The sequence below is a fragment of the Sapajus apella genome, unplaced genomic scaffold (assembly GCF_009761245.1).
Source record: "Sapajus apella isolate SASKATOON/1434 unplaced genomic scaffold, GSC_monkey_1.0 scaffold21, whole genome shotgun sequence".
Taxonomy (NCBI): domain Eukaryota; kingdom Metazoa; phylum Chordata; class Mammalia; order Primates; family Cebidae; genus Sapajus; species Sapajus apella.
Window position 1 is genome coordinate 4,011,317 of NW_022436961.1, and position 72,089 is coordinate 4,083,405.

Below are 72,089 nucleotides of genomic sequence, written 5' to 3' on the forward strand. Positions count from 1 at the left end.
TCTCAGCCACAGGGGAGAACTTTGCTCTGAGGTTGAATTCCAGATTGTCATGGACTCTCCTGAGACAGGGCTGAGTAAATGATTTTTAACATGCCGATTAAACAAACAGACAAACCAAACAAACTCAAAAAAAAAATTTCTCCTTTTCTCTCACGCACCAATATGAGAAAAGTGGTTTTAACCCCAGAGACATTTGTTCCACTTTGGAAAAGGAGAATTGTGCTAAACCTGTGGTCGTGACTTATCAAACCTGTACCCTAACAGGAGCCTGCTCCATCACGAACTTTCACAAATGGGTCAGAGTTACTCGAAGTGGAGTAGTCTATCAAAATTAGAAGTTACATGCCGGCAATTATTTCAGTGATCTGTGGTGAGCAGGGAGGGGAGGAAGGGCTTGTTAGAAGCTCAGAGAGTGTTGTATACAGTTTGAGCAACATAGTCTAAGATTATGATCGATTTAAGAAATAGCATAGTAACTTTTTGAAATATTTGATCACATTAAAGAAAAATATATGTTTTCTAAGTTCAGCAAATGAGATAATAAATACTAACAAACTTGAAAATAGCATGAGCAAATTATTTAATTCAACACCCTACCTTTTTTTGAGACGCACTTTCACTCTTGTTGCTCAGGCTGGAGTGCAGTGGCATGATCTTGGCTCACTGCAACCTCTGTTTTCCAGGTTCAAGGGATTCTCCTGCCTCAGTCTTCCAAATAGTTGAAATTACAGGCACCTGCCACCACACCCAGCTAATTTTTTTGTATTTTAGTAAAGGCGGGGTTTCACCATGTTGGCCAGACTGGTCTCAAACTCCTGACCTCAGGTTATCCACCCTTGGCCTCCCAAAGTGCTGGGATTTACAGGCATGAGCCACCATGTCGGACCTCAATCCTCTACTTCTACCAAACAACTTTTAAGACCCTACCACTAAGATAAGTGATTTCACTTATGAAGTGGGCACTACTGTAACTGCTTGATGAATTCACCTTGCCCACTACCTAGACTGAGCCAATTTATCAAGACAGGGGATTTACAATAGAGAAAGAGCAATTCACGCAGAGCAGGTTGTGCTGGAAACTGGAGTTTTATTATGACTCATCAGCGTCCATAAACATTCATTCAGGGAGCAGATTTATTATTTTTTATATTTTTTATTTTTTGAGATGGAGCTCCATGGCCTAGGCTGGAGTGCCTTGGCACAATCTCGGCTCACTGCAACCTCCACCTCCTGGCTTCAAGCAATTCTCTTGCCTCAGACTCTTGAGTAGCTGTGATTACAGGTGTGTGCCACCACACTTGGCTATTTTTTTTTTTTTTTTTTTTTTTTAGTAGAGAAGGGGTTTCACCATATTGGCCAGGGGGTTTTGAACTCCTGACCTTATAATCCACCTGCCTTGGCCTCCCCAAATGCTAGAATTACTGGCCTGACCCACTGGATCATGCCAGGAGCAGTTTTTAAGGATAACTTGCTGGCTTTCAGGAGGCCAGTGAGCCAGGAGTTGATGGGTCAGGGTTGAAATCAGAGAGAGTCAAAGCTGTCTTCTTCTGCTGAGTCAGCTCTTGGGTGGGGGACACAAGATCAGAGGAGCCGCTTTATCAGTCTGGGTGGTGCGAACTGATCCATCAAGTGCAGGATCTGCAAAATAGCTCAAGGACTGATCTTAGGAGAAGTTTCGGAAGGGTCAGAATCTTGTATCCTCCAGCTGTATGACTCCTAAAACACAATTTCTCAACTTGTGGCTAACGTTAGTCTTATACAGGTATTGATCGACTTACGACCTATGCAACTGATGACCGTTCGACTTTACTACCACAATCGCTAGCCATGACTGCTCTGTGTCTGGCAGCACAAACGTTGCCCAGCTGGGCCTACGACAGTGCGGACCAGCTTCCGGCAGCACTGCCATCTCCGCGTGCACCATTTCAACTGTTATCCCAGACTCGGTACAGCAATTTGTGTTTTGTGTCTTGGATATTTTTCATCAAACCCGTCCCAATAAACTTCTTATACATTTCGAAGCAATGGACCCAAACATCGAACGATTTGCAAGGACTGAACGGATGGCACACGATGTGTTTCGTCCGTATCGTGAAATTTATGAAGAAAAAATGAAACACAATTCAGACAAAGCTCACCATGTTTATGAAAAAACCAACTCCGGTATCCCCAACTGCTGCCTCAGATGACGACATCAACGATCTGCAGCCAAGCACCAGCGGCCAATAAGATGTTTCGTACATGTTTATATATTTTGATATGTTTTGCAATTGGGAAAATGTTTCCTATGGTATTTTTTACACCTGTATTTTGTATTTTTGTATGCACCTGTATTTTGTAATTTTGTATGTTTTGCAAATATTAAACCAGTTGTACTGGTAACGCAGTGTTTTACTTAAACCTGACGAATGTAAAAATAAGAAACAAAATGGTGTAGACATGATAAAAATGGCATAAAATGAACAAAGAAAATTATGATCTATAACACTAATGAAAGAAAATTATGATAAAATATGACTTAAAGATTTTTATAACATCATTTCACAGTACTGTACATATAGCCTACTCAACTTACGACCAAATCGTGTTACGACCAGTCTGTCGGAACCAATTGTGGTCGTAAGTCAAGCACTAGCTGTAAAGGCAATCTAGTCCCCAGGCAAGAAGAAGGTCTGTTTTAGGAAGGGGCTATTATCTTTGTTTTAAACTAAAAACTATAAACTAAGTTTCGTCCAAAGTTAGTTTGGCCTATGCCCAGGAACGAATAAAGACGGCTTAGAGGTTAGAAGCAAGATGGAGTAGATTAAGTTAGCTCTCCTTCACTGTCTCAGTCATCATTTTGCAAAGGCAGTTTCACTACCAGCTTTTGCAGATTAGTGATGAGAGATAGAAATGAAACCCTAAGCTCTCCAACCAACTGAATGGACCTCGCTTTGGCCAAGAGGATCCCAAAGTAAACATGAAAACTGAGTTCTAGGTCATGACTGGATGGGGATGTCAGACACTCCTCATTATACCCTTCTAGGTAATTCTCATTAGACATTCTTCCCTAAGGGCCGAACAGAATCCAGCCCTTTTGAAAGTCTCTACCCTTGGTATCAAACAAGCACCTGACTGTTACCCTTCCCTTTTGCAGTTTCAACATAACAACCAGCCAGGTTCACCAACCATGCAGTGGTTCTGGCGCCTGTGGAGACTGCACAGTGAGGGTTTCAAGTCCTCTGCTTCGCTTTGACATCAGAGGGGTGAAAGCTCCACCTTCAGATCTTGCTAAGGCCTCCATTTTTTGAACATAGGTCCCATGAAGGGGCATGAAGCTAAATTGCACATGTGCACATTTCTCCTTTCATAAATATTCATAACTCCTCCTATAGCCTATTGAATATGTATGTTTGGTCACCCCATTCAGCATAAATCTCTGTCTTACTCTTCTGACCCTGGAAGTGCCTGTTTCTGGCTTCCAGCCAGAGGCTATGCTTCCCAGACTGTAGCATGGCCACTCTGCAGGTTGCAATCTTATGTAAGAAACCTCTCCTTTCCAGCCAGGCGTGGTGGCTCACGCCTGTAATCCCAGCACTTTAGGAAGCTGAAGCGGGTGGAACACGAGGTCAGAAGGTCGAGACCAGCCTGACCAACTTGGTGAAATCCCGTCTCTACTAAAAATACAAAAATTAGATGGGAGTGGTGGCAAGCACCTGTAATCCCAGCTACTCGGGAGTCTGAGGCAGGAGAATCACTTGAACCTGGGAGGTGTGGGTTGCAGTGAGCCAAGATCGTGCCACTGCACTCCAGCCTGGGCAAGAGAATAAGACTCCATCTCAAAAAAAAAAAAAAAAACAACAACAACAAAAACAAACAAACAAAAAAAACCTCCTTTCCACATTTGTGAACCTTGTCATTCTTCAGTTAACAGTAAACTGAGGCACACACATGTGAGTAATCCTGTCTGATTTCACTCTATTAATTATTAGCAGAGCAAGGATTAGAGCTAAGGAATCTTAATTTCCAAGCCATTGTTTGGAATTTTATGCTAGGCGTTGAAAGGTCACGGAGCTAATAGTTGATAGAACAGAGATTCACACTCCCATAGTCCTGAGTTAACAGTAGGAAAGTCTTGGGCCGGGTGCGGTGGTTCACCCCTGTAATCCGAGCATTTAGTGTGGATCCCGGCATAACAATGTCCAGGTCATAGATTGCACTGGGGAAATTCTGAAGACCCTGCCTTTTTGTTCATTGGACCTAAAACTCTGGTCATAAGATTATAAACATTTATTTGAATGCTTATGTATCCATATACACCTCTCCTTCCTCCCTTTCTCTAAGATAAATATGAAAGCTAAAAGCAGGAAGTTCCCAGATAACTAATTGAACACTTCTTGCACAGGTTTCAGTTTTGAAGGTTGTCGCCTAAAACACACTAACTGATTTATGTTTCCTTATGAGATATCTAGGAGCCATTGTTGAACGCCTGACCTCAGGTGACCTGCCTGCCTCAACCTCCCAAAATGCTGGGATTATAGGTGTGATGGCTCACGCCTGGCCGAGGGCTTTCCGCTGTTAACTCAGGACTGCCAGAGTATGAGGCTCTGTTCTATCAACTATTAGCTACATGGCCTTTCAACACCTGGCATAAAATTCTGAGCTTCTGTTTCCATATCTGCAGGAAATACATAACGTTTATCCCAGAGACATGACCTGATGAATTAATGAGAAACTAAAGCAAAGCACCTACCATGTAACAGAGAATGTTGTTTTTCTCACGTTTCATGTTGTTTTCCTCTCATTCTAGAAATCCTTTCTTATTTTTTATTTTTGGAAACAAGATCTCATTTGCCCAGCCAGGCTGGAGTACAGTGGTGTGATCGTAGCTTTCTGTATCCTTCACCTCCTGGGCTCAAGTGATCCTTCTGCCTTGTGTAGCTGGGACTTCAGCGTGTACCACTCTGCCTGGCTAATTTTTATTTTTATTTCTTGTAGAGATGGGGTTTTGCTGTGTTACTCTGGGTGGTCTTGAACTCCTGGGCTGTAGCAATCCTTCTGCCTCAGCCTCCCAAAGTGCTGGGATTACAGACATGAGCCACCACACCCACCCATTCCTTTCTTAGTATCATGTATTTCTGGTTTTCTTTCCTATTATTTGAACCTTGTTTTTATGACTTCTTTTTCGATTTCATCTCTAACCATATAGACATTTGCAACATTAATGAACCATTTCTCTATCTCAGTGTTCTTAGGTATTTTTATCTAATCTTAACCATTAATTATACCTGATTCCCAAGTCTGCATACTCACTCTTGACTTTTCTTGTTCCCAAAATCTAGATCCATGTGTCTTGTGGGTCTGTAACTATCTCAGGTTCTGCCAATGAAACTTTCAAAAACGCTTCATTGTTAATGAAATAAAGTGTAAACTTCCTCGGCCTGGCATGATGTCTGAAATTTGACCCCTCAGCACCTTTCTAGCAAGACCCTTGCTCACACCCTCAGAAATAATTTACTGCTCCTGAAACAACTGGTATTAGGTTTCTTTGGTCTAGTTATTCATACTACAGCCTCTTTCCAAAATACTTTCTTGACAGTCACCACGACAAAGCTCTACTTCTGTTTTTTTAAAGTTTTCTTTTTCTTTCTTTTCTTTTTTTTTATGAGATGGAGTCTTGCTCTGTTGCCCAGGCTGAAGTGCAATGGCATGATCTTGGCTCACTGCAGCCTCTGCCTCCTGGGTTCAAGCAATTCTCCTGCCTCAGCCTTCTGAGAAGCTGGGGTTACAGGCGCCCACCACCACTCCAGGCTAATTTTTGTATTTTTAGAAGAGATGATGAGGTTACACCATGTTGGCCAGGTTGGTCTGAAGCTCCTGATCTCAGGTGATCCACCCTCCTCAGCCTCCCAAAGTGCTGGGATCACAGGTGTGAGGTACCACACCCAGCCAAAGTTTATAATTTTTTTAAATTTTTAATTGGTCGATAAGAATGGTATATATTTAAGGGTTCCATGTGATATTTCTATACATGTATGCAATGTGTAATGATCAAATCAGGGTAATTGACATCTCCGTCACTCAAACAGTGATCATTCCTTTGTTTTGGGAAGCAGAGGGTAGAACAGTGGCTACCGAGGGTGGGATGAGTAGGGGGAGGAGGGACTGGGATAAGTTGGTTAGTGGGTACAAAATTAAAGTTACATAACAAGAATAAGTTCTAGTGTTCTGTAGCACAGTAGAGTGACTATAGTTAACAATAACATATTGTATATTTAAAAATAGCTAGAACAGAGAATTTTGCACGTTTTCAACAGAAACCCAACTTATCTTTTAAGACACATCTCAAATGCTAATACTTCCATGAACACTTTTTCAGAATTGTTTTCTTTCTGCAAAATTCTACAGTCAACCTGTACCTCATTTGCATCACATTTCCAGTTCTGTCCGGCCTGATTGTTAGCAATGCAGTCACCTCATCTTTCCTGTTAGATGATAAGATCCTTGAAAACAGAACTCATATCCAACCCAACTTTGTATTTTCCTTTAGCCGCAAGCCCAGTGTCTGGCACTCAATAAATATTTGTTGGATAAATGATCTCTCAGTCTCATTATGGACCTCACAGTTTTAGGACGGGGGTCTGCATGTCAGGTAGATCGTTGCACTGCTCTCGGTGACACCACCTTACTCACAGCCCCAGAAACTTACCTTACAGTAAGGAACCCAGGGCTGTACCCTGCATGAAGCCCTGCCTGGACTCTTTCTTACTTACTAAGAGGAAGTTGGTTAGAAACAATTGTGGTCAGAGGCTTTCTTTCCTAACAGTAAGGCTGGGAATTTTGGGTTCCATGATCAGTTTTCCATGAATCACAGCAGTACCAGTGCACAGCAAGGGTTCCGTTTCTATTAATCAGGGTAGTAAGGCTTTTTGGAAATGGGCCAAGGAGAAATTAGAAAAAGAAAAAAAAATGGCTACAATCGAGCTCTTTAGGGCATCGTTTACTTGTTTCCTGAAAGCAACATCTGATATTCTGAGTTTCGGTTTCTGAGTTGATAATGCTGGCGCATTGAGAGTGTTTTTGTCCGTTTACTAATTACTTCTTTGTTCCTAAATTCAATGGGGACATTTAAGTCCTTTCCTTGATTAACTTTTCAGGCATCCGGCATTACAACCTACGTGTTTTTTGGTTTTTTTTTTAACTCTTTCTCTTCTTGACATTTTCCATGACCTCTATCCCTCCTTATTTTACTTTACTTAATAATAAATAAATAAAGGCTGCAATCATGGAATTTTCTTTTTTTTTGTTTGAGACAGAATCTTGCGCTGTCACCCAGGCTGTAGTGCAGTGGTGCAATCTTGGCTCACTGCAGCTTCTGCCTCCCAGGTTCAAGCAATTCTCCTGTCTGGGTCTCTCAAGTAGCTGGAACTACAGGCATGAGGCACTACTCCCTGCTAATTTTTGTATTTTCAGTAGAGATAGAGTTTTGTCATGTTGGCCAGGCTAGTCTTCAACTCCCGACCTCAAGTGATCCACCTGCCTCAGCCTCCCAAAGTGCTGGGATTATAGGTGTGGGACACTGTGCCGGGCCACCCTTTCATCCTTTTATGCTTTCGTCATACTGAACTGTGTGCCCTTCCCTAAACAGACTGTGCTTATACAGCTGTCCTTTGCATGTCCTTTCTCTTGTTCAAATAAAAACTTCAGCCAAATTAAATTTAAAGGAGTTTAATTGAGCAATGAATGTTTTGCCAATCAGGTAGACCCAGAATCACAGCAGATTCAGAGAGACTCCAGGGATGCCTTCTGATCAGAACAAATTTTTAGGCAAAAAATAGGGAAGTGATGTACAGAAATCAGAAGTGAGGTACAGAAACAACTGGATCGGTTACAGCTCAGCGTTTGCATTATTTGATCACAGTTTCAACACTGGACAGTGGATTTGTGGTTGAGGTAGGGCTGCTGAGATTGGCCAAAACCCAGCCACTGTTATAGGCGCACACTCTGAAGTTAGGTTGCAGTTCGTCCACAAAGACTCAAATATTGAAGTACCGAGTTCTTCTCAGGCCATATTTAGCTCACTTTAACACTCCTCCTGGAATTTTTAAATTTTTCCTTTTCATTTGCATATAAATTAATCACTCCTTAAAATTCATCTTTTTCTTTTTTGAGAGAGTTTTGCTCTTGTCACCCAGACTGGAGTGCAATGGCGTGACCTCAGCTCACTGCAACCTCCGCCTCCTAGGTGCAAGCGAAATTCCTGCCTCAGCCTCCCGAGTAGCTGGGATTACAGGCGCACACTACCACACCTGGCTAATTTTTGTATTTTTAGTAGAGAGACAGGGCTTCAGCACGTTGGCCAGGCTGGTCTTGAACTCCTGACCTCAGGTGATCCACCTGCCTCTGCCCCCGAAGTGCTGGTATTACAGGCGTGAGCCACCTTGCCTGGTCGGCAAAACTCATCTGTTTTACCGTATATAGAAAGGCCTATTCTAGCCACACATCCTCTTTAGTAGTGTCCTGCCCTGCCTCTTCCCCTTTTGTCAATGGAAGGCTCCCTTCTCCTGCTGCTCTCTGGTCTCTCTAGTCTGGGTTAGAGACTCCTGCTCTGTGTACCTCCATCTATTAAGTCTGCTGCTTAAGTCCATACAGCCCTTATTTCATTGCATTGAAATGATTCATTCATGAATTCAACACTAAGGAGCTCCCTAAGGGTAGGATGGTGCCCTTAACCTTTCTATTTCTAGTATCAGCTCAGGAACTAGCTCACTATATTTGTCTGTTAAATGGTAATTAAACAAATGAGTGGTCTAGGTAGAGATTCTGATGCTTACAGGTTCAGTTCTAAACTCACTCGTGAAGAGATCCTATGAATTCACACAGTAGTCGTCTTCTTCTTCTTCTTCTTCTTCTTCTTCTTCTTCTTCTTCTTTTTTTTTTTGAAACGGAGTCTCACTCTCACCCAGCCTGGAGGGCAGTGGCGCCAGCTTGGCTCACTGCAACCTCTGCCTCCTGGGTTCAAGCGGTTCTCCGGTCTCAGCCTCCCAAGGAGTTGGGACTACAGACTTGCGCCACAAAGCCTGGCTAATTTTTGTATTATTAGCAGAGACGGGGTTTCACCATGTTGGCCAGGGCAGTCTTGAACTCCTGACCTCAAGCGACCTACCCGCCTTGGCCTCCCAAAGTGTTGGGATTACAGGCGTGAGCCACCGCGCCCGGCCACAGTATTCTTTAACAGCCAATATTTTAAAAACGTTGCTAAGTGCTATGATGTAAAAATGAAAAACCTGTGGGACCTATCCTTAGGAACTGATGAATTACCAAATGAAGTGACAAAAACATGCACATGCATGCACCCGTAATCACGATACAAGGACCAAAATAATATGTACCCAAAAAGAACTTTCTACAAATGGTGGGAATAGAGTAAAAGAGAATCCCTTACAAGTTAGTTCTTTAGTTTAAGTTGGGAGTGGCCTAGACAGTGGTTCTCAACCAGGAACAGACAGGTGGGTGGCGGTTACAGCAGGATCAAACCCCAGAGCCCCTGAAGCTCTGGCTACCCTTGGAGAATTAAAGGTATGGAATATAGGTTCTTCAAAAGATACTCTCTTCAAAAGATGGGTGATTCTGGTATTTCCCTCTACTCATTTACCCTGCCTCCTACAGTTTTAAAGCCAACCACATAAAAGGAAAATAGTTCCTCTTTTGTTTTAACTAACACGGCTGTAGAACGTAAACAACATGGAGTGAAAACAAAATCTAAGTACTGTTTTACTTTTGAACACTTTCTGGCTTTTTGTTACTTAAATTTTCCACTATGATTAATTTAGCTTAGCAATCAGTTTTATTTCTTTTTCTTGTGTGTGTGTGTGTGTGTGTGTGTGTGTGTGTGAGAGAGAGAGAGAGAGAGAGAGAGAGAGAGAGAGAATCACCCCACTCAGATTCAGCAAATTTATTTATTTATTTATATTATTTAGAGATAGTGTCTCACTCCATCACTCAGGCTGGAGAGCAGTGGTGCAATCTCAGCTCACTGGAGCTTCCGTCTCTTGGGTTCAAGAAATCATCTTGCCTCAGCCTTCCAAGTAACTAGAATTACAGGTGTGTGTCACCATGCCCTGCTAATTTTTCTATTTTTAGTAGAGAATGGTTTTCACCATGTTGGCCAGGTTAGTCTCAAACTCCTGACCTCAGATGATCCATCTGTCTGAGCCTCCCAAAGTGCTGGGATTACAGGCATGAGCCACCATGCCTGGACGTATTTATTTATTTCCTTATTTTTTATTTTAATCTTATTCTAGTTTTTCAACTTTTATTTTAAGTTCAGTGGTACATGTGCAGGATGTGCAGGTTTGTTACATAGGTAAACATGTGCCATGATAGTTTACTGGACAGATTGTCCCATCATTCATGTATTAAGCCCGGGACCCATTAGCTATTCTTCCTGTTGTTCTCACTCCCCCTTGCTGCCCCGAGTGTGTTGAGCCCTTCCATGTGTCCACATGTTCTCATCAGTCAGCTCCCACTTATAAATGAGAATATGTGGTGTTTGGTTTTCTGTTCCTGCATTAGTTTGCTGATGATAATGGCTTCCAACTCCTCCTATGTCCCTGACATGATCTCATTCCTTTGCACGGCTGCACACTATTCCCTAGTGTATATGTACCACATTTTTTAAATTCAGTTTATCCTTGATGAGTATTTAGGTTGATTCTATGTCTTTGCTATTGTAAATAGTGCTACAATGAACATATACGTGCATGTATCTTTATAATAGAATGATTTATATTCCTTTGGGTATACATCCAGGAATGGGATTGCTGGGTTAAATGATATTTCTGCCTCTAGGTCTTTGAGGAATCACCACACTGTCTTCCAGAATGGTTGAACTTAAACAAATTTGCAAGCAAAAAACAACCCCATTAACAAGTGGTAAAGGACATAAACAGATACTTCTCAAAAGAAGACGTACATGTGGCCAACGAACATGTGACAAAAAGGCTCATCATCACTGACCATTAGAGAAAGGCAAATCAAAGCCCCATGGAGATACCATCTCATGCCAATCAGAATGGCGATTACTAAAATGTGAAAAACAATGGATGCCGGTAAGGTTGTGGAGAAGAAAGGGATGGCTTTACACTGTTGGTGGGAATGAAAATCAATTTTATTTGTAGGTAAAATTTGCAAATACATATGATTGAATTACAGAGTTGGAGGTGACCTTCAGATGATCTATTTATCTCTGATGTTAGATGTACAAAACAGACAAGAGAGGTTAAATGAATTATCTAAGGTCATACAGCAATTTTATCTTATTTTATTTTTTTAGAGATGAGTTCTTGCTCTGTTGCCAAGGCTGGAGCTCAGTGGCACAATCACGGCTCACTGCAGCTTGGAACTGCTGGACTCAAGCTAGGACCACAGGCATGTGCCACAATGCCTAGCTAATTTTTAAGTTTTGTGTAGAGATAGGATCTGGCTATGCTGTTCAGGTTGTTTTCAAACTCCTGGCCTCCAGCAATCCTCCCATCTCAGCCTCCCAAAGTTCTGGGATTACAGACATGAGCTACAACGTGCAGCCCAATTTTATTATTATTTTTTATTTTTATTTTTATTTATTTATTATTATTTTTTTTTTGAGGTGGAGTTTCTCTCTTGTTACCCAGGCTGGAGTGCAATGGTGCGATCTCGGCTCGCCACAACCTCCACCTCCTGGGTTCAGGCAATTCTCCTGCCTCAGCCTCCTGAGTAGCTGGGATTACAGGCACGTGCCACCATGCGCAGCTGATATTTTGTATTTTTAGTAGAGACGGGGTTTCACCATGTTGACCAGGATGGTCTCGATTTCTTGACCTTGTGATCCACCCGCCTCGGCCTCCCAAAGTGCTGGGATTACAGGCGTGAGCCACCGCGCCCGGCCCCAATTTTATTTTTAATAACCTTTTTTGAAGAGCAGTTTCAGGTTCACACCAGAATTAAACAGAAAGCACAGAGAGCTTCCATATATCCCCTACATCCACACCTGTACAACTTCCCCCAGTCTCAGCATCCCAATTGTAAGAAGAGAACCATTCTTACAATTGATGAACGTGCACTGACACATCGCTATCACCTGACGACCAGAGTTTACATTAGCGTTCACTCTTAATGTATATTCCATAGGTCTTGACATGTATGGTGACATTTATCTATCATTATAGTATTATAAAGAATAGTTTCAGCACCCTAAAAATCCTCTGTGCTTGATCTATTTATTCCTTCCTCCCCACAATCCCTGGCAAACACTCATATTTCTACTATCTCCATAGTTTTGTATTTTCCAGGATTGACTTCTCTTATTTAGTAATAATCATTAGTAACCTTGAAGACTTACACTTTCAGCTGGGTGTGGTGGCTCATGCCTGTAATCCCAGCACTTTGGGAGGCCAAGGCAGGTGGATCACAAGGTGAGGTGTTCAAGACCAGCCTGGCCAACATGGTGAAACCCCGTCTCTACTAAAAATACAAAAATTAGCTGGGTATAATTGCATGCATCTGTAATCCCAGCTACTCCCAAGGCTGAGGCAGGAGAATCGCTTGAACTTGGGAGGCGGAGGTTGCAGTGAGCCGAGATCTCGCTACTGTACTCCAGCCAGAGTGACAGAGCAATGCTCTGTCTCAAAAAGATAAAACAAAGACTTACATTTTCGTGGTTAGATAGCTTATTTCTTTTTAGCATTGGAAATACTCTGTACCTCGTTATTTTGCCTTTCTGTGAAATGTAACTGTTGGAAGATAATCTTGCCTGCATGATAAACTGGGAGCCATCATTAAACTGTATCCATAGAGATCCGCAGAGTTTACTGTGTTGCTCAAACAACATTTTCCACAAAATAGAACTAAAAAGTTGTTCTGATTTTGGAAGACAATCATTGAGAGTACCAGAAAAGGAGTTTGTCCCAAAGCTGTAGCTGTGCCGTCACATTCTTTGTGACATAACACTAGATATATTAAACATGGGTATCTATCGCAGAGAAGATGAGCTATTCATGATTAAACTGGCCATGATTATTCTTTTAAAAGATGTCATTCCTCTCACTGGAAAGTCTGACTCATGGAAGGAAGAGGTGATAAGGCCTTCGGGGTATAACAATGCCAGATTATCTTTGAGTACCAAAAAGGAAGGAGGACTTTCACTTTTATTTTCTTCTTCTGAAATTATAGATTTCCGTTTCAAACAAATGGAACACCCCTAATTAGCATGGACAGAATATATATTCATTTTCTCTTTGTGGAGGCTAAAACAACTCCACTTTGGATGCTAATCTACCATGTTGACTGGTTATTAACTCCAGTTTTAGGAATGCCTCTAAGGTTCCTACTTAATCTACTCTTAACAGCGTGTACTTGCTGTAAATCCTGCTGTTAAGCAAATGGTTGCAATTGTCTTTCCCTATAGAATAAAAGCCCTGGGTCTGGGGGTAACAGTGTGAGGACCCACCTTCTCATCTCAGGGCAGAGATATGGCTTCTGTTCATAAATCCCTATTAATTTTTCTTTTTCTGAGAGACTAAATTCGCCAGCCTATTTCTTCAGCCTGTCAGCCCCCTTGACTTTTGGCGGTAGGTTTGCAGAGAATTGTTCACAGTGGAACACACTTTCAAGCTACCAACTTCACTTTCTCCTTTCATTGTGTAAGATTTCTCACACATTTTTCAAGACTTTTCCATCACTTGAATTAAATCTCTTTTGTATTTTTTTCTCTATCATAATACCAGAGCTCAAAATCAATACCAGGGTAATTTTTTCATCAAAATGCATTTATAGTTACCTTGTAAAATAGATGACATTGGAGACAGATCCTGTAAGCAGAATGAATCTGGAAGCATATTCATATTTCCTCCATTATGTTTCTGGTAAATCATTAAACCTGTACCTACTGATGTTAGTAGGTGGATGCATTCTGTCAGCAAAACAAGACTGCATTATTTGGAGAATACATTGTAATCATATCTTTATCCGTGAAAGACCTCTTTTAGAAATGTCCATCCATGGATACCTCTTCTGCATGAAGTACTTCTCTATTGCCCTTTTGATTGTCAGTTATGAAGGATTTTAACTTGCACATAAAGAAGCTATAATACTTCACAATGTACATTTCTGAAAATTCGATGGTGTTTTCATACTTCAGGTTTTGCTGTCTCCCAAAACAATTGCCATTTCATAATCTGCCAACACTACTTTATTTATCGTTCTTGACTGTGCCATTATCAAATGAGGCCTCAAAAGTAGTGCATAGGCTGGGTGTCGTGGCTTATGGCTATAGTTCCAGCACTTGGGAAGGCCAAGGTGGTGGATCACATGAGGTCAGGAATTCAAGACCAGCCTGACCCATATGGTGAAACTTATCTCTACTAAAGTTCAAAAATTAGCTGGGTGTGGTGGTGAGTGCCTATAATCCCAGTGACGCAGGAGGCTGAGGCAGGAGAATGGGTTGAACCTGGGAGGCAGAGGTTACAGTGAGCTGAGATTGTGCCACTGGACTCCATCCAGGGCAATGGAGTGAGAACTCCGTCTCAAAAAAAAAAAAAAAAAAAAAAAAGGAATGCACAAAGCATTCAGCCCATGGACCAAACATTAAATGAAAGTACATGTGCACTTTGCAATTTCTAGGGAAATATAATTCGGAATTTTATACTGTTTACATTGTTCTCAGTAGAGAACAGTGATTTTTTTAACTGAGTTGCTAGCCCACAATTGTCAGTCTTGATGTTTACATTATGCATAAGAGGTTAGAAAAGAAGTTCCCAGTGTACTTACCATGATAATGAAAATGCAACATTCTTGTGATGACCCGGTGGGTGAAATGTCAAGCTTCATTTCCTAAGAATGTTTTCATTCTGTTCTTTAGATATGTTGCCATCTACATTACCGTACATTTCTAATATCAGGTCTAATCCAATCCTTGTCTGGAAAATATTTATAAAGTTCCAATGTAGGAGGATGTTTCAACTGGCAGTGCATTTTCTTTATTTTTATTTTTTTCATTTTAAAGTTTAAAACTTTTTATTTATTTTTACTATTTTTTACTGGCAGTACATTTTCATCTCATTTTGGACTCTCTGCATTCTTATCGCTTTCTTAACTATCATTTTGACCAAAATTTCCAAACCAGTGTGTATGGATTCAATTGCAGACACCAGCAAATGATCCCTTATCAGCCAGATTTCCAACTTTAAAATTTTCCATCTTCTTTCTGTGGCAACTCACATTTTCAAGCACTAGCCGCTGCATTCATTGGACTCAGATCCTACAGCAAAAGTGCAACCACCTTAATGTCTCCAGGTCATCTTCCAAGGCCAGGGCCTTGCCTCTGAGGTCTCATTTTCAAAAGCTTGGGCCCTTGCTCCACATGGCAGTAATGAGCACAAAAATGAGTCTTCTTCCACTCACCTCCACTGTTCTCTTATTACAACAACATAATAAAAAGTCATACACGAGTTGGGAATTTGAGGGGAGACTTGTGATACCAAAGTTTTGATACCAAAGTTCAAAAGAAAGTGAGGGCCGGGCGCGGTGGCTCAAGCCTGTAATCCCAGCACTTTGGGAGGCTGAGGCGGGTGGATCACGAGGTCAAGAGATCAAGACCATCCTGGTCAACATGGTGAAACCCCGTCTCTACTAAAAATACAAAAAATTAGCTGGGCATGGTGGCGCGTGCCTGTAATCCCAGCTACTCAGGAGGCTGAGGCAGGAGAATTGCCTGAACCCAGGAGGCGGAGGTTGCGGTGAGCCGAGATTGCGCCATTGCACTCCAGTCTGGGTAACAAGAGCGAAACTCCGTCTCAAAAAAAAAAAAAAAAGAGAAAGTGAGTTCCCTTGTAGAAGAAAATTTGCCAACAGAGGAGATTGTATTGTGTAGTGGTTGAAATACTCTGTGGTCAGATTGCCTGGGTTCAATCTTTTACTTCGTCATAGCTGTGTGGTTCTTGAAAACTACTGAACTACACTGGATATGAATTCCCAAATAGGAAAAAGAAGTACTAGTAATAGTACCTGTCTCTAGATTCATTGTTTTGATTAAGTGATTAATGAATATGACATATGAAAGAATTAAGTAATGATTAGCTATCATTATTAATTTATAGTTTAAAAAAGTAGATATCCCAGAAGATTCCCTATATTAGATGATTCCGATGCTCATTTACGAAATTTATATTTTTATTTTACTTCTTGCATTATATATGAGGCTAGGTCAACAAGCCAAAGTTGTGTGTTTGCTTGTTTATTTAATGCTGGGCATTTAGAAGAAATTTTCAACGAAGGTACACCAATCAATTTAACTTTAAAGCCAAGTATCAAACTTACCTCCTGTAAAAAACGTTCCTCAACTTTTCAAACAGAATGAATCGTTTTTGATTTTGTGCCTCCATCACACACAATTTTCTTGTTAGTCTAACGATTATAGAGGTAATCACCCCCAAAGAAACACAATATGATGTCTTGTCTCTGTAAGCTAATTGAGATGAGAAAAAGTGTTTTATTGGTATTTAAATATCAAGCAACTAAAAGAATGAATGTCTGTGCAAAAGTGAGTCTAGCCATATGTGTGTTATTGACATCCCGTTCTCTAGAGGTGTTTCCACAGAAGCTGAGTACATTGCCTCCTATATATTAAAGCTCATCTTTGGAGCCTGACTATGCAGATTTATACCCTGGCAGTGTCTCTTCCTTGTTATGTTCTTGAACAAATTTAACCTCTGGCATTTCAATTTCCTCATCTGTAAAATGAGGAGAGTAATAATACATAGAATTGCTTTGAAGATTAAGACCATTAGGAGCAGTAATTGATGGCGTGAGTTCTAAATACAAGCTTGCTATTTCCCAGAGGCTCTGGAGATGGAATTTCTGCCTGTGTGGGCCATTTTGTTTCATATTTGGCAAGAATCTTAGAAACCATTAAGTGTATGTTTATATGAAAAATTTTTGGCTTGGGTGAACTTCTAACCTTTTAATTGTTTATTGTCACAAAACAATTCTGTGGAAATGAGCGAATTTCTATTTCCAGTTCATGGATGACCATTACAACTGCATGACTGCACTAGCTCTTGTTTAAAGGACAGGAGGCCTTCAGAGTGGCGCTGAGAAAAGTATTTCTCATTTCCTTGTGAGATTATATATAACATAGTAGAGTGAAAAAAATAGGGTGACATAATATGTAAACAACTTCAACATTTAATATGCAAAACTGAATTATAGAAGGCAAGGGCTAAGGAATACTTTTTTGAACTTTGATATGGAAATGATACATATTTTAAGCTAAATTATCCTTATTTATGGAAAACAACATGTGGAGAAATACACCACTATGATTTTCTTTCTCTCTCTTTCTTTCTTTTTCTCTTTCTTTTTCTTTCTCTTTCTTCCTTCCTTCCTTCCTTCCTTCCTTCCTTTCTTTCCTTCTTTCTTTCTTTTTCTCTCTCTCTCTTTTTGAGGGAGTCTCTGTTGCCTGAGTGCAGTGGCATGACCTTGGCTCACTGCAACCTTCACCTGCTGAGCTCAAGCTCTTCTCCTGTCTCAGCCTCCCAAGTAGCTGGGATTACAGGCACATGCCACCACGCCCTGCTAATTTTTATATTTTTGGTAGAGATGGGGTTTCGTCATGTTGGCCAGGCTGGTCTTGAACTCCTGACCTCATGTTATCTGCCCTCCTCGGACTCCCAAAGTGCTGGGATTACAGGCGTGAGCCACTGTGCCCTGCCACCGCGTGAATTTCTGTATTTCCCATGATGCAGACCGGGATAGAATTATCTTTAATTTCATTCAAATAGGAATCGTGTTACTTAAAATATATTACATCTTGTTAAAACCTTTCCTGTGATAGGAAACCACCTTCACCATCTGGTGATCCCACACCACCCCTGGAGGAGCACTCACTGTGATGTGCAGAAAATGCATGGGACGTGGAGACGGAAGCGGCTGGGCTTCTTATAAAACATACCAAGCATCTTTCCGTGCCTTTCCAACTCCAGAGATGGTTTAATTAGAGTAACTCAGATATCTTGGTTTCTATTATGTGGACACACAGAAGAGACTCTGGAGCTAGTGTCCACACGCTCTGTAGGAGCACGTGGAGCCCAGCGTCAGTCCCTGTCTCACCTACAAGGCAGCAATGGGCGCGACTTCTGTGGCAACGCTCCTTGCTTCCTCCCTTTCCCTTTCTCCCTTAGCATCAGAGTAAAGGTAATGCTCTAAAGGAGAAGGCATGGCTGCAGGGTCTTTAACCAGAGACTCTCTCCATGTCAATACTAATTAGGTAAAACCAACTCTGGAAGAGAGAAATGCCTGATGTGTCTGAAGCATAACCTTTCCAGGGTTGTGGGCCAGAGTGATCAGTGTTGCAAGCAGGAGAACACAAGGCGGGGAGCATCTTGACCTCCTTAGCAGGAGCCAATAAAAGCTCCATAGCAGGCTGGGCATAGTGGACCACGCCTGTAATCACAGCACTTTGGGAAGCCGAGGCAGGCAGATAACCTGAGGTCAGGAGTTCGAGACCAGCCTGGCTAACATGGTAAAACCCCGTCTCCACTAAAAATACAAAAACTTAGCTGAGTGTGGCAGCAGGAGCCTGTAGTCTCAATTACTCGGGAGACCGAGGCAGGAGAATTTCCAGAACCTGGGAAGTGAAGGTTGCAGTGAGCCGAGATGGCACCATTGCACTCCTGCCTGGGTGAAAGAGCAAGGCTCCATCTCAAAAAAAAAAAAAAAAAAAAAAAAAAAAAAGATCCTTAGCAATTTGCTTACCTATACTAGTAGTATATTATAGCTTCCTAACACTTTAGCACCATATTGCATTCAGGCCTCACAGTAAGAACCTTGTGAATAAGTCAGGACTAGTATTGTCATGCTTATTTTGCAGACATAAAATGTGACTTGCCTAAGGTCGCAAAGCTGAAAGATGTCCAAATGGAACCCATGTCTTGGTCTCTTGACTCTCAGGTTAGAGATTTCTGTACCATATTCAACTCTAAGAATGTCTTTCTGGTTATCCCTTAAAACTTAAACACAGGCCAGGCACGGTGGATCATGCCTATAATTCCAGCAGTTTTGGGGGTTGAGGAAGGTGGATCACCTGAAGTCAGGTGTTCAAGACCAGCCTGGCCAACAGGGTGAAACCCTCTCTTTACTAAAAATACAAAAATTAGCCAGTGTGGTGGTGGCAAGCACCTGTAATTACCAGCTACTCAGGAGACTGAAGCAGGAGAATCGCTTGAACCCAGGAGGCAGAGGTCGCAGTGAGCTGAGATTGCACCACTGTACTCCAGCCTGGGTGACAGAGCAAGACTCCGTCTTGGAAAAACCAAAAACCAAAACAAAACTTACATGCATGTGCACACACATATATGTATTTGGCAGGTATATGTGCATGGTGCATATATACTTTTTCATTATAAAATTATATGTCCTCATTGCAGAAACATGGACAGGAGCATAAAGAAGAAAATGTGTCTTGCCTGATAAATACTGCTATCATTTACGTTTGGTGGAATCTAGTGAAAGTTTGCTGTAAGCAGGAAGACTTCACTTGATTTCACTGAGTTAGGGTGTATTTACGAAACAATATTAAAATAGTTTTTAGAAGTTTGGCTTTTAGTAGTGTATGGCTACATTTCCTTCCCCAAACCTACTTCAGTATACTCATTTAAATTCCTGTGTACTTAAAAGAGCTCAGAGCTTCTTCAGGGCTGAGGTTTTCACAAATTCAAAGTGCTTGCTAATTCCACACCCATGAGACCATGGTGCCTTTTCCCTCCATCTCATCTTCTATAACGTATCTGATTGCTGGCTGACCATTTACAATCTCATGAGTTCCTGCCCAGTCAACTCACTTCCTCTCCTTTCCCTTCCAAAATTATTTTTTCCTCCACCTTAGTTTACTCTAAATAGAGCAAAAAGAAAAAAAGATGAGAGTCATCAAAAATTTTTTCTCCCACTGTTAACCAACTAATTGTGTGACCATCGGTAAGTTATTTCACCCTTCTGTGCCTCAATGCGGTCAGCTCTAAAATGAGAGCTTAGCTTTGATAATCTGTAAATTTCTCTCAAGCTGTAGCTTTTTAGGGTTCCATTATTAAACATGTTCATGCCAGAGTGTGAGTGCCCATAATCTGGATCTTGTAGAAGTTTTATTTCAAAAGTGAACGCTTCTTGTTAGCTCAGGTTAATTTATTCATACATTCATTCATTCTTTTATATATTTATTTAACATATATTTGCTAAGTATCTGCTAAAAGCTGGAATGTGGCTGGCTGCGGTGGCTCAAGCCTGTAATTCCAGAACATTAGGAGGACAAATCGTATCTTTCATATGGAATCACAGGCATGAGCCACCACACCTGGCTGCATCCCAGCACCTTGGGAGGGATGCTGTAATCCCAGCACTTTTGGGAGGCCAAACTGCTGGGATTATCATATATTCCAATGATAAGATACAGACATAACTTGAGCTCAGGAGCTCAAGACCAGCCTGGGCAACATAGCAAGACCCTGTCTCTGCAAAAAATACAAAAATTGGCCAAGCATGTTGGGGCACAGCTGTAGTCTCAGCTACTTAGGAAGCTGAGGTGGAAGGATCACTTAGGTTTGGGAGATCAGGGCTGCATGAGCTGAGATCATGCCACTGCACTCCAGCCTGGGTGATAGAGTGAGAGCTTGTCTCAAAAAAAAAAAAAAAAAAAAAAAGCTGGGATGCATAAATCTGGTAAACAATATAAATGTCTTTGACTTCAAGAAGCTTATCATGTAAAAACAACAACAACAAAAAGATAATAAAAAAAGAAGCTTATCATGTGATGAGAATACAGACAAGTAAACAGGTAATTACGAAATAATCTCACATTAACATACGGAAAGTATAGGAGTCTATTAGCTCTGCTGAAAGCAGTTTAGAGTTGGTCTCATCCAAAGAAAGATTTGATTATGGTTATAAATCAAGCAAGATTTATTATAACTTATTCATTTTTATTTATTGAAGCTCATCATTTTATTCCAATGATAAGATACACATTATAAAACTTCTATAATTTTTAATATTTACACATAATTACCTTTTGTTGTTTTCCTATAAGAAATGCACAGACATTTTGAGGTCTTTTGTAGTGCATTATCGATAAAGCATTATTATGTCTATGCTATGATAAAATGTGCTCTTGTTGGGTTACATTAACCTTCCTTCAAAAGGGATTTCTGGGTTGTAGTTCTTACAGTCTTTAGGAAATTCATTAAATCAGTGCCTCCAGTTCCTTTGTTTCCCTGTTCTGAAGGCTCTTGGGAGGTCTTGTCCTTTGATTTCTGACTTGCAGGAATCAGGATGTACTTAGTTACAATTTGCAGATGGTAGTTCCTCAGATTGACCAAAGCTTTCACACAGGCATCATAAGCTTCCCGCAGGTCAGCATCACCTTTTAAAAGGACAAACTCACGGACTGAGGGCTTTGACTCTAATGAGCACAGGAAGTTCCTGTGAGCTGGTGGCATATACATTCTCATGTCCTGGAGGAACTGAGCAGCAGATCCTATAGGAACAAGAGAAAGACGAGGAAATGTGAGGGTCACGGCATTCCCCAATCCAGGAGAGAAAGGCGGAGTCAGGTCAGAGTGGACAGGAGATCACCAACACAGCAGTCACTGAGGTCAAGGTCATTCGATTTGAAGGCTAATGTTTGGCTGTTAGTCTTGCTACTATAGCAATCATAATTGTTGTAAAATATTAATTTTGAAAACTGGATGAACTGAATTCATTTTCCCACAATAAGTATTTTTGTTTGCACTTGCTTTTCTTTTCTTTCTTTTTTTATATTTTTGAGACAGAGGTTCGCTCTTGTTGCCCAGGCTGGAGTGCAATGGCACAATCTCAGCTCACCACAACCTCTACCTCCCCAGTTCAAGCAATTCTCCTGCCTCTGCCTCCTGAGTAGCTGGGATTACAGGCATGCGCCACCACACCTGGCTAATTTTGTATTTTTAGTAGAGACTGGGGTTTCTCCATGTTAATTAGGCTGGTCTCGAACTCCTGACCTCAGGTGATCTGCCAGCATCAGCCTCCCAAAGCGCTGGGATTACAGGCGTGAGCTACTGCGCCCAGCCTTTGTTTGCACTTTCTTCCTCACTTTTCTATTGTAAGAAGCTGATGTTATAGACAAGGGCATATATAATCTACATTTGACAGATCATGACTGAGTCTTAAGAGAGTTTAAGAGATTGTGTTTAAATGAGTGTTCAGTAATAGCAAAGATATGGAATGAACCCAGGTTTCCATCACTGGTGGATGGGACAAAGAAAGTGTGGTACATGTACACCATGGAATACTAAACAGCCATGAAAAAGAATGAAATTATGGGCTTTACAGCAACATGGATGCAGCTGGAGGCCAGTAGCTTAAGTTAGCCTAAACGAATTAATGCAGAAACAGCAAAGCAAGTATCACATGTTCTCACTGATAAGTGGGAGCTAAATATTGAGTACACATGGACACAAAGATGGGAACAATAGATATTAAGGATTTCAAATAGGGGAGGGAGGGAGGAAAAACTACCTATCAGATACTATGTTCTATACTTGGGTGAGGGGATCATTAGAAGCCCAAACATCAGCATCACTCGGTATACCTTTGTAACAAACCTGCACATGTATCCCCTGAATCTAAAATACAAAATTAAATATGATGAAAAAAGTTAAAAATAAGTGCTCAAGTTAAGAAAAACCCGTTTGGGCCAGGTGCGGTGGCTCACACCTGTGATCCCAGCACTTTGGGAGGCCGAGGTGGGTGGATCACGAGGTCAGGAGTTTGAGACCAGCCTGACCAATGTGGTAAAACCCTCTCTCTACTAAAAAGACAAAAATTAGCCAGGCATGATGGTATACGCCCGTAATCAATCCCAGCTACTCGGGAGGCTGAGGCAGGGCAATCGCTTGAACTTGGGAAACAGAGGTTGTGGTGAGCTGAGATCATACCACTGCACTCTAGCCTGGGTGACAGAGTGAGACTCCATCTCAAAAAAAAAAAAAAAAGAAAGAAAAATACTTGTTTTTACCTAGCCTGATGCTTTCCCTTTTTACTATTAAACAGTAGTTTAACAAAAGAGAGAAAATTAGAAAGAAGTTCTTTTTGGAGCTTATTCCTCTCCTCCAGCCCTTAGAAGGCATATAATGAATGTGGCACATTTTTAAACTTTGGTGCAGGCATTGCTCTGGGTGGCTGGGGCCACAAGACAGCTGAACAAGAGCAAGGCCCAGTCCCTGCTTGCCACTGAGGTCTTTAGCTCCCCTTAACAGCCCTGTCTCATTTGATCAGACTGTCTCTTTCTGAATCTGATCATCCATTTTCTGAACATGTGATATTGACTTCACCAGAGTCAACCAGTCTTTATATACAGGTTCAGATATCAAGATGAAGCTTGGGTGTTAGGAAAGCTCTGCCACTTTCTTTATTTTTTATTTTTATTTTGAGACAGAGTTTCACTCTTTCGCCGCTGGAGTGAAGTGGTGTAATCTCGGCTCACTGCAACCTCTGCCCACCCGGTTTAAGCGAGCCTCCTGAGTAGCTGGGATTACAGGAGGCACCACCATGCCTAGCTAGTTTTTGTACTTTTAGTAGAGATGAGGTTTCACTGTGTAGGCCAGGCTGGTCTTGAATTCCTGACCTCAGGTGATCCATCTGCCTTGGCCTCCCAAAGTGCTAGGATTGCAAGCTTGAGTCACCGTGCCCAGCCAGCTCTGCCACTTCCTAGCTGGTTCAGAAGGAACCAGTCACTGTCCCTCATAAAGTTTATGCATCTTCATCTTTAAAATGGGATGATGGCAACCAAATCCCTACTTGCCTGATTCTGCTAAAACCATCAGATAAGCTCAGGTGAGATGCTGATGGGAAGGTGCTTTGTAGATATCCAAAAACAATTGTGTTCACATAAGAGATGATTATTTCTTGTTATTTTCCACTCACCTCCACTGGCCCTCTGCGGGATGCCCAGGAGGACATCAAAGCACTGGAAGATGCTGCTTTGGCCTGCACTGCCCCCTGAAAACTGCTTTGCATCTTTCCAGAACCCGTCATACATCAGACCTTCTGATAGCTGGGGGTTGCCTTTCCAGCTGTCAGAGGAAAGAAAGAAAGAAAGAAAAATCATTTAGATTAATTGCTAATTTTTAGATATCAAATCTTGCACTAGCGGTGAATAGAAGGTGACAAGAGATGGATTTCATGATCCTTCTTTCAAGCCCCTTTCCCCTGCTCATTTCCATGCATGAGAATAATAAGTAATATAATCCTGAGCAAATTTGGCATAAATATTCTAGGAATGGAACCTTACCTTGGCACCAGCATAGATCATTCCACTCTTTTTAAAATGACTAGCTTTCCTGTTTTCCCTCTTCACCCCCCTGCTGTACATTCCTGGCCAAGTAATAACTGAGAGAACAGTCTAGTCTTTTTCTACCACATGAATTTTTGGATATAAATTGTTAGCCAAACCCAATGGATATTAGGAACCATCCAAGGGAATTGGTGGTGTTCTTTGTTAAGTGAGAGCAAACCAATTCAAATGTAAGACTACATACCCAGACAAATATATGCGAAGAACATTGAAAAATACTTGCGGGTCCACGTGCTCTGTAAAAAGATGGAATGTGTTTAATTAAGCAGCATAAGAAGTATACAGGGAAATCAAGATGTTGTGTACAACTGATAGTGGATTTCCACAGAGGCTGCAGGAAAGGCATTAGGTCAGTACGTGCAAAACAAAACCCCTGCAGATAAGTGTTCACTTTCCTGCCCTCTTCCAGGAGGCCAGTTAAACTTTAAATATTTATTTTGCACTACTTTACGTGCTTACTGATGCAACAGATAAACTGTTTACATAGAGAAAGAAACAAACCAAAGACAAAATACAGACCAAACCAAAACAAAAACCCAGAAACTAGATCTATTTTTAAAATTTTAAAAAATTGTTTGGAGACAGGATCTCACTTCAGCACTTAGGCTAGAATGTAATGACCAAAGCTCACTGCAGCCCCAACTCCTGGGCTCCAGCAATCTTCCCACCTCAGTCTCCCAAGTAGCTGAACTATAGGTATGAGCCACCGCCCTCAGCCTCCTACCCTACTTGATTTGAAAATCTAGCTTCTTGCCCAGGACCAAACAGCAATTACTCAAAACCCAGAGATAAACAATCAGATTGGTTGCGTCTGCTCGGTAGGGCAGATTTCCTATCGCAAGTTACTGCTTATGCACTTTTTTTGTGTGTTCTTTTGGGGGTAGTTTTTTAGCTGTTAATTTCACAACAAGTTTTCAGCTCAATGAAAAACTTCTCCCCCCTCCACTGGCAGTACCTTCCTGGCCAAGTAATAACAGACAGAACAGAAAGCTGACTTTTCTGAGTTGTTTCTTAATTTGTGAAAAAGCAGAATTAGGAAAGTGTTCTTATCAAGCAGAAGCTATGTTTTTTCGGAACTCAGCCACTTTTTCCAAGGTTTTTAGTGGGAGGTGAGGAAGTTCCTTAAATAGGCCAGCCTGGAACTCTGGCTTCACTATTTACTGCCTGTGGAATCTGAAGTCATTCACCCTGTCTTTCTCAATTTAGATTACCTTACTTGTAAAATGGAGGTAATAAAACCTACCACGTAGAAAGTGTAATGGCTTAGTACGATGAAATAGCTAAAGTGAAAACATGCTAAGTGATGTTTCCTTTTTGCTTCCCTTTTCAACTATTTTACACTTGGAACATTTGACTTGTCAGGCTAGACTGTTGCACGGCATACAACACTTGCCATGGATTTGGTGAAACACTTGAAGCGCTTTCTCCAGGCAACAAGCTATTTTCAACAGTGCCTTTCGCAAAGTGTCTAGTTCTTGCATTCGCATTGCCTTGAATATAGTAGGAATTTCCTAAAAAAAAACAGACAAGCATTTAAGGTTTCTAAAGCTAAACATTGACATAGAACAAAATTCTTCCATCTTTGTCTTTTTTTTTTTTTTTTTCTTTTTAGCAGAGTCTTGCTCTGTTGCCCAAGCTAGAGTGCAATGGCACCATCTCAGCTCACTTCAACCTCTGTTTCCCCAGGCTCAAACGATTCTTGTGCCTCAGCCTCCGAGTAGCTGGGATTTTACAGGTGCATGCCAACAAGCTCGGTTAATTTTTATATTTTTAGTTAAGAGACGGGGTTTCACCACGTTGGCCAGGCTGGTCTCCAACGCCTCATTTAAGTGACCTGCCCATCTCAGCCTCCCAAAGTGGTAGAATTATAGGTGTAAGCCACCATACCTGGGCAAATTCTCCGGTCTTAATCCATAAACTAAATTTGGGATTTTTACATTTCTTTCCTGGGCTGGACACGCTATTTGACTAATTTCCTTATATTTCTAGAAGCTTGGATTTGTTTTTATTCACATAGCATTTAATTTAGAGGTGTTGATATAGTTGTATATGTTTCATTTCTATTTTTGATAATCAAAACTATTGAATTTATGACACTGTGTATCATAGTTCCAAATCCAGATTTCATTGAAAATTTTTATTTCCTACAGAGGTTTCAAGTTGGACTTTATATGGCTCTGAGATTTTATATTTTAGGTAATACACAAATATAAATAATTGATCCTCTATTCACAATTAAATGATCCCATGTTGTATTTATTAAGGATAAAGTTAACTCATGCTTAGTATAGTTTAGGCTCCTAAGTGATTGCTCTGCTTATGTAAATTGATGTGTAAACTTTGAAGTGAGGATAGACATACTTTGATTGCAGAAGCAGCTTCTATTTCCACCAATAGAGAGACCAGGAAGAATCCTTTACTGCAGTCTGTGTGACGAAATGAGAACAAAACATCCATGTTCCTAAGGAAATCAGATAAGGAAGGCAAGAAATTTAGCAAAAATGGTTTTTGACATTTTAATTTATTCTATTTTATTTTCAAAATAATTTTACGAGAGAGGTGTGGCAGGCCTTACTATCTCCATTATGTAGTTGAGAATATTAAGACTCAGTTGTTAGGCCCATTGTCTAAGATCATATAATTAATAGTAAATAGACTAAATTGAGACCTAAAATTTCATATTAGAACTCAGAACTATGTCTGGGCATGGTGGCTCACACTTTGGGAGGCCGAGGTGGATGGATCACCCGAGGTCAGGAGTTTGAGACCAGTTTGGCCAATGTGCTGAAACCCCATGTCTGTTTAGAATACAAAAATTAGCTGGGCATGGTGGTGGACCCCTGTAATCCCAGTTACACAGGAGGCTAAGGCAGGAGAATCAGTTGAACCCGGGAGGCAGAGGTTGCAATGAGCCAAGATCGCTCCATTGCATTCCAGCCTGGGCATCAAGAGCGAGATTCCATCTCAAAAACAAAAAACAAAAAACACTCAGACCTAGAAATTCTCAAACTAGTTCTGTTTCTATAATCCTGTTAACTTTTCACAGGCGTTTATATTACCATACATATATATTCAATGTTTACAGAGACATCTGTGAGGTCGAATTTTAAGAGGTAGTCTTTTGTTTAAATAATTACATTCATATTCATATTTTAATTTGTGAGCCTAATTCAGTTTCTCAGTGGTTTACCTACTTTACAAAGGCGTTCACTGCGAAATTCAAATAACTAATTAGACCCTGTTTTTCTCTTCAGTTGAAGTTTTGACATTGGCGAAAACATGATCTTAGTATCTGTATATCTATGAGTTTTGTGGTGGTTAAATTCATGGTATCTGAAGCCAGACCACCTCTGCAACTTACTTGCTGTGTAACCTTGAGCAAGGTACGACATCATCTGCCTTGGTGTTCTCATCTGTAAAATGGGACTGACTGCTAATATCATCCTCCTGTTTAAAAGCCTTCCAGTTTCTCCCTTATCTTAAGATTCTGTTTTAACTCCTTATCATAGCTAATAAAATCCTACATAATCTTATTTTTTTTGAGACGGAGTCTTGCTCTGTCGCCCAGGCTGGTGTGCAATGGCACGATCTTGGCTCACTGCCACCTCTGCCTTCCGAGTTCAAGCGATTCTCCTGCCTCAGCCTCCTGAGTAGCTGGGATTACAGGCGTGTGCCACCATGTTCCGCTAATTTTGTATTTTTAGTGGAGGAGGGGTTTCGCCATGTTGGCCAGGCTGGTCTCGAACACCTGACCTCAGGTGATCCAACCGCCTTAGCCTCACACAGTGCTGGGATTATAGGCATGAGCCACTGCGCCCAGCCATCTTTTTAAAAAAATTATTAATCCTTTTCTCACACTGTTATTTTTATTATTTATTATCAGTAACATTAGCCATCCTTCAGCTTTGATAATGCACCAAGATATTTGACATTGAAGGCCTCATTTTTGTTGTTTCTTTTGCTATGAATACCCGTACCTTTTTCCTCTAGCTAATTCCTAACTCAGTCTTCAGGACTCAAATAACTTGCTTCAAGGGTTCCCCCATTACCCCTTTTATTTGGTTGGGGATCCCAATACTTTATCTTCTTACACCTTCTCTTAGTCATATGGCAGTTTACACAATTTTATACACTGCCTTTCCCTCTGTCAGTCTAGCTTCACCAAGGCGAGTTTATACTGATGATATTTACCTTAGTTTTCCCATCTCTTAGCCTATGTTTAGTATATATTATAGGTCAGAAGTAGTAAGGATTGAGTCAAAAAGAAATTAGCGTATGGTTACTTATAGACACCGGTAACTAGTTATGGACTAGGAGTTATTAAGTCATAGATACACAGATGTATGTGCACTTTGTATGTTTGCATAATAATCTATAGATGTATTTGAGCAGCATTCTTGTATATATCTATAGTTATAATATCAAATAGACATAGTTGTAACACAATCATAGATATAATTAAAGGCTGAGATTGTTTGTTCTCTAAATAATCACTTAAATTATTTTTTGCCTCAATTCAGTTAATCATATAAAAAATGTGTTTGTCTTTATTGATAAACCCACATTCAGCTATAAATAACAAATAATTCTTAGAATAAAACAAGAATCAGATACTTACTCATAAGTCAGGGGCCTTATGAAAGCAGCCATGAAGCAATGGGCCAATTGGAAGAGAGAAAGAAAATCAACTTAACATCAAATAATGATGAGTTGTGGCTATTTGATTGACTACTACTGATCTATCAGTGGTAAGACATAGATAGGTAAAAAGAAAAACTTTTAAAAAATATTTCTTCAGTAGACATTACAAACGTTTAACTTAATAACTTACAAATGAATTAAATAATTAAATATGCAAAGAACTCACATGGATAGTCAAAACTAATTGTTTTATTTTTATTTTTTTTGAGACAGGGTCTCCCTCTGTCGCCCAGGCTGGAGCGCAGTGGTGTGAACACGGCTCACTGCAGCCTCAACTTCTTGGGCTCAAGCGATTGCCCTCACTTAACCCACTGTGTAGTTGGGACCACAGGTATATGCCATCATTCTTGGCTAACTTTTTTTTTTTTAACTAATTGTTAATAAGAAACTTGATAGCTCAAGTTCTTTCATTTTGTGATAATCCCATTTGCAGAATATTCTTCTACCAGCACATGCCCAGGGGCGTAGTCTTTGATTCTCCCTTCCTTTTACTGTAGCAGATCTCATGGCTAATGGGTAAAAATGGCCTGCATCCTGAGCAGACTGCTCTGAAAAACCAGTCACTGCTGCCTGTTGTTAAAGATGTGTTGACTCTTAACCACAACTGGCTTCTTAAAAATTAAACTGATAGAATCTCAAAAACCTGCTAATCAAAAGAAGCCAGACACAAGACTCTATGGTTTCATTGATATGAAACCCAATAACAAAAATCATTTAATTTTTGATAAAGCAAATAAGAATATATCTGTCTGTGGCAGGAAAGGGAATTGAAAGAAGCACAAAGCAATTTTCTGAGGTGATAAAAAGTATTCTGTATCTTGCTGAGAGTGGTGGGTATATGTATGTATACAATAGTCAGATTCAAGCTGGCCACTTAAGATTTGTGCATTTTGCTGTGTTAACTATACACCTCTCACTTGTGTACATTTGTAGTGGTAGACACAGCAGTCCAAGAAACCATACCCAGCAACAGGGAGGAAAACTGTGTTGCCCAAAATTAAGCCAGTAAGTAACTCCTGTTTTATTTAATTGGCGTGTACTCCTTAAATTCCTGTTGTTATCACCATTTACATACTTGTTAGGATCCTTTTTCTTCCAGTTTGCCAAGACACAGTCCGCATAAACCAGAATAGGAGGCAGCTGCAGCTTCTTGGAGAGTTGGCAGTAGGGAACAGCAATATTTTTTGGCAAGACCTGATTAAAATACAGTGGTTAGTTTTTTGTTTTGTTTTGTTCTGTTTTGTTTTGCTTTGAGATGGAGTCTTGCTCTTGTCACCCAAGCTGGAGTGCTGTGGTGGGATCTCAGCTTACTGCAATCTCCACCTCCCAGGTTCAAGCAATTCTCCCGCGTTCAAACGACTCTCCCACCTCAGCCTCCCAGGTAGCTGGGATTACAGACCCCTGCCACCACGCCCGGCTATTTTTTGTATTTTAGTAGAGAAGAGGTTTCCCCATGTTAGCCAGGCTGGTCTTGAACTCCTGACCCCAGGTGATCCATCCGCCTCAGCCTCTCAAAGTGCTGGGATTACAGGCGTGAGCCACCTCGCCCAGCCAGTAGTTACTTTAATTATTTACCTCTCATACCTTTTCTTTTGCTTTCTGTGTTGTATAAAATGACACTTTGAAACCAAACAAATGTAATTTTTTTCTTTCTCTTTTCATAATTTATACTGTTAAAGGTTCGTGTTTTGGATTAGAGAGGTAAAAGAGGTAGAAAGCCAGAAGAATAAAGCCTGCATCTTGGTGTTTCTAATGGCCTTGGGACCTATTTCCAGTCAATCATTTATCCATCCTTCCCATGAATAATTGTTAAGCAATTTTTTCAATGCAAGATGCCACATTATCAGCTGCCAATAGATAGATAAAAGCAATGGCCTCAAAGATGCTTGAAGTCTTTGTAATTTTAGATATGATACACACTATGAGTATAAACAGATTGCTGCTCTTGGAGCACAGTGCTAAAAGACATTTTCTGCTGGATGATTCTTATTATTATCTGAAATCTTCACCATGGAATGACATTGGTGCTCGGCTTCCAAACCTAGCTTCTGCTGGAAGGAGGAATCTCCTTTCCTCTTGCTTTATATTTCCATGTGGAGATACATCAGTTGGGATGACACTTGTCAGTGCTCTCACTCAGCCTTCCTAGGGGAGGTATAGAAGCTGATCTATTTGTTGAGTTTGGTAGAGAAACTACAGCTCTGCCCCTTTTTCTCCTCAGCTCTTCTTTCCCTGACCTGAGCCCGTGACTTGTAGCATTCTGTTCTGTTTGGACACACAATGGAAGGCTCCTATATAAAACACCAACTACTTTTTTTTTTTTTTTTTTTTTTTTTGAGACGGAGTTTTGCTCTTGTTACCCAGGCTGGAGTGCAATGGCGCGATCTCGGCTCACCGCAACCTCCGCCTCCTGGGTTCAGGCAATTCTCCTGCCTCAGCCTCCTGAGTAGCTGGGATTACAGGCACACGCCACCATGCCCAGCTAATTTTTTGTATTTTTAGTAGAGACAGGGTTTCACCATTTTGACCAGGATGGTCTCGATCTCTTGACCTCGTGATCCACCCGCCTCGGCCTCCCAAAGTGCTGGGATTACAGGCGTGAGCCACCACACCCGGCCAACACCAACTACTTTTGACAAAAAAAAAACAAAAAACTTTCATTAAATGGTAGAAGCTGCCTCTGGAATCTATTTTATCCCTTTGTGTGTGTGTGTGTGTGGGGGGTGTTTTTTTAATGGATACAGTCTTGTTCTGTTGCCCAGGCTGGAGTGCAGTGGCACGATCCAATCCCAGCTCACTGTAACCTCTGCCTTCCAGGTTTAAGCCTCCCAAGTAGCTGGGATTACAGGCACACGCTAGCATATCTGGCTAATTTTTGTATTTTTAGTAGAGATAGGGTTTCACCATGTTGGCCAGACTGGTCTTGAACTCCTGCCTCAGTCTCCCAAAGTGATCCACCTGCCTTGGTCTCCCAAAGTGCTGGGATTACAGGGGTGAGCCACCATGCCTGGTCCATTTGTGTTTTAAAGGTTAGATATTGTAGTCTGTATTAGTTTTATGTAATTAGGGTTGACATTTAAAATACAGAATGAAAAATAAAGCAAAAGACTAAAAATATAATAATAATAACAGTTGACGTGTCAAACCAGGGTATATTTTTTCATTTTGTCGTGTCATCTAAACTTTGCACAATATAAATGCTTTTAGAAAATTTTTGTAAAGTTAAATGTAAATTAGATAAAAATCTGTCACACAGCATAAGAAATCTGAGAAAATCTCCAAACCTTCCGGACATCTCCACAACCTTGATCCCACACATATGCCATGGTGATGCATCCCAGAACTAGATGTGCAAGTCGCTGTGACTTGTGGTCTCTGAGATGATCAATGCTGAGCATGTCCAACTGAGGAAAAATAAAGCAAATGACTCAAATCAATCTCAGTAATGTTTCATGCTTCAAAACCAAGTTAACAATGTTAAGAAGCTATATAAGAAGACAAATGTAATACATATTTCAAACCTTCTCAACTCTTTCTCGAAGTTCCCCAGACTCAATGAGATCAGGCAGGTGTTTAGCAATGAACATCCAGTCATTATAAACATCAGGTAGGTTTTCCTAAAAAAAGAAAAAAAAAGATCTTTATTTATGAGTAACAGTTACTGTAGCTTCGGCTTCCCACTGATGGTCTGCCTTGCCTCCACATCCATTTTGTGCCATGTTGCCCTGGCACATGGCTTACCTGTCTGGAAATACCAGCCTCTGTCTTGTCACCTGCACATGCAGGGCTGAAGACCCTCTCTGTGTTCTACCTCTTCCTCTCTCTTCAAACACTACCATTTGCAGCTTTTCAAAGGTCACCTCAAAGGTTCTATTAAAATCCTTCCAATGAATCTATCTGACACTAATCTCCTCCATTATAAATTCTAGATTATGCCTTTTCATATTGCTAAACAATTATGATCTGATACTTTGATTTTTCTTTTCTTTTCTTTTCTTTTTTTTTGAGATGCAGTCTTACTCTGTTGCCCAGACTGGAGTGCAGTGGCATGATCTTGGCTCACTACAACCTCTGCCTCCTGGATTCAAGCATTTCTCCTGCTTCAGCCTCCTGAGTAGCGGGGATTACAGGCATGTGCCACCACGTCCAGCTATTTTTTTATTTTTAGTGAAGATGGGATTTTGCCATGTTGGACAAGCTGGTCTCGAACTCCTGACGTCAGGTGATTTGCCTGCCTTGGCGTCCCAAAGTGCTGGAATTTTTAATTTGCCTGCCTTGGCGTCCCTAAGTGCTGGGATGAGAGCCACCATGCCTTGCCTACTTTGGTTTTTCTTGGCTAGATTTTAAGTTTTTTGAATGGAAGAAAAATGAGATGTGTTAAATGTCAATAGTGGACTCTGTGCAATAATTTCATATATATATAATATATACATTTAATTCTTGTAATGACCCAAGAAGGTATCTCTGTATCATAAATAAGGAAAACTAGGCTTAGACGGTTTACATAACAAGTTTTGTATATTGAGTTTATTGTCAAGTTTCCAACTTTGAAAATCTATTCCCTTTTTATATTTTGCTACAAGGTGGCAAGAATTGTATTGTGCATTTAATTTCTATCTCTTACAAGCCCTGGCGTAGTGCTGGGCATATAGTGGGTGCTGTATGTATACATTGATTAGCTACTTTGGCTCCACTATAGGCTTGCTTTTGCCCACTAAGCAGAAATCAAACCCAAATAAAAGTTTCTTCCTGGATCTTATCATATTTACAATCTCATCTCAAAGGGAAGTATACAAATAAAAAGACATAGGAACATAGATCTTCCTGCAACATAGATCTCTGTTTCTATGCCTACTCCGCCAGCTATTTCCAAGGCACACCCTTAAGGTAATCAATGCTGAACCATGGGGATTAAGTAGAAATGGAAAGATTAACTCAAATCAACATGGGTGAAGTTTTAAGCTTCAAAATAAAGTTAATATTATAAGTAAGCTATAAAACAAGACGATAAAGATAATATAAAATCCTAACATTTTCAACATCTGTATGTAATTGTCCAGCCTTAATCAGTAGGGGCAGATTTTTAGCAGTGAAAATCTAGGCAGTGTACTTCACTAGAAAGCCGCCTTTTGTTCTGAACTTCTCACCCAACTGTGCTGTAGTGATTTCAGTAGTAAATGTAAGCTGGGCGCCATTTCTCAAGCCTTTAATCCTAGCACTTTGGGAGGTGGAAGTGAGTAGATCACCTGAGGTCAGGAGTTCGAGACCAGCCTGACCAATATGGAGAAAAATACTAAATTAGCTGGGTGTGGTGCACACATCTGTAATCCCAGCTACTTGGGAGGCTGAGACAGGAGAATCGCTTGAACCTGGGAGGCAGAGGTTGCCGTGAGCCAAGATCATGTCATTGCACTCCAGCCTGGGCAACAAGAGCAAAACTCCATCTCAAATAAAAAAAGAAAAAAGAAAAAAAAAGAAGGAAATGTAATAAATATATTTTTGTTGTTATTATTCTGTGCTTCACTGTGTAGCACATCTTATTTTTTTGGTTATTGTGATTTTCCGCAAACAACAGAAATACTTTTTTGTTCTGTACCATGATTAGCATTGTATTTGATAGCACTTTTGACATGCGTAAAATTTAATCAGTAATATGCTCTGGTTCAGAGAATCTCTAAAAGGTATAATATAAATTAATGAAGAATCATACTGAGATTCATTCAAATTCTGCTACATTAGAGAATGTGCCTTGTATCTATATGGAATCAGAAAACAGACTATTTGCATTTAAAGGTGTTCTCCAGTATATGTGGACTATAACTGCTTGAGCTACAATAAAAAATATACTTGTCTACAGAATTACTATAACACTTCATAGAAGTCTTTTCCTGAAATCCCATGTACCTTGTTAAATTGAAGATTAAAAGAAATTAAAAAAAAAAAAATCAATGCCTTATTATCCCTTCTTAAGAGAGGTAGTGTGGCATAATGGTTTAAAGATCCTGGACTCTGGAGCCAGACTGCTTAGGCTCATACTGGCCTCTAGTGCTTGCTAGCTACATGGTTTGATAATCACTTAAATTCTGCGTTCCTTATACTTCTCGTTAGGAGCATGAGAATAATAACATACATACCTAGCTGGGTACCATGGCTTTCACCTGTAATCCCAGCACTTTGGGGGGCTGAGGCAGGTAGAACACCTGAGGTCAGGAGGTCAAGACCAGCCTGGCCAACATGGTGAAACCCTGTCTCTACTAAAAATACAAAAAGTAACCGGGTGTGGTGGCAGATGTCTATAACCCCAGCCACTTGTGAGGCTGAGGCAGGAGAATTGCTTGAACCCGGGGGCGGAGGTGGCAGTGAGCCGAGATCATGCCACTGCAATCCAGCCTGGGTGATAGAATGAGACTCCATCTCAATAAATGAACAAATAAATAAATAACATACCTTTGGGGATGCCTATGAGAATGGAAAGGGTTAATTTGTAAATTGCTTAGAAAATGCTGTATTGGATGATTAAAATATTGATGATAAATTGGTTTGCATAGCATTTATTAGAAGACAGAATAGAAAATGCAGTTTTTAAGGCAAACCTTTTTTCCACATACCTTGCACTTTATAGGTAAAACTTGCAAACAAGAAAAAAGGTAGTTCAGACTCTCACTTGAATCTTATGCTCAGTAAATAACAAGCAATGATAATAGAACATGGAAAGTGCTTGTTGTGCAATCTCAGAAACTCCATCAAATTAGAAACACATGTTTTGTAAAATTTAAGGTATATCCCTAAAGAAAGGGATTTCTCTTTGGCTCATAGCCCATTTAAAACTTTGGCTATTTCAAAACACTCTTTCAAAATACAACTGTAATAACCTCACATTGTATTTTACTGTGTAATTCTTATGTAAAGCTGATATATTTTCTGTAGTTTCCTTATCTCTTCACTCTACATACCCATGGTACATAAGTAGAAAATGCATAGATGACTCCATTTCTAGGGAGAAAATTTAAAACAAATTGAGATGCAATTATTACAACTCTCTCTCATTTTCACACTGCTTTATATGTTTGTTTACTAGAAGTTACTGAACCACAGTTGTTCAGTAGAAGTTAACTGGCCAGGTAACTAATGAGAAGCAGAATACATTTCCCCACGTTAGTGCCTTTTCTTACCAATGGATTTGGCAGAGCGAAGCCCACTTCTCCATCAATATCATACTCTTCACTGATAGTGCAGAAATTTTCCATAGCATGTGCCATTCTTCTAGTCTGCTCCTCTGGTGCTCCTCAGTCTGAAGAGTTTTCAGGGCATCTGTTTAGTATAGCTGTTGCCATAACCAACGACCACAATTTATAGCAGAGGCAGTGAGTAATTACTTCCACTTTTGGAATGCTTTCATTTTCAAGTTTCTTTACTTGGAATATGAGAAACAATCAAACCACAAAAGCATATTTGTACATCATTTGCTGAAACTGAAAGTTCATATTCCATGTCAAATTCCATGTCAAATTTGTCATTAAGTACATCATTTTCTTACTGCTATATAAGAAGCCAGAAAGGCCTGATGGAAAACACAGAACTATGAAAACAGGTGCCTGGAGAAGCACATTTAACTTTACGGAAACTTGTAGATCTTTGAATGAAAAGAAAGGCTACAGTCCTAAACTCTCATTCACTTATTTCTCATTGGCTTTCTTTTAGGTTTCCATAGTTCTTTGAAAATATCATGTCATGTTTCAGTGGCCTAGAAACATAGCCTGTGATACACTGAACTGTTTGTCAATAGCTCTGAAGTAGGAAAGAAATAGAAGCACATGAAAAATTAGAAAGATAGTAGCTCTCCACTTCCCTATTTTTCCTACCTAGACTTTTGTTGGTTTTTCCAATAATAGCTTTTGCTCTTCTCACATTTCTAGCTGGTAACTTAGGAAGATTGCCCTGCATCTAACTGTACCTGACTGCCAGGAACTGATAAGGCAACAGTCTGGCATATTTTGGGTACTTTGTAATATGTCAAACGTTGGAGAAAAGGATAAAATACCTTGAAAATGTTTCTTTCAAAGTATGAATTAAGACCGCATTTGGTAAAGGTTTACAGTTTTCTTGCAAGTCTATGGCTACTTTAGAGGCATCGTTCGATCTTAGTGAGAACACGGAAGCTAAAGCAGAAACGCCCGTTCCTCTAGATCATCAAAAGGAGGAAAGGAAAATAGTTCCTGTAGTAAACTAAAAGACAATGCTGTTTTGTCATCAGTTTATTAGTACTTGAAATAAATTAAACTGTGATACATGGCTTGGGTTACAGTCTCGAACAGCTCTCAGGCTGTTCTCTACTACATGACTGCTGTTTCTTTCAATATGTAGTTTTACAGGAAAAGGTTCTTTGGATAGGAAACGTGAGGTAAACCAAAACAGAAATTACACAGCAAACAGAACACAGTGACTGAACACATGAGCCTAACAATTTGAGAATCAATTCAAGGAAAACAAAAAATAAAAAATCATGCGGACCTATCATATCTACATAGAAGACAAAAATACCAATAAAATATTGAGCATTAGAAAATGGTGGTTATTCCTGACTTTTCATTCTTTTTTTTTTTTCATTCTTTGTACTTGAAGTTTTTATGGGTAAGTCAAAGTGACGACATGGAACAAAGTTTTAGATGATTCTGTCCCAGGATTAATTTTTTAAGAAGCATGGTTTGATAAAGCTTTTTCTAGTTTCTGTATGTCTGGTCATATCACTAAATCTAATCCTACCCTTGGGCCGGGTGCGGTGACTCAGGCCTGTAATTCCAGCACTTTGGGAGGCTGAGGCAGATGGATCACTTGAGGTCAGGGGCTGAAGACCAGCCTGGGGAACATGGTGAAACCCAGTTTCTACTTAAAATACAAAAATAAGCCAGGTGTGGTGGCACATACCTGTAATCCCAGCTACTCGGTAGGCTGAGGCAGGAGAATTGCTTGAGCCCGGGAGGCGGAGGTTGTAGTGAGCCTAGATCATGCCATTGCACTGCAGCCTGCACAATAGAGGGAGATTCCACCCCTCCCCCACCAAAAAAGAAATATGCCAGGAGCTGTGGCTCATGCCTGTAATCCCAGGACTTTGAGAGGTTGAGCTGGGTGGATCATGAGGTCAGGAGCTCAAGACCAGCCTGACTAACATGGTGAAACTCTGTCTCTACCAAAAATACAAAACTTAGCCAGGTGTGGTGGCACATGCCTGTAATCCTAGCTATTCGGGAGGTGGAGGCAGGAGAATCACTTGAACCAGGGAGGTGGAGTTTGCAGTGAGCCAAGATTGCACCACTGCACTTCAGCCTGGGCGACAGAGCAAGACTCTGTCTCAAAAAAAAAAAAATATATATATATATATCCTACCCTTGACTGCAGAACCAATAATGCTTTAGGGCCTCAGTTTTATCCCTACCCACTTAACCTCTCATAATTTGGCTTCTTTTATATTTCTGAAACTACATTCTCCATTGATCTTATCTTCATTCGTCTTGATTTTCTTCAGCCATAACTCACCTCCCTAAAAACCTAAGTTCACATATTTTTAGAGGAGCATCTTAATTTTATGATCTCATACTGATTATTCATCTTTCTTTTTAGCTTTTTACCAGTGATCTCAGGTCATTATGTTAGAAAAAACTCCTGAAAACCAGAACTCAACCTTTTGCTCTATAACCTCCTACATCTGAGACTTCATGTGACTCTGTTTTCCTTGTATATATCTTTCCTTGATAGCTTAAATTATTTTTTTCTCTATAATTATTGCACTGCCTGACTTATCCTCACAGCTATAGACTACATTTCCATCTGCCTGGTGAACATCTCTACCTGAAAATCCTGTTATCCCATGTCACAAGGGACTTCACTGACACGAGGACTATTATGACAGGCTCTGCAGAGGAAATTTTATTCAAGGCCATGATAAATACAAATTCTTAATAGAACATCTTTTCTTTTTCTTTTTTTTTAATTTTACTTTAAGTTCTGGGGTACACATGCAGATCTTGCAGGACTGTTACATAGATATACACATGTCATGGTGTTTTGCTGCCTCTGTCCCCACATCACCTACATTAGGTTTCTCCTAATATTATCCCTCCCCAATCTCCCTTAGCCCCCCACCCCCTAACAGACCCCAGTGTGTGATGTTCCCCTCCACATGTCCATGTGTTCTCATTGTTCAACACCCAATTATGAGTGAGAACATGCGGTGTTTGATTTTCTGTTCTTGTGTCAGTTTGCTGAGAATGATGGTTTCCAGATTCATCCATGTCCCTGCAAAGGACATGAACTCATCCTTTTTTATGGCTGCATAGTATACCATGGTGTATATGTGCCAATTTTTTTTATCCAGTCTATCATTGATGAACATTTGGGTTGGTTCCAAATCTTTGCTGTTGTAAACAGTGCCACAATGAACATACATGTGCATGTGTCTTTATAATATAACAATTTATGGGGAATCCTTTGGGTATATACTCAGTAATGGAATTGCTGGGTCAAATGGTATTTCTATTTCTAGATCTTTGAGGAATCACCACACTGTCTTCCACAATGGTTAAACTAATTTACACTCCCACCAACAGTGGAAAAGCATTCCTGTTTCTCCACATCCTCTCCAGCATCTGTTGCCTCCAGATTTTTTAATGATCACCATTCTAACTGGCTTGAGATGGGATCTCAATGTGGTTTTCATTTGCAATTCTCTAGTCACCAGTGATGATGAGCATTTTTTCATGTTTGTTGGTGACATAAATGTCTTCTTTTGAAAAGCATCTGTTCATATCCTTTGCCCACTTTTTGATGGGTTTGTTTTTTTCTTATGTATTTGCTTTAGTTTTTTGTAGATTCTGCATATTAGCCCTTTGTCATATGTGCAGATTGCAAAAACTTTTTCCCATTCTGTTGATTGCCAGTTCACTCTAATGATAGTTTCTTTTGCTGTGCAGAAGCTCTTAAGTTTAATTAGATCCCATTTGTCTATTTTGGCTTTTGTTGACATTGCTTTTAGTGTTTTAGTCATGAAGGCCTTGCCTATGCCTATGTCCTAAATGGTATTGCATAGGTTTTCTTCTAGGGTTTTTATAGTCTTAGGTGTTATGTTTAAATCTTTAATCCATCTGGAGTTAATTTTTGTGTAATGTGTAAGGAAGGGGTCCAGTTTCAGCTTTCTGCACACAGCTAGCCAGTTTTCCCAACATCATTTATTAAACAGGGGATTCTACCCCCATTGTCAGGTTTGTCAAAGATCAGATGGTTGTAGGTGTGTTGCATTACTTCCAAGGCCTTTGTTCTGTTCCATTGGTCGATATCTGTTTTGTTATCAGTACCATGCTGTTTTGATTACTGTAGCCTTGTAGTATAATTTGAAGTCAGGTATACTGGCCTCCAGCTTTGTTCTTTTTGCTTAGGATTGTCTTGGCTATGCAGGCTTTTTTTTTTTTTTTTTTTTTTGGTTCCATGTAAAGTTTAAGGTGGTTTTCTCCAGTTCTGTAAAGAAGGTCAATGGTAGTTTGATGGGGATAGCATTGAATCTATAAATTACTTTGGGCAGTATGGCCATTTTCATGATATTCATTCTTCCTAACCATGAGCATGGAATGTTTCTCCATCTGTTTGTGTCCTGCCTTATTTTCTTGAGCAGTGGCTTGCAGTTCTCCTTGAAAAGGTCCTTCACATCCCTTGTTAGTTGTATTCCTAGGTATTTTATTCTTTGTAGCAATTGTGAATGGGAGTTCACTCATGATTTGGCTCTCTGTTTGTCTGTTATTGGTGTATAGGAATGTTTGTTATTTTTCTGCGCATTGATTTTGTACCCTGAGACTTTGCTGAAGTTGCTTATCAGCTTAAGGAGATTTTGGGACTAAGACGATGGGGTCTTCTAAATATACAGTCATGTTGCCTGTAAATAGAGACAATTTAATTTCCTCTTTTCTTAACTGAATACCCTTTATATCTTTTTCTTGCCTGATTGCTCTGGCTAGAACTTCCAATTGTCTAGCGCCAGATTTCAAAGGGAATGCTTCCAGTTTTTGCCCATTCAGTATGATATCGGCTGTTGGTTTGTCATAAATAGCTTTTATTATTTTGAGATACATTCCTTCAATAACTAGTTTATCGAGAGTTTTTAGCATAAAGGGCTGTTGAATTTTGTCAAAGGTCTTCTCTGCATCTGTTGAGATAATCATGTGGTTTTTGTCTTTGGCTCTGTTTATGTGGTGAATTACGTTTATAGACTTGCATATGTTGAACCAGCCTTGCATCCCCGGGATGAAGCCTACTTCATTGTGATGGATAAGCTTTTTCATGTGCTGTTGCAATGGGTTTGCCAGTATTTTATTGAATATTTTTGCATCTATCTTCATCATGGATATTGGCCTGAAGTTTTCTTTTTTTGTTGAGTCTCTGCTAGGTTTTGGTAACAGGATAATGTTGGTCTCAAAATGATTTGGGAAGGATTCCATCTTTTTGTATTGTTTGGAATAGTTTCAGAAGGAATGGTACCAGCTCCTCTTTGTATGTGTGGTAGAATTTGGCTTTAAACCCGTCTGGGCCTGGACTTTTTTTGGTTGATAAACTATTAATTGCTGCCTCAACTTCAGCGCTTGCTATTGTTCTGTTCAAGGTTTTAATTTCTTCCTGGTTTAGGCTTGGGAGGGTGCAAGTGTCCAGGAATTTATCCATTTCTTCCAGATTTACTGGTTTATGTGCATAGAGTTGTTTGTAGTAACCTCTGATGATAGTTTGTGTTTCTGTGGATTCAGCGGTGATATCCCCTTTATTATTTTTTATTGCATCTATTCTATTCTTCTCTCTTTTCCTTTTTATTAGTCTGGCTAGCAGCCTATCTATTTTGTTGATCTTTTCAAAAAATAAGCTCCTGGATTTATTGATTTTTTGAAGGGTTTTTTGTGTGTGTGTGTGTGTGTGTGTGTGTGTGTGTGTGTGTGTGTGCGCGCGTGTGTCTATCTCCTTCATTTCTGCTCTGATCTTAGTTATTTCTTGTCTTCTGCTAGCTTTTGAGTTTTTTTGGTCTTGCTCCTCTAGCTCTTTCAATTTTGATGATAGGATGTCAATTTTAGGTCTTTCCTAGCTTCTCATGTAGGCATATTTAGTGCTATAAATTTCCCTCTAGACACTGCTTTAAATGTGTCCCAGAGATTCTGGTACATTGTGTTTTCGTTCTCCTTGGTTTCAAAGAACATTTTTATTTCTGCCTTCATTTCATTGTTTATCCAGTTGACATTCAGGAGCCAGTTGTTCAATTTTCATGAAGTTGTGTGGTTTTGAGCTAGTTTCTGAATCCTGAGTTCTAATTTGATTGCATTCTGATCTGAGAGATTGTTTGTTATGATTTCCATTCTTTTGCATTTGCTGAGGAGTGATTTACTTCCAATTACGTGGTCAATTTTATAGTAGGTGTGTTGTGGTGCTGAGAAGAATGTATATTCTATGGATTTGGGGTGGAGAGTTCTGTAGATGTCTGCTAGGTCTGCTTGGTCCAGATCTGAGTTCAAGTCCTGGATTTCCTTGTTAATTTTCTGTCTTGTTCATCTGTCTAATGCTGACAGTGGAGTGTTAAAGTCTCCCATTATTATGGTGTGGGAGTCTAAGTCTCTTTGTAGGTCGTTAAGAATTTGCTTTATGTATCTGAGCGCTCCTGTATTGGGTGTGTATATATTTAGGATCATTAGGTCTTCTTGTTGTATTGATCCTTTTACCATTATGTAATGCCCTTCTTTGTCTCTTTTGATCTTTGTTGGTTTAAAGTCCATTTTATCAGAGAATAGGATTGCAACTCCTGCTTTTTTTTGCTCTCCATTTGCTTGATGAATCTTCCTCCACCCCTTTATTTTTAGCCTATGTGTGTCCTTGCATGTGAGATGGGTTTCCTATATACAGCACACCGATGGGTTTTGACTTTTTATTCAGTTTTCCAGTCTGTGCCTTGTGATTGGGTCATTTAGCCCAATTACATTGAGAGTTAATATCGTTATGTGTGAATTTGATCTTGCCATTTTGATGCTAGTTGGATGTTTTGTTCATTAGTTGACACATTTTTTTGTTGTTGTGTTGGTGGCCTTTACCATTTGGTACATTTTTGGAGTGGTTGGTACTGGTTGTTCCTTTCCTTGTTTAGTGCTTCTTTCAGGATCTCTTGTAAGGCAGGCCTGTTGGTAACAAAATCTCTCAGCAATTGCTTGTCTATAAAGGATTTTATTTCTCCTTCGCTTATGAAGTTAGTTTGGCTGGATATACAATTCTAGGTTGGAAGTTCTTTTCTTTAAGGATGTTGAATATTGGCCCCCACTCTCTTCTGGCTTGTGAAGTTTCTCCTGAGAGATACACTGTGAGTCTGATGGGCTTCTCTTTGTAGGTAGCCTGACCTTTCTCTCTGCTGCCCTTAGCATTTTTTCCTTCATTTCAACCTTGGTGCATCTGACAATTATGTGCCTTGGGGTTGCTCTTCTTGAGGAATATCTTTGTGGTGTTTTCTGTATTTCCTGGACTTGAATATTGGCCTGCCTTGCTAGGTTGGGGAAGTTCTCCTGGATAATATCCTGAAGAGTGTTTTCCAGCTTGGATTCATTATCTCCATCACATTCAAGTACACCTATCAAATGTAGATTAGATCTCTTCACATAATCCCATATTTCTTGGAGGCTTTGTTCATTTCTTTTCACTCTTTTTTCTATAATCATGACTTCTTGTTTTATTTCATTGAGTTGATCTTCAATCTCTGATATCCTTTCTTCAGCTTGGTCAATTCAGCTATCGAAACTTGTGAAGGTGGATCACCTGAAGTTAGGAATTCGAAACTAGCCTGACCAACATGGTGAAACCCTGTCTTTACTAAAAACACAAAAATTAGCTAGGCATGGTGGCAGATGCCTATAATCCCAGCTACTGAGGAGGCTGAGGCAGAAGAATCACTTGAACTCAGGGGTGGAGATTGCACTAAGTCGAAATCGCCCACTGCACTCCAGCCTGAGTGACACCGCAAAACTCCATCTCAAAAAAAAAAAAAGATAATTATACTTCTTCCTTTTCAATTTAGATGCTTTTTATTTATATTTCTTGCCTAATTTCTCTGTGTAGAACTTTGAATACTATATTGAATAGAAGTGGTGAAAACAAGTATCCTTGTCTTCTTCCTGCTCATGGAGAAAAACTTTTAAACTTTCTCTATTGGGCATGATGTTAGCTGTGGGCTTTTAACATATGGTCTTTATTATGTTAATGTGGTTTCTTTCTGTTCTTAGACTGAGTGATTTTCTCATTAAAGTGTTTTGTTTTGTTTTTTTCTTTTTTTGAAACAAAGTCTTGCTCTATTTCTCAAGCAAAGTAAAATGGTGTGATCTTGGCTCACTGCAACCTCCACCTCCCAGTTCAAGTGATTCTCCTGCCTTACCCTACAGAGTAGCTGGGTTTACAGACATGCACCACCACGCCTGGCTAATTTTGTGTTTTTAGTAGACAGGGTTTTGCCATGTTGGCCAGGCTATTCTCAAGCTCCTGACCTCAGGTGATCCACTTGCCTTGGCCTCCCAAAGTGCTGGGATTACAGGTGTGAGCCACCACTCCCGGCACAAATTTTATTTTAACATGCATAGTCCTGGAGATTTCTAGGAGGATTATACAATGACTCAATGTGGGTATAAATGCTTATTCATATTCCCTTTTCTATAGGGAAGGAGAGGTGGAGAAAAGATGGCAATTTGGAGGATAGTAAATGATTCTGTGGGGGAAATGAATGGACTTACAGAACATTCAGTGGCTTGAAACAAGAACCGTTGGGTCTACAGCGCAGAGGCTGCTGGTAAATGACTCTTCTTAAATTACTGAATTGGACTGAAATAGAAGAATGATTTGTGACAAAAGTCTGTCCAGGTGTGTTGACAGACTTTAGTCATTCTTTCTGTGGTATGAGTTAAGTTAATGAAAGCACAGAAAAGGGACCAGAGGTCGTTGTTTTCTTCTTTGGCAGATCTGGACCATAGGCAGGTAAGAGAACTTCGAAGAACAACTTCTTCCAGCGTCTGCTGGCCTTCAGGAGCCTTTAATTTGAAATAACCAGCATATCAGAGTGCCATATTTTTGGGTGTCCATTTCTGAGCCACAGTATTTCCCTGTTTGAAACTTCCTTAATGCTTCATACACAAAAAGTTGAGTTGGTAGTTGTGGACAGAAAAACAGAGTTAGCTGAATGGCAAAGGATCTCATTAAACAGTCTTTTCACTTCTGGGAAAAGGTCAGTCTAATTAAGTAGTTTTGTCTTATTTCAGGCGATGGCTTTGTAGTTGGGGTCTTAAAGCTACGACTCTATATATGATGCAGACAAAAGGATCTATAATAAGAGCCATTTTTACAGAAGTGGAAGAAAAACAAAGGTTAATGCTTGAAGTAGTTTACAAACTGGTTTCTTCTAGAGTGTGGAGGACAGCTGAAAATATCAGCAGCAATCTGACAGATTTCCCTGGATTGTAGCTTGTGTGCAAAGTTTGTCCATTTATAAAATGTTGCAGTGATTTTTCTTTAAAGCCAAGTTGGCTAGTATAAGCTCACAGTGTCTTAGGAAAAAAGGGAGTTTTAACGTTTAGTGATTCCAAGTCAGAAATGTAAGAGGAAAACTGCAAATGCTAATCCGTAGAATCAAAGCCAGATTTTAGTAGGCCTAACAATTTAAGATTTAGTTTAGATTACAGGTAAATAAAAACATCTGAGGAAAAAAGAAAACACAATGATCTGAAATCTAATTATAGTTTTGCGTTTTGTTCTTTCCCGAAACATGATTTTTCTCTCTTCAGTCCCCCATTTCTACCAAGAATAAATAAAAGTAAAGCCATTTTATTTGCATATTAACTTTTAGTCTTATTATTATACTTGGCCTGATTATTTGCATAAAGTGCATTAAGAATACTGATTTGCAACACAAGTTCTTTTTAAGTTCACTTTGCTGGAACTTTTCATAAGGAATCTCAGATTAGGCTTTTAGAAACCTCTTCAGGTTAGAAGCCAAGCCAAGGACTGGACTTGCTCTTAGACTGTGTCACTAATACCTGTACGAATTGGTGAATTTCTCTCTTCTCAAGGTCCCCAAAATAACTTGAGGTTCCTGGGATGTCAGAAAGTGACCTTCTTTACTTACCAAAAGCCCAACATGTGAACCATGTATTTAAGATATTAGACCAGTTTCTTCAAAAACTTCTATTGGTTTCATAGTATCAGCCTCAGTTTCTTAAAGCTGCCTGGTCATATCTGAAACTATGGCACTTCAGTCAAAACCTTGGTAGAATAACCAGGGTCTCCAATTGTGTTCTGTGGCAAAAAGGAACAGATTCTTACTGAACTTACTCAAATAACTATTTTGCCATAAAACGAAAATACAAATAGTTTCCAAATTCTGGAGAGATCAGGTAGAGAGAAAAGTGAATGTTTCAATTTTGTTCAAAAAGTATACTTGACCCAATTTCTGTAAAGCTTAAGAGAAGAGTTTCCTTAACTCTGGAAAGCAAAACATAAAAAGAATCAGCAATATTTTCTTTTTATTTATTTATTTGAGACAGTCTCGGCCTGTCACCCAGGCTAGAGTGCAGTGGTGCGATCTCGGCTCACTGCAACCTCTGCCTTCTGGGTTCAAGCAATTTTCCTGCCTCAGCCTTCCTAGTAGCTGGGATTACAGGCATCCACCAACCCTCCTGGCTAATTTTTTGTTTCTTCAGTACAGACGGGATTTTGCCATGTTGGCCAGGCTGGTCTCGAACTCCTGACCTTGTGATTTACCTGCCTCGGCCTCCTAAAGTGCTGGGATTACAGGTGTGAACCACCCCATGCCCCACTGTGAATCGGCAATATTTTAAACTTTTAAAAAAGTTATTAAAATTACATTAGTCCAATGTAATTCTTGTTTTGCTTAATGTTGGGTTAACAAATTTATGACATTTTTCTATTAGAGTTCTGAAATTGTTTACTCAGTCCTACAATACAATCTTAAAATGATAAGAAATTTGCATTCAAGAGTACTTTTATAAGATGGAGTTTTGCTCTTGTTGTCTAGGCTGAAGTGCAATGGTGGGATCTCGGCTCACTGCAACCTCCACCTCCTGGGTTCAAGTGATTCTCCTGCCTCAGCCTCCTGAGTAGCTGAGATTAGAGGCACCTGCCACCACGCCCAGCTAATTTGTGTATTTTAGTAGAGATAGGGTTTCACCATGTTGGTCAGGCTGGTCTCGAACTCCTGACCTCAGGTGATCCACTTTGGCCTCCCAAAGGCCTCCCAAAGTGTTGGGATTACAGGTGTGAGCCACTGCGCCTGGCCAAGAGTACATGTTGCAGTCTTTTCCATGAACTTTCTTGAAGACGACTTTAGGATTTGCAAAGAGCTTTCAGAAAAATAGCATCAGCATAAAAAAGTTAATTGTGAGCAGGACTAAAAATGCCCATGGTTAAAGATGGAATTAACAAGAAAACTAGGTCATTTTTAATGACCTACAACAATTTAACATGCTGCTTATAATTATGGCTAATAACATATAACAAGACAAATCCAATTTTTAGGAATATCATATAATTTTGGAGCAAATATTAGTAACACGGCAATACAAATATAATTGTAAAAGATTAAATATTGGCCAGGCATGGTGGCTCACACCTATAATCCCAGCACTTTGGGAGGCTGAGGCGGCAGATTATGAGGTCAGGAGTTCGAGACCAGCTTGACCAGCATAATGAAACCCTGTCTTTACTAAAAATACAAAAAGTTATCTAGTCATGGTGTTGCACTCCTGTAGTCCCAGCCACTCAGGAGGCTGAGGCAGGAGAATAGCTTGAACCCAAGAGGTGGAGGTTGCAGTGAGCCAAGATCGCACCACTGCACTTCAACCTAAGTGACAGAGTGAGACTCCATCTCAAAAAAAAAGTTAAATATTATTTCTGATTTGAAAATACTTTTTACATAATTGAACGCATCAAATAAGCCTGTTTATTATTTCTTTTGAAAGCTTCAGCAGCTTTTTAAAATATCTCAACATTAGTTTGTGGTCAAAAATAATTAATTTTGGATTTTAAAATATAATTGTGAGAAGCCTGTCAAATATGTCAAAGGTTTCAAATACTTGATCAAAATAGGAACATAGGTCCACTGAGAAAGTAATAGTCATTCATTCAGCCAAAGTGATAACTGGAAGATTACAAAAAGCAACAAACTTTGTTCTTTGATAGGCTAGAGTCTCCATTTTCCAAATAATCAAAAGACCTTGTGAAGACACTATGACGTGAGGCACGCAAAATCTGTTTCTCTCTCTTCCTTCTTTTTTTTTTCTGCATTTTACTCAGAACATGTACAAAAATCTTTTATTTTTATTAATCCTATGCAAAATATTGTTTAAAAGAGAAAATCAACCACTAGCTTTGTCTTTGTGTACTTTAAATACTAAAGCTAATTTTAATGAAAATGTATAAACAAATTTCTCCAATATCGGTCAACTTTGACACAAGCTAAAATGTTCATAAACCTTCTATAACCTATTATAATGTTCTCTTACTCTTTTACTCTTTAAAAACTTTGTGGCCTGGTGCGGTGACTCATGCCTGTAATCCCAGCACTTTGGGAGGCCAAGGCGGGCAGATCACAAAGTCAGGAGATCAAGACCATCCTGGCTAACACGGTGAAACGCTATGTCTACTAAAAATACAAAAAATTGGCCGAGCGTGGTGGCACGCACCTACTTGGTGACTACTCCCAAGTAGTCCCAGCTACTTGGGAGGCTAAGGCAGGAGAATCACTTGAACCTGGGAGGTGGAGGTTGCAGTGAGCTGAGGTCATGCCATTTCACTACAGCCTGGGCAACACAGTGAGACATTGCCTCAGAAAAAAAAAAGAAACCTCTTTATATCAATTTGTTATCATTTTTTCTCCACTTAGTCTGAAACAACCTTTATTTATTTTTTATTTATTTTTATTTTTTAGAGACAGGGTCTTGTCCCTCAGGCTGGAGTGCAATGACCTGATCATGGCCCACAGCCCCCTTGTCCTCCCAGGCTTAAGTGATTCTCCCACCTCAGTCCTCATCCTCCACAGCAGCTGGGACCACAGGCGTGCACCACCACACCTAGCTAATTTTTTTAAAAAGTATTTTGTAGAGACAGGATCTCCCTCTGTTGCCCATGCTGGCCGCAAGAAATTCTCTCTCTTTGGCCTTTTGAAGTGTTAGGATTACAGGTATGAGTCACTGTGCTTGGCCTGAAACAATCTTTAAGTAACCTCTAAACTACACAAAATTACTTCTCCTTTAACAAAACCACGTGCTCATGCCTTCCTTATAAACGTTCTCACTAAAAAATTTCTTGCATTTTTTTGTATACACTTTGCATACAAAATTGTTTAACTCATTTTTAGTGGTTTTAATTACATATATTTACTATGATTTTAACTCCTGTATCTTAATTTTTTTTTCTTTTTTGAGATGGAGTCTCACTCTGTCACCCAGGCTGGAGTGCAGTGGCATGATCTCAGCTCACTGTAACCTTTGCCTCCCAAGTTCAAGCGATTCTTCTGCCTCAGCCTTCCGAGTAGCTGGGACTATAGGTGCATGCCACCGCACCAGGCTAATTTTTGTATTTTTACTAGAGATGGGGTTTCACCATATTGGCCAGGCTGATCTTGAACTCCTGACCTCATGATCCACCCACGTTGGCCTTTCAAAGTGCTGAGATTATAAGCGTGAGCCACCACACCCAGCCAGTGTCTTAATTTTTAGTGAAAATGTAGGAAGGAAATCTTTTATATCAGTATTTGTAATTGAAAACTATTTTATAATTCTTAAAAATATTTCCTCAATTTTTCATGTTTATCAAGAGATTCAAATATATTTATCTTTTCTATATCACCTGAAAATAAGGTATCAGAGTATTCAAACTTAAACTTATGCTTAATTATGCTTAATAGTTGATGTGTCAGTATTTTAACTTAGAAATAACACAGATATTTCATGATTAACTATTACTTAATATAACTTGACTTTAAGAGTATCAATTACTAAAGAGATTTTTGAAACTATAAGTTTATTTACAAACATTTACTCCATTTGTTTTACCTAATTTACTCATTACTAACAATTATGTCTGAATTGCTCATGAAAAGCAATAGTAGCCATTTAAGCTTTTTGTTTGTTCAGTTGTTTATTTTTTTTACAGCAAAACCAGGCCAATCCTAAATCAGCCAATCTCATCTTAAAGGCCTTTAAGGTACTGGGCAGAGGCATCCTCTTCAATACTCTATCCACCAGGTTGTCCTGGATCCAAATGCCCATGAGCATCCAGGATAGTTATTAAAAAAAGCGTCCATCTGGGTCCGGGATTTACACACCAAGTATAAAGTCCAGACAGAGGACAGAACTACAAAGATGATGTCTGGAGGCTCTGACCCCTCCCAGCATGGCCAAGAGGAAGAGCTGGATCCAGGAGGATAAGGCCCTATTGAGCATGACTCTGCCCTGCAGCTGGTAGCCCAGGTGCTGTGGACACACATATATCTTCAGGCTTCATCACTGCAATCTTTGTAGGCCCCAAGACCTAGAAACTCAAAACCAAAAACATAGGCTCACAGTAAGATGTGTGCAAGGCTTTGGGGGAGCCCATCCTCCAGCTGTAGTAGCTTTAGCTCACAGGCAAATCAAACAAGTATCAAAAATATCATGAAAGAGGCAATTTTATGACCTGACTACATTTGGCAGAGACAGCACAAACCTGCCTGACCAGTAGCCCCAGGCAAAAATGTATAAATTCTGAAGACATTTTTATTTTATTTTACCGATAATTTTAAAGCAGTTTTATTTAACAAAGATTAAGATCACATGAATTTGAAAAGCATTGAACTTATTTACTTAATTTATATGTGTTTTTATTTTCAAGTCAATTCCTTACCATTAGACAATACACAAGCATATGATAGAAATATAAACATATGTAGACATAAAATACAGAACACACAGGTATGTATCCAAAAGCCAGAGATCAGGGGGCTTAACACAGCAGAGAGCAAAGCTTTAGGCCTGAGAGAAACTTGCCCATACCTCTTGGGGCTTTGTAATGGAGACAGGAAACGCACACACGTCCCACAGAGGCCAGCGGCACCTTTTTTTGTGTGTCTTCAAAGGGTCACAGCGTCCCCTTGTGAGGGCCAAAGTCCTGGTTAGATCCCTTAGTGTAGTATTAAAGGTGGCAAAAGAAAGGTACAGTAGATGTAAATGGAAAAGCAACTCATAGAGAAACCCATTGGGAATATTTTAAACTTTCCCAGAAAGATCAATAACATTTTACCTTTTTTTCAGTAAAAATCATTCCAATAAGGAAGCAAAAAGAAGGACCAAATGTGGAACTTTTTAAAGGAGCTCCAGCTGACTGGAAAAACAAATAAAAACAAACCAAAAATGAAATAAAACACAACAAAAACCAACCCAGGGTAGAAAGAAGATCCAAAAGGGAAAAGCCTTTGAAAAAAGTAAAACAAAGTACTGCTGGGTACGGTGGCTCACGCTTGTAATACCAGCTTGCCTAGGCGGGTCTTGAACTACTGACCTCAAGATCCACCCGCCTCGGCCTCCCGAAGTGCTGGAATTACAGGCATGAAGCCACTGTGCCCAACCTCTTTGTTTTTTCTTCTTCTTCTTCTTTTTCTTTTTTTATGTTGGCAGGCTGGTTTCAAACTCCTGACCTCCTGATCTGCCTGCCTCAGGCTCCCAAACTGCTGGGATTATAGGCATGAGCCACAGTGCCCGGCCTCTCTTTTGTTTCTTATATAAGTACCAATAACATAGCCAATTAAGTCAACAGCCTTCTAAAAATTTTTCATTAAAATATAGCCAGCTTATTTATTGCAAAGTATCTGAAGCCAATCAGCCTTTTTCACAGAAAGTCCCAGAGTTAACTTTCCAAGTTTACAATACCATGAATGCAAGAGGCATTTTAAAACTGGGTTCAGATGATGTAGTCCTCATGATTACTCAGAAATTCACTCTCAGAAATATGCTAAGGTAGCAAAAGATTCTTATTACTACAGACGGCTCAGGGTGCTATTTGTGTGTGCAGCAGTGTCTCAGTATCCCACAAAGTTGTGGGGTCTGCCAGTCATAGACCCCTAATCTGTTGCACCAGCAGGCCCTCCTGGATTTGGACTTTTCCAGAAGTAACCAGGTAACATGTGTTGAGACAACATGGGCCCCTTATAGGTAGGACAAACTCCACTGAGATTGTGGCATATTCAAACCTAAGCGTGTGCTGCCTAATATCTTAGGTGTCTAGGGTTCTAGCCTTTTCTAACTGGCCACGTTACTTCCCAAAAATCATACTCCCCAAATGGTGAAAAACAAGAGTGAGTCCTCCCACTGGTAACAAGTCAAGTTCTCACAAAAACAAAACAAGATGTAAGGGGAACCTCATCCAGTTTTTGTTTCAGGGACCCATGGCACGGTTGTACAATTGTACATCGGTCTGATGAAACTGTAAACATCACCAGTGACACATGGACACAGGGAGGGGAACATCACACACCGCGGCCTGTCCCGGGTCGGGGGCTAGGGGAGGGATAGCGTTAAGAGAAATAACTAATGTAGATCATGGGGTGATGGATACAGCAAACCCCCATGGCACATGTATACCTATGTAACTAACCTGCACGCTCTACACATGCACCCCAGAACTTAAAGTATCTATTAAAAAACAATCACCAGTTTCTCAGGGGCCAGCTCAGAAGGGGCTTATAGAGACTTTAGACCCATGTTCTATCCTATGACACTCCTCTTTATGACAAAACAACATGTAAAGACAAAGGCAATGGAGAAACAAAATCTATTGCTGGGAGAACAAAGATAAGACGATTATTTTAAGACAATATGGATATTTATACAATAAAATACACCAGTTGCTACATCAAAGACCAATGAAAAACGATTTTCTCCTGTTAATATTACATATGGAAAGAGAGACAAACTGATGATTTTACTCTCTGTTCACCCAGATTCCAAAGACAAACAGAGACCGAGATTCTGACTGGAAAGAATTTCTTACCCTTCTGCCGGGGGCCGGGTCCCGGGTTCCCTGAGAGCAATTTTCAGAAGAGCAAAGCAGCTTTGGTTGTCCTGCTCACTGCGCCAAAACTGTTGGAGCCAAGGGAAAACTTTCCTTTTGCCCTCTGAAGGTTCACTGAAAATCAAATGACAACAAGCAGATTAATAGAAGAAAAGGCACGCAAATTTTATGTTAATGCGCGTAGCCTAGGGAAATTATAGGAGGATTACCCAATAACTGGATGGAGTAGAGGTGCTTATACACGCTTTTCATAGTGAAGAAGAAATGGGGGAAATGTGACAAGTTGGGGTATAGAAAATGATTTTTTAGGTGGAAATGCATGGACTTGGAGAACTTACAAAGGCCTGGAACAAGGTCTGTTGAGCCTGCAGAGCAGACAATGACTGTAAAATGATTTTCTTTGAAATACTGAAATAGAAGGCAATGGTCTGTGACAAAAGTCTGTCCAGGTGTGTCTTTCTTCCTTTGATATGAATTAAGGTAATGCAAACATAGGAAAAGGACCAGAGGTCATTGTTTTCTTCTTTGGCAATTCCAGACTTTAGGCAGATAAAGTAACTCCGGAGATCTAATAGTGCATGTTGGTTACCAAGGGCTTTTAAATTATTTTAATTTAAAATAATCTTCAGGCTGGGCACGGTGGTTCATGCCTGTAATTCCAGTGCTTTGGGAGGCTGAGATGGGTGGATCACCTGAGGTCAGGTGTTCGAGACCAGCTTGGTCAACATGGTGAAACCCTGTCTCTACTAAAAATACAAAACTTAGCTGGGCGTGGTGACACATGCCTGTAATCCCAGCTACTCAGGAGGCTGAGGCAGGAGAATTGCTTGAACCTGGAAAGCAGAGGTTGCAGTGAGCTGATATCGCACCACTGCACTCCGGCCTGGGCAACAAATCTCAATCTCATAAAATAAAATAAAATAATCATACCAAGGTGCTATATTTTGTGAAATTGATTTCTTAGGCCCAACACTTCTGTGAAGATCTTTGTGAGAGACTATGCTAAAATAGAGTAGTTCATATGACTCTTTTTTATTTTGGAGATAGAGTCTCACTCTTGGTTTACTACAACCTCTGCCTCCCAGGTTCAAGCAATTCTCCTGCATCAGCCTCCTGAGTAGCTAGGATTACAGGCACAAGCCACCACACTAGCTAATCTTTTCATTTTTAGTAGAGATGGGGTTTCACCACGTTGGCCAGGCCGGTGTTGAACTCCTGATCCATCCACCTTTGCCTCCCAAAGTGTTGGGACTATAGGCGTGAGCCACCACGCCTGGCCTCATGTGACTTTTTAAAAGATGGCTTCCACAATATAGAACAATACACTGTCAATTCTTTGCTTTTCCTTTATTTTTTATTTAACATTTGCATGGTGCAGCAAAGATGGACTGAACTGACTATAGTCTATTTTCCCATTGATCACAATTAGACCCTCTGGACAAAATACAAAGTAAACTGCCGGTAAATATTAAAGTAAGCAAGGTGAATTTCAGGACTAAAGTCAAAATTTGAATAGTGGTACATAGGAGGCTGAGGTTTGCAATTTTTTTCCTCCCTTCTTTTCTGATTATGACCTCAAGCTAGTCTAAATCCTGGAACAGTCCAATAGGTATTAAGTAAAAGGTCTTCTTTCTAGCCAAAAGACTGGAAAAAGTTATTCTTGCATATTAGAAATGGGAGGAGATCTCTATTTTTCTTTTTCCTCTCCTTTCTCTTCTGGCTCTACTCTGAAGCCAGTCGTAGCTGTGGCACTGCCCTGACACAAAGGTGGTGGCCCAGGTGCCTAAGGCCCTGAAAGAAGGACTCCTGGCCAGAGGGACTAGGAGACAGAACTAGGACAAATGTTTGAAGAATGTGGGAGGAATGCTCACTATTTCCCTCTGTCTTCTATCAGCACTTCACCCTAAAGCTGACTCCAGTTGTGCGTGATAGCACATCAGTGCAGAAGGCTAAAGCTCTGAATCATCACATCTTTCTGAACAAATAAACTGGAAGAAAGGCCCCAGGGCATGCAAGCATGTGGGAGAAACAACAACAACAAAAAAGCAGAGCACCAAAAAATGGCATTCCCTAATTCTAGTATAAACTAATATAAGTTTTAGGCTTTACACTGAACTGTGCATACACAGAATAGATCCAAAGAAACGTAGTCTATATTTCAAGAACTGAGCTATGACATAAATGACTGCTCAAGTCTCAGACTAAATCTTAAGTGCTTCTAAGCTATTCGGGCCTGCCTGGGGCATGACCCGAATAATATAGAAAAAGCATTGAAAGGCTGGGTGCGGTGGCTCACACCTGTAATCCTAGCACTGTGGGAGGTCGAGGTTGGTGGATCATGAGGTCAGGAGATCGAGATCATCCTGGCTAACATGGTGAAACCCCATCTCTTCTAAATATACAAAAATTAGCTGGGCATGGTGGCACGTGCCTATAACCCCAGCTACTCAGAAAGCTGAAGCAGGAGAATTGCTTGAAACAAGGAATCTGAGGTTGCAGTGAGCTGAGATTGCGCCACTGCACTCCAGCCTGGCTACAGAGTGAGACTCCATCTCAAAACTCAAAAAAGAAAAAAAAAAAAAGAGAGAGAAAGCTTTGAATGAAAGCTGAACTGACTTTGAATTACTGTCCACAGGGGATGAGACAGGACTGTGGTCTGATTGCTTCTCAGGCTACTGGCTAATAACCGTGGTCTGAACTTAAACAGTCTGATTTTCTGCTAAAACAAATTCTAAAAATCAGCATCCACCAAAAAAGTTTAGAAGGACAGTAGTATTAAAAATACTAAAGACAGGCCAGGCATGGTGGCTCACATATGTAATCCCAGAACTTTTGGAGGCTGAGGAGGGCAGATCACCTGAGGTTCGGAGGTCAAGACCAGCCTGACTAACACGGAGAAACTCTTTATTGAAAATACAAAATTAGCCGGGTGTGGTGGCACATGCCTGTAATCCTAGCTACTCGGGAGACTGAGGCATGAGAATCACTTGAACCCGAGAGGCAGAGGTTGAGGTGAGCCGAGATCATGCCATTGCACTCCAGCCTGGGCAACAAAAGCAAAACTCAGTCTCAAAAAAAAAAAAATTGCTAAAGATATAATCCAACAGTAACATGGCATTTAGAGAACCATGAAAATCTGACCTAAATTCAAGGAAAAATGCAATCAGTAAGCATTAATACTGAAAGTATACACATTATAGCCATCTTCCATTAGGTAAATGTGAATATCCTTTAAAATTATTAAAAAGATTATCGTCGAAAAAATTAAAAATATAAACCAAATGCAAAATTATAATATAGAGTACAAAAGAAATACAGTACTTGAAATTGAAAATGTACTTTATTGGCTCAGTATCAGAAAGAAGTTGACAGAGGAGAGAGACAGTATTGTTGAATACAGATCAGTAGAAATTATGCAGTCCAACACCAAAGAGAAAAATTAATTTTAAAAAGAAAAAACAAGGCTGGGCATGGCGGCTCATGCCTGTAATCCCAGCACTTTGGGAGGCCAAGGTAGGCAGATTGCTGAGGTCAGAAGTTTGAGACCAGCTTGGCTAACATGCTGACACCCCGTCTGTATTAAAAATACAAAAATTTGTTGGGCTTGGTAGTGAGCCCCTGTAATCCCAGCTATTCCGGAGGCTGAGGCAAGTTCACTTGAACTCGGGAGGTAGAGGTTGCAGTGAGCTGAGATCATGCCACTGCACTCGAGCCTGGGTGACAGAGTGAGACTCTGTCTAAAAACAAAACAAAACAGCAACAACAACTACAAAAAAGAAAAACTTCTGCACAACAAAGGAAACAATGAAGTTAAGAGACAACTTACAGAATGGGAGAAAATATTTGCAAACTATACAGCTGACAAGGGGTTAATAACTAGAATGTATTAGGAGCTCAAAAAAGACAATAGCAAAAAGCAAACAATCATTAAAAATGGGCAAAATATCGGAACAGACACATCTCCAAAGAAGATATACACATGGTCAACAGGTAAATGAAAAATGTTCAATATCACTAGTCATCAGCAAAATGCAAATCAAAACCACAGCAAGCTATCTCACCCCAGTTAAAATGACTGTTATCAAAAACACAGAAATTAATAAATGCTGGAGAGAATGTGGAGACAGGGGAATGCTCCTGCACCGTTGGTGGGGATGTAAATTAGTACAGCAGCTGTGGAAGGCAATGTGGGGTTCCTCAAAATACTAAAATTAGAACTGCTCCTGTAGGGTCCAGCAATTCCACTACTGTGTATACATTCAAAAGAAAGGGCATCAGCATTGAAGAGATATGTGCACTGTCATATTTATAGCAGTGATGTCCACAATAGCTAGGATACGAAGTCAACCTAAGTATCTTATCAATAGATGAATGGATAAAGAAAATGTGGTATATATGCACAATGGACTATTATTCGTTCATAAGAAGAATAAAACCTTGTCCTTTGCAACAACATGGATGTAACTGGATGACATTATGTTAAGTGAAATAAGTCAAAAACAAAAAGACAAACGTCACATGTTCTCACTCATATATGGGACTGAGAGAAATTGATATGATGGAGGTAGTGAATACAATAATAACAGTGCAGTAGGGCCATTATAGTTAACAATAATTTATTGTATGTTTCAAAATAACTGGAAGAGTAGATTTGTGATATACATTCAGAAAACACAGAAATGATCGATGTTGGAGGTAATGGGTATCCCAATTACCCAACTGTGGTCATTACACATTGTACACTTGTATCACAGGTGCCCCATAAATATGTACAACTATTATGTGTCCGTTTTTTTTTAAAATTAAGGAAGTGCTTACCAGGGTTTCTCCACCAGCAGTGTTTATAAAGTTGTTTTTATTTTTATTTTTTTTTGAGACAGAGTTTTGCTCTTGTAGCCCAGGCTGGAGTGCAATGGCATGATCTCAGCTCACTGCAACCTCCAACTCCTGGGTTCAAGCGATTCTCCTGCCTCAGTTTCCTGAGTAACTGGGATTACAGGAGCCTGCCACCACACCCAGCTAATTTTTGGGGGATATTTTTCAGTAGGGTCCCCCACCACACCTGGCTAATTTTTGTAGTTTTAGTAATGATGGCATTTTATCATGTTGGCCAGGCTAGTCTCGAACTCCTGACCTAGGGTGATCCACCTGCCTCAGCCTCCCGAAGTGCTGGGATTACAAGCATGAGCCACCTCACCCAGCAAAGTTAAAACTTGTAAATGTTTTTTCCCTTACATTTTCCTGGGAGCTGAGACATTATAATCCTTTTATCTTGACCTGTGAAAGAGGATCTAGTAATAAGGACCTTCTTAAGATAAAACTTAGGTAGGGCCAAATGAGACTGTGTTGCTAGAACAAATAAATCCCATTCTCATCACACAGGTACTGGCAAATTCCCTTCTCTTCTTGATTGTTGCCTTTTTGAAGATTAGGCTGAGCGGAATTCATGGCTGTGGGTTACGATTCCTCAGCACTTTATTCTATATGAGTCTGTACTTACACTAAGTCCCTTAAATGAGATCAAATAAATCCCTCCTGGAATGGACCAATGGCTGGATGGGATGGATATTACTAAACCATCAAAAAGTTGTTTTCTATGCAGATGTATGACTAGAACCAAGTTCAGAAGCTTTATGGTAATTCTTAATGCTCATGATATTCTGGTACCCATTTAATCAGGACATTTTAATTTTAATTTAATTTAATTATGTATTGTATTTTATTTGAGACAACCTGTATCTCAGTTTGAAGTGCAGTGGTGCGATCTCAACTCACTGCAATCTCTGCCTCCTGGACTCAAGCTATTCTTTTGCCTCAGCCTCCCAAGGAGCTGGGTCTACAGGCACACGCCACCACGCCTGGCTAATTTTTCTATTTCCTGTAGAGATGGGGTTTTGCCATGTTGCCCAGGCTGGTCTCCAACTCCTGGGCTCAAGTGATCTGCCCACCTTGGCTTCCCCAGGTGCTGAGATTACAGACGTGAGCCACTGCACCTGGCTACATTTTAATATTCTTTTCCAAATTATGAATAGTTTTAAATTAGCAAAAAGAACAAGATAGAATAGCAAAACTACAATGTCATATGGCTTCAGATATATTTTTAAGACATGAAACATTACACGCTTTCAGAACACTGCAGACCTGTTAGAAACAAATCATTACAGCCACAACTGAAGCACCATGCATCTCCCTTGCTCCATAAAAGAAAGACTTATTATGATTTTAGTGTCTCATTCCTGTGCATAATTTTATTCTCTTGCTACTACAGATATGAATCTATAAAATCTATATAGTATTGTTTTACAGATTTCAAATATATATTCTCTGGATGTATTTTTCATTCAGTATTATGTTTCACAGAATACTAGAAGTTAATGAACATAACACCAAAACACCTATAATCCCAGCACTTTGGGAGGCCGAGGGGGGTGGATCACGAGGTCAAGATATCGAGACCATCCTGGCCAACATGGTGAAGCTCCGTCTCTACTGAAAATACAAAAAAATTAGCTGGGCATGGTGGCACACGTCTGTAGTCCCAGCTACTTGGGAGGCTGAGGCAGGAGAATTGCTTGAACTCAGGAGGCGGAGGCTGTGGTGAGCCGAGATCGCGCCATTGCACTCCAGCCTGGGTAACAAGAGCGAAACTCCGTCTCAAAAAATAATAATAATAATAATTAAAAAATAATGCCAAAGCATTCATTTTTATTTTTGAATTTATTTTGTTGCATATTATAATTTATATCCATATTTAAACATTTATGTGGTTCTACTGTTTTGTTCTTATTAATAATGCTGCAGTAAATATATACATGTTTACAGCAATGTTTTCCAAACTATGAATTTTGTCCAAGTAGAGGTGAACCGCCTTTGTAAAATGATGACTAAGACAGTGAAAGAGATCTAACTTAACCCACTCCATCTGCTTCTAACCTCCAAGCTGTCCTTGTTCATTCCTGGGCATAGGATGAACTAACTTTGGGAGAAACTTAATTTATACTTTATAGTTTAAAACAAAGACGAGGCCGGGTGCAGTTGCTCACGCCTGTAATCCCAGCACTTTAGGAGGCTGAAGTGGGTGGATCACTTGAGGTCAGGAGTTTGAAAGCAGCCTGGGCAATATGGTGAAACCCCATCTCTTACTAAAAATACAAAGATTAGCCAGGAGTGGTGGCGCATGCCTGTAATCCCAGCTACTCAGGAGACTGAGGCAGGAGAATCAATTGAACCCAGGAGGCAGAGCCTGCAGTGAGCTGAGATTGCACCACTGCACTCCAGCCTGAGCGACAGAGTAAGACTCAGTCTCAGAAAAAACCAAACCAAAAACAGAAAAAGAGAAACAAAAACAAAATGAGAAAACAAAGATGAGAACAGCCCTTTCCCAAAGCAGATCATCTTCTTGCCTGGGAACGAAACTGTCTTTGTAGGACCAACATTAGCCACAAGATTAGAAATGATGGTTTAGGAGACAGGTAGCTGGAGGCTACAAGATTCTGACCCTCCCTAAACTGCTCCTAAGGTCAGTGCTTGAGATATTTTGCAGACTCTGCACTTGGTGGGTCAGCTGGCACCACCCAGATCTTTAGCTCATCTGATCTTGTGGCCCCCACCCAGGACCTGACTCAGGGCAGGATGATGGCTCCCACTCTTTATGATTTCATCCCTGACTCATTAGCACTTGTGGCTCCTTGGCTTCCCTCCACCTACCAAGTTGTCCTTAAAAACTCTGCTCTCGGCCGGGCGCGGTGGCTCAAGCCTGTAATCCCAGCACTTTGGGAGGCCGAGGAGGGTGGATCACGAGGTCAAGAGATCGAGACCATCCTGGTCAACATGGTGAAACCCCGTCTCTACCAAAAATACAAAAAATTAGCTGGGCATGGTGGCGCGTGCCTGTAATCCCAGCTACTCAGGAGGCTGAGGCAGGAGAATTGCCTGAACCCAGGAGGCGGAGGTTGCGGTGAGCCGAGATCGCGCCATTGCACTCCAGCCCAACATGAGTGAAACTCCGTCTCAAAAAAAACACAAAAAACAAACAAAAAAAAAAACCTCTGCTCTCAGAATGCTCCAGGGGACTAATTTGAGCAATAACAAAATTCTGGTCTACTTCACAGCCGGCTCTGTGTGAACTACTCTTTGTCTATTATAATTCCCTTGTCTTGAGAAATCGGCTCCGTGTAGGCAGTGGACAAGGTGAACCCCCTGGTAGATTACAGATGGTTGAGACCCATTAATAAATAATACAATTACTACAGTACAATGAGACAAATTTTTTTTTTTTTTTTTTTTTTTTTTTTTTTTTTTTTTTTTTTTTGGAGACGGGATCTTGCTCTGTCACCCAGGTTGGAGGAGTGCAGTGGCACGATCTCAGCTCACTGCAACCCCCACCTCTTGGGTTCAAGCTATTCTCCTGCCTTAGCCTCCTGAGTAGCTGGGATTACAGGTGTTTGCCATCATGCCCAGGTAATTTTTGTGTTTTTAGTAGAGCCAGGATTTCACTATATGGGTCAGGCTGGTCTCGAATTCCTGATCTTGTGATCTGCCCACATTGACCTCCCAAAGTGCTGGGTTTGGAAGTGTGAACCACTGTGTCCAGTCTGACAAACATTTTTTTTTTTTAAAGAACTAAATGAAATAGAATAAAATACCATACTAAATTTCAAGGTATACCCCACATAGAAGGGTAAATATAATTTAATAGAGCTTTTGTTTCACTCATGTGTGAATGTGAATGTGAATGTGTATGGGCAGGTGCTGGGGCCCATGTAAAATATTTTTACTTATGGCTGTGGTCAAAATGTGTCATTAAAACTCCTATGGTTTACTTCCGAAAAAGAAAAAATCCTGGGTTTTGGCATGAATTCTTCAGTTGTACCAGATGTTGCAGAATTACTTTTCAAAGTGATTATATACAATTATTCCCAGCATTTTAAAAACATTTCCATATACCCACACTGTGTTTTTTCTTAAAGTAAAATATGCATACAGAAAAGTATATCTAGTATAACGTAGATCTCAATTCATTTTTATAAACTTAGAGGTGCAAATAGGTAAGTTACCCGTGCAGATAAGTAACTATGAAAATAATTAGATAATTCCTGTGCAAATAAATAATTTACCTGTGCAAATAGGTAAGTAAAATTCTCTCTGGGGGCAGATGTGCTGGCTAATGAGAAAGAGGCCTATAGACCTTGTTAAATGACAATTAACAATAGCCACAGACTTTTGCATACATACGCTTTTCTAAATGAGGGAATAGATGATTGTCAGTATTGTCTGGGGAAGAGTCTCCTATTGTTTATCATGTCAAATTATGCAAAATGTTTTTATAAATATTAATAACTTTGAGAACTTATGTAAGTTTAACATGCCAGATGGCAAGTAGGGCGTAATAATCATCAGTTTTGCCACATGAGGAATTCAGCACAGTTTTTGAGCCACCAGAAAGTCAGAAAGCATGGAAATCTACCCAGTCTATCATTCCTTTTAATTTAGGAGAGTGAGTTTTAAAACAAAACCCTATTTATTTTTTGTAGAACGTTTGGTATATTGGTGACATTTGCCACTAAGTATTGGAGCACTCAGTAACCTTACCAACATGTCATAATCCCTTACCAGTTATCAATTCAGAGGAGAGAAAAATGACTTTACCCAGGACTTGTTAGGAAAATAGCTTGATCCTGAGCCTAAAAAATTTTATCAGCCAAAGAGATTTTGCATAAGCTTGGACAATCCAAGTCTTGGAAGCCACAGACCAAATAAAACTTGCCCGTTAAATCTTTTCTCTTCAAAAACTAAAAAATCTGAGAGCCCAGTAATGCTCACAAATCCTCTCTGTGGATTTGAGGGAGCATAGAGCATGGATTGGCTTACAGCCACAAACCTTACCTTGTGAAATGGGTCACAGGAACATAGCTGCCAATGGAAAATGGATCTTGCCCCACTTGTGAAAGAGCCTTGGTCAGAAGGAAAATTACATGGTTTCAAATTTGAAGTGGATCATATGAATTTATTATTTTATATATATATATCTATGCCTATATCTTTGGCCGTATCTATAAATAGATGTAAAAATACAGCTTTTAAATTGCAGTTGTGATATAAATGCATAGAAACCTAATAAAAGACTACAGATTAAAACCATCAAGGTATTAAAGGCTTGAGGTAAAAACATTTAGCTGCTTAAAGACTCAAAGTGAGGTCAGACTGTGATATCCTTTATATATGGAAGATAATATTCAACATAATGGTGCCAAGTGAACCTAATAATTAATTAAGTCTTCCAGTAATCATTAATGTGGCCACCATCCTGAATGTTTTTGAAGATCTAGTGCTACCTGATCACGTCTCTGACCCCTGAGACTCTGTGAAAGAAACTCATGCCTGCTCCTCTCTTCTTTCCTTGACAAATGTATCACAGAACCACCCTGATCATCCCAGTCTTCCTAATGTACAGTGAGTAGTTTTGGTCACTCTGAAGCACGTCTCCCTCCAAAGGCAAAAATACTTGAAAGCAGCTCTTTGGGTGAGAACTCTGAGAACAGTGAAGGGTCCATTAGGATTCAGAATGAGCTGATAAGAGTGGAGGAATAAAAGTACTGATAATAAGGTGTATCATGAAAGAGTAAGGACTTACGTTAAGCATTTCTGAAATCCTTGATGATGAATATCATGTTTTTTAAATTTTTTTGCTTTATAAACCTAAATATCCCTCATAAATTTGGCAGAAATCTATCCCAAGATAGATGATGCAAAATATCCAGACTTTTTTTTTTCTAATTTAATCGAAAGAAATAGAGCTAAATAGTGATGAATTGCGAAAAATGCACGATGCCAGTAGGAAAGATTTTTGGAGGCCTGGTTTCAAGGACACAAAGACACTAAACCTGTTCTTTAGACTCCTGCGCCATCTTGTGGATCCTGACTATATTGACGCTAACATGCTCCTTAGCAGCATCATTTTTTTCTTAGAGCAGAATAAAACCCCATCGTACCTGATGTCTATCTGGATTTGATCCTCACAGGTCATGGGATTTTACCATTCAGAGAAAGATTCAGCAAAGTAGTTTTGTTTGAGGAATACAAGCGTGGTATTATTTTATTACAGCCACATCTGATGAGTGTGGGACCAATTTGTAACAGAGCATCAGCGATGAACCCAAATGTTTTCTTGTTTATGCATGAGTGTTCTTTTATGAACATTGTATCTGTGTTTATTTTTATTTGTTTCGTTTTGTTTTAAATAAAGATGGAGTCTCACCACATTGAACAGGCTGATCTTAAACTCCTGGCCTCAAACTACCCTCCCACCTTGGCCTCCCAAAGTGTTAAGGTTGTAGTCCACCACACCCTGGCAGACTGTATTTGTTAATGGTAAGACATTACTTTTGATTTTTTTTTTGAGACAAAGTTTTGCTCTTGTTGCCCAGGCTGGAGTACAATGGCGTGATCTTGGCTCACTGCAACCTCCTCCTCCTGGGTTCAAGTTATTTTTCTGCCTCAGCCTCCTGAGTATCCGGGATTGCTGGCACCTGTCACCATGCCCGGCCTACTTTGGATTTAGATACCAAATCTGTGTATCTTTACTATCTCTTAGAGCATGGTAAGAAAAGTCCCCAATCACTTATACAGTTCAAAAGCATGTTTAAGGCTGGGCACGGTGGCTCATGCCTGTAATGCCAGCAAGTTGGGAGGCTGAGGCAGGCAGATCCCTTGAGTCAGGAGTTTGAGACCAGCCTGGCCAACATGGTGAAACCCCATCTCCACTAAAACTACAAAAATTAACTGGTGTGGTGGAGGGTGCCTATAATCCCAGCTACTGGAAAGGCTAAGGCAGGATAATCGCTTGAACTTGGAAGGCGGAGGTTACAGTGCACCAACAGCATGCCACTGCATGCTGTTTCAAAAAAATAAAATAAAATCAAAATAAATAAATAAACAAAACCATGTTTAAGAGCAAACCCTGATAGTGAGAAACTTACCGAAAAAAATTGATATGTTATGGACAGTGTTTTATTTTCAGCAAATATACAAATGTCAAGGTTTTCCTTATGCAGTCTGTAAGGGCTTCTTTTAAGAGATAATGGGCAGTTTTGTTTTGCCATGGAGATTCTGAAACCTCGAAGTATTATACTATGTATGATTTGAATCAACCCAATAATTCAATGAATGTCTCTAACTATACTGCCCATAAGTTAAAGAGGAAGTTATAGCAAGAATTTTGAAACTATAAATTATTGACAAAATTGATAAAAATTCTTAACTCCTGAAATTCAGGGATTAACATTATTGGTCTGTACTTCAAAATCATATTGAAGGGGGAAAAGAAAAATTAATAAAATAACAATATAAAATTAAAATTAATGTGGGAAAGAGAAGCAGAAATTAAATTTTTCTCTATAAGCAAACTTCCCTGAGTCCTTTCCCCTCCCGTGGAATTGTATCCTGCTTGGCAAGTTTTATAAGTTTATAAATTCTTGTATTCTTATTCTCTATAGCTGATAACTGTAAGTTTCTGTAGTACAGTGAAGGTCATAGAAAAATGCCTAACTAGGCTCCAGCCTTCTAGGTGCCATCGTGGAGGGCAACAGATAAGGCCTGTGTTAGATCCTTGAGTGCTACAGATAACAAGTGCTGCAGAGCAAAAGTCATATGTCAGCCTGAGTTACGTGACTGAAATTGCTTGATAAACTGTCTTTGTTCTGCACCTGCAAACTTGTTTTTGCGCCACTGTGTACTTCATGTCTAAAATGTCAATCATGTCTCTGCTAGGCGCTCAGCCATTTTGGATGTAAATCTGAGCTAGGCCGGTGTACACCTAAAATAGACTCCTTCTGCAACCTGAAAGGTGTCTCTAGTCTGAATTCTGCAACATTTCAATGAGTACCTCACAGGTAGATAAATTGAAAATGATTTCAAACTTGTGACCCAGCACGGAAAAGTTGATGTACACAGACAAAAATATTTAACATTTGCTTTACCACTGTGGTGATTGTAAACCTTGGTTTACATACATTATTATGGTCTTCTATTTTATTCCATTGTACTGATGCTTCAAACACATCTTTCTGATTTTTGAGTTCTATGGTTGATTCTTGAAACATCATTTGTTAAATACTGGCTAAATTATGAAATTGTGGAAGAAGCTATTACAAAAAATTTGTTACAAAAAAAGTTTTGAAAAGTGTAAATAGCGTAAGTTTCAGAGAAAATGCTAATGCTACATCTGTTGGAGCTTTCTGCACAGACTTTACAACTCTGTCACAGTTTTACAAATCTACAACTGTACAACACTGTTAGAACTTTGTACAGAGTCTCAGAATCTGTGGAAAGCGTCACTGCAATGTCGAATAAAAATAACCTTGTTTCTATCAATAGTGTGAACGCGAAATTTGTGGAAAGCCCATTGAACAAATCATACATTTTAAATTGCTTTTGGCTGGGCGTGGTTGCTCAAGCCTGTAATTCCAGCGCTTTGGAAGGCCTAGGTGGGTGGACCACTTGACTTCGAGAGTTTGAGATCAGCCAGGCTAACATGGTGAGACCCTACTAAAGATACAAAACATCAGCCGGGCATGGTGGCTGGCACCTGTAATCCCAGCTACTCAGTAGGCTGAGGTAGGATAATCGCTGGAACCTGGGGGTGGAGGTTGCAGTGAGCCAGTCACACCATTGCACTCTAGTCTGGGTGACAGAGTGAGAGTTCATTTCAAAAAAAAAAGTTTTCTCCAAGGCTGCTTATGCTGAAGCCATCTACAGTTGTTCTTTGCAGTGGGTGTCTTTTCCCATTCTCACTTTCACATGGGCCAGAAGTGGTCATACCTTTACCTCCACATCATTTACATTATTTAAAATGTATTGGTCAAAGAGAACAAAAAGCATACCATTATTTTCCATTTAACATAATTTTCTGGCAGGATTTTTGTAGAGTTGGCATTATCTCATCCATAAATGTTGGAATTCATCCATAAAGCCATCTGGTCTGAAGTTTTCTTTCTGCCATTTTGACGAGATTTTAATTTATGTATTCATTAAGTAAGTGGCTGTTCAAATAATCTTTTCTTCTGAATTGACTTTGTTAATTTGTGGCTTTTGGTGTCACATTTGTCACATTTATTAGCGTAACATTTTATAATATTTATTATCTTTCTTTACTATCTGTAAAATATGAAATAATTCACTTCTCCATTTTCTGATATTAGCAAGCTGCATCTTCTTGCTTTTTTTTTTTTTTTCCCTAATGAATTTGGCTAAATGTTTATATCAAGTCCATGATGAAGAACCACGTTTTGGTTTCACTAATTTATTTTTCTATTGAGCACATTCTAGTTTACTAATTTTTATTTGTCACTATTTTCTTTCTTCTGCTCACTTCAATTCATTTTGCTTTCCTATTTCTATATTTTTAAGATTACATCTCGATCATTTATTTGCAGCATTTTTTTCTGACATAAGCATTTAAAACTAAATTTTATTCAATAACTATTTTACCTACATGCATCAAAGTTTGCTATCTTGTATATTCAGTTTTATTCAGTTAAAATATTTGTCAGATTTCCTGGTGATTTCTATTTTGAGCTGTAGTTTATTTAGAATTGTGTAATTTTCTTTAAAAGATTTTGAGTTTTTTTTTCATTACAGCCAGAAAACATACTTAGTATGATTTGAATCATTTTAAACATATCGAATCTTTGTTTATGGCTCATAACATGGTCTTTCATAATGTACGTTCAGTTATTCACTGAGAAAGTTTATTTTTAAATTCACGCAATATCTTATTGCTAATTCACTCCATGCCACTTAATTTAAGTTGGTTGGTAATGTTTTCCTTTTCTTTCTTTTCTTTTTTTTTTTTTTTTTTTTTCTGAGACAAAGTCTTGCTCTGTCACCCAGGCAGGGGTGAGTGGTATGATCTTGGCTCACTGTAACTTCCCCCTACCAGGTTCAAGTGATTCTCCTGTCTCAGCCTCCCAAGTAGCTGGAACTACAGGCGCTGGCCACTATACCTGGCTAATTTTTGCATTTTTAGTAGAGTTGGGGTTTCACCATGTTGGCCAGATTGGTCTTGAACTCCTGATCTCAAGTGATTCACCCAGTTTAGCTTCCCAAGTGCTGGGCTTACAGACATGAGCCACTCCACCAGCCAATAATGTTTTTCAAGTGTTCTACATATTTGGTTATTTTCTTTTTCTATTAATTACTGGGAGAGAATATGGGAATGAATCTCTAAGTATAATCGTGAATTTGTCTATTTCTCTTTTCAGTTCTGTCAGTTTTTATTTCATGTCTGTTGGAGCTTTGTTCCTAGTTGCATGCACATTTTGCATTATTATGGTTGCTTGATAAATGTATCCCTTTATTATTATGGAATCACTTCTTGAAATATTCTTGCCTTTAAGTCCACTTTGTGTGATGTGAATATAGCCACCTCTGCTTCCGCGTTATTCTTTTTTGTATGGTGTATATTTTTTCATCTTTTTACTTGTATTCTTTCTCTGTCTTTATATTTAAAATAGGATCTTTTTGTGTAGACAAGATGCAAGTTTGTTTTGCTTTTATTAATTCAATTTGATAATATCTGTTTTGTAATTGGGAAATTTGGGAACTGCATCTCACAGACCACATCTTGGCTGCTGTTTGTATTTTTTTTACCCAGCCAGACACATTTATTCCTGTATTGTCTATGGCTTTTTAAATATTATGATGACAGAGTTGAATAGTTGAAGCAGAGATTATATGGCCCACAGCCTAAAAGTAAATGTTTTAGTGCACTTTTTAAAAGAGATACCTTTGGGCCGGGAGAGATGGCTCACACCTGTAATCCCAGCACTTTGGGAGGCAGAGGCAGGTGGATCATGAGAGCAAGAAAGAGATCGAGACCATCCTGGCCAACATGGTGAAATCTTGTCTCTACTAAAAATACAAAAATTAGCTGGGCATGGTGGCACACACCTGTAGTTCAGCTACTCGGCAGACTGAGGCAAGAGAATTGGTTGAACCTGAGAGGTGGTGCTTGCAGTGAGCCAAGATCCCGCCACTGCACTCCAGCCTGGTGACAGAGCAAGAATTCGACTCGAAAAAGAAAAAAAGAGAAAGAAAGAAAAGAGGAATATCTTTGGCTGCAACATAAAATTTCAGATTGACAATTCTTTTCCTTTTAGTCATTAAGGTTTTTTGTTGTTTTTTCCTCATCTCTGACATTCATGGTTCCTGAACAGAAATTTGCTGTCATTCTTATATTTGCAGTTTTGGAAGCAATGCGAATTTTCATTTTTGGCTTATTTTAACATTTTCCTATCACTTGTTTTCAGCAACTGGATCCTGATAGGCTGTGGTGAAAACTTTTTTCTATGGTTATTCTTCTTGGAATTCACCAAGGTTCTTGAATATGGAGTTTATTGTTCAAATACAGGGAAATTTTCAGCTAGTATTGCACCAAATATGTTTCCTGCTTCCCCTCCTCTGCCTCAAGGACTCCAATTACTCAAGTTTGATTACTTGATGTTATCCTAAAGGTTAATGACTGTAATCATTTGAACTTGTTCCCCAAAGTTTACATGTTGAAAACTTATGCAATAGTGTTGACAGGTAAGACTTAACAGGTGATTAGGTCATGGGGGATCTGCCCTCATGAATAAATTAATGTCGTCGTCTCGTGTGAGTGGGCTTGTTATTGTGAGAGTGGTTTTGTAATAAAATTAAGTTTGTCGCTCTCTTGATCTTTCTCTTGCCCTGAGGTGCATTCCACCATGTTATGACAGCATGAGGGCCCTAACAGGATGCAGGCCCCACCATCGTGGACTTCCCAGCCTCTAAAACTGTGAAAAATACTTTTTTTCATTTATAAATTGCCCAGTGCTTGGTGTTTTGTTATAGCACAAAACAGACTAAGACATAACATTAGGTCATTCTTTTACTGTTTCTTTTCCTTTCTGTGTTTTTCATTTTGGGTCACTTTTATGGTCATGTCTTCAATTTCCCATATATTTTTGCCTACAGTTTTTTTTTTTTTTTTTTTTTTTTTTTTTTTTTTTTTTTTTGAGACGGAGTTTCACTCTTGTTACCCAGGCTGGAGTGCAATGGCGCGATCTCGGCTCACTGCAACCTCCGCCTCCCGGGTTCAGGCAATTCTCCTGCCCCAGCCTCCTGAGTCGCTGGGATTACAGGCATGTGCCACCATGCCCAGCTAATTTTTTGTATTTTTAGTAGAGACGGGGTTTCACCATGTTGACCAGGATGGTCTCGATCTCTTGACCTCGTGATCCACCCGCCTCGGCCTCCCACAGTGCTGGGATTACAGGCTTGAGCCACCGCGCCCGGCCGCTTTGCCTACAGTTTTTAATCTGTCATACCATTTTTACTTCTCTGTGGGACAGATAACATTTCATTAAATGCTGGATATTGCAAATTTATGTTGTTGACTGCTGGATATTAGTGCATTCCCTTGAAAAGTGTTAGACTGTTTTTCTAGCATTAAGCTCTTAATGGCCTACTTTGATCTTTCTTCAAGGTTTACTTTTAGGCTCATTAGGGTGGTTTCAGATTCTGTTATTGCTCTAGTAAGACTCTTCCAAGGACTCTACATAATATCTCTTATTTAATGGTATTTAATGATATCTCCCTACTTTAGAAGATGATAACTCACATAGTCTTGTGTGAGTTATAGAAACTGCTTGGTCTTCTCCTAATTCCTTAACTTTGCAGAACTTCACTCCATGCCTGCACAGAGCAGAACTCGGGAAAATACTCAAGAGATCTCCTTTACATATTTCTCAAGCTTCATCTCTGTTCAGTTTTCCTGTCTTTGGTACATTTGTTTATAAATAGCTGCCAACTCACCCTTTCTACATTTTGATCTTGTCTCCTCAACTCAGTTAGAATGACAGACTTTTTTGATTTACCCTTAATAATTTGAGAGCTACCTCGTATTATTAAAAGAGAGCTACCCCCTACTATTAAGAGAGAGCTACCTCCTGCTATTAAGCTGGGACAATCACAGAGTTCTCCTTGTTTCTTTTTTTTTTTTTTTAATTTATTTTACTTTTGGTGAATACTATATCTGGCATTTCTCCCTCCCCGTTATCTCTTCCCTACCCCTCCCAACTGTCCTCTGTGTGTGATGCTCCTCTCCCTGAGTCCATGTGTTCTCATTGTTCAACACCCACCTATGAGTGAGAACATACAGTGCTTGGCTTTCTGTTCTTGGGTCACTTTGCTGAGAATGATGGTTTCCAGATTCATCCAAGTCCCTACAAAGGACACAAACTCATTGTTTTTTATGGCTGCGTAGTATTCCGTGGTGTATATGTACCACATTTTCTGTGTCCAGTCTATCATTAATGGGCATTTGGGTTGGTTCCAGATCTTTGCTATTATACACAGGGCTGCAGTGAACATACGTGTGCATGTGTCTTTATAGTAGAATGATTTATAGTTCTTTGGGTATATACCCAGCAATGGGATTGCTGGGTCAGATGGAATTTCTATTTCTAGATCCTTGAGAAATCGCCACACTGTCTTCCACAATGGTTGAACTAATTTACACTCCCACCAACTGTGTAAAAGTGTTCCTATTTTTCCACATCCTCTCCAGCATCTGTTCTCTCCAGGTTTTTTAATGATCACCATTCTAACTGACATGAGATGATATCTTAGTGTGGTTTTGATTTGCATTTCTCTAATGACCAGTGATAATGAGCATTTTTTCATATGTTTGTTGGCCTCATAGATGTCCTCTTTTGAAAAGTGTCTGTTGATATCCTTTGCCCACTTTTGAATGGGGTTGTTTTTTTTTTTTTTTTTTTTTTTTTTTTTTTTTTTTTGTATAGCTGTTTTAGTTCTTTGTAGATTCTGGATATTAACCCTTTGTCAGATGGGTAGATTGTAAACATTT

General features: G+C 39.8%; 2 protein-coding genes across 3 annotated transcripts in view; both read right to left on the reverse strand.

Moving 5' to 3' along the window:
• IDO2 (indoleamine 2,3-dioxygenase 2) overlaps positions 1–54 on the reverse strand; it is a 62,375-nt gene extending 62,321 nt beyond the window's left edge. For both annotated transcript variants that reach the window (XM_032288127.1, XM_032288126.1), the window contains exon 1: positions 1–54. This exon is cut by the window's left edge and continues 205 nt beyond it. The gene's annotated coding sequence lies outside the window, so the exon portion shown is untranslated.
• Positions 55–20,967: 20,913 nt separating this feature from the next.
• IDO1 (indoleamine 2,3-dioxygenase 1) lies at positions 20,968–53,277 on the reverse strand. Its single transcript, XM_032288128.1, has 11 exons — positions 53,180–53,277; positions 36,268–36,386; positions 32,617–32,712; positions 32,380–32,499; positions 30,171–30,289; positions 29,013–29,027; positions 26,756–26,855; positions 25,788–25,905; positions 24,579–24,630; positions 23,965–24,113; positions 20,968–21,538 (listed from the first exon to the last, which is right to left on the reverse strand). Exons 2-11 carry the CDS (start codon positions 36,352–36,354, stop codon positions 21,186–21,188), a joined length of 1,209 nt encoding a protein of 402 aa, XP_032144019.1. The 5' UTR covers positions 36,355–36,386; positions 53,180–53,277; the 3' UTR covers positions 20,968–21,185.
• Positions 53,278–72,089: the final 18,812 nt, after the last annotated feature.

Coding starts and splice junctions, on each gene's coding strand:
- IDO1 (XM_032288128.1), bottom strand. CDS start 36,354: ATGGCACATGCTATGGAAAATTTCTGCACTATCAGTGAAGAGTATGAT. Junction 32,713..36,267: donor TCGCTCTGCCAAATCCATTG/GTAAGAAAAGGC, acceptor TTCTTTTTTTAG/GAAAACCTACCTGATGTTTA. Junction 30,290..32,379: donor GTTGTGGAGATGTCCGGAAG/GTTTGGAGATTT, acceptor TATTTTAATCAG/GTCTTGCCAAAAAATATTGC.